This window comes from Macaca mulatta, chromosome 2 (assembly GCF_049350105.2).
Source record: "Macaca mulatta isolate MMU2019108-1 chromosome 2, T2T-MMU8v2.0, whole genome shotgun sequence".
Lineage (NCBI taxonomy): Eukaryota > Metazoa > Chordata > Mammalia > Primates > Cercopithecidae > Macaca > Macaca mulatta.
This window is the reverse complement of record NC_133407.1, coordinates 20947363-21019451: the sequence shown is the minus strand read 5'-3', so window position 1 is coordinate 21019451 and position 72089 is coordinate 20947363. Positions and strand designations below refer to the sequence as shown.

The 72089-nt window shown below is 43.3% G+C and overlaps 1 long non-coding RNA gene and 1 pseudogene across 4 annotated transcripts; both read left to right on the top strand.

Annotated features, from left to right (window-relative positions):
- The first annotated feature begins 2943 nt into the window (after positions 1 to 2943).
- On the top strand, positions 2944 to 3508 carry LOC100430994 (peptidyl-prolyl cis-trans isomerase A pseudogene; annotated as a pseudogene). The gene has a single exon (XR_092001.4). The product of XR_092001.4 is annotated as a peptidyl-prolyl cis-trans isomerase A pseudogene (transcript).
- Positions 3509 to 16738: 13230 nt separating this feature from the next.
- LOC144339502 (uncharacterized) lies at positions 16739 to 62403 on the top strand. Of its 3 annotated transcripts, XR_013414509.1 has the most exons (4): positions 16739 to 16925; positions 19098 to 19228; positions 36361 to 36457; positions 62238 to 62403. It is a non-coding gene; the product is annotated as an uncharacterized LOC144339502 (long non-coding RNA). The 3 variants fall into 3 exon arrangements; XR_013414510.1 differs by lacking the exons at positions 36361 to 36457; positions 62238 to 62403 and adding an exon at positions 40817 to 41264 and having other exon boundaries at positions 16742 to 16925; XR_013414508.1 differs by lacking the exon at positions 36361 to 36457 and having other exon boundaries at positions 16743 to 16925.
- The last annotated feature ends 9686 nt before the right edge of the window (positions 62404 to 72089 follow it).

Genomic DNA, 72089 nt, shown 5'->3' with positions numbered 1-72089 from the left:
GAGGATATGTTCCAATAAAATGAGGAAGTAAGCCAAGAAAGAGGAAAGCAGAGATCCAACATGAGAGAGAGGTCTAGGTTTTTCCTGAGATGATGGTGAAGGGAGATCCTAGGATATAGCTTTCTCAAGTCTAGAGCACAACCAGTCCAGATTGGAGCATACACAAAGAAAGCACCAGTAGCAATCATTCTTTTTAAAAAACAGAATTTGATAGAGTATCGGATGCACGCAAACATATTCACAGGAGACATATTCTTCTGGAAGAGTGTTTGAAGATAACTTAATATAAGCTACATAGAAAATTGAGCAAATAAAAAATGAAGGTTGGGTGCAGTGGCTCATACCTGTAATCCCAGCACTTTGGGAGGCCAAGGTGGGGGAATTGCTTGAACTCAGGAGTTTGAGACCAGCCTTGGCAACATAGTGAACCCCTGTCTCTACAAAAAATACAAAAACTAGCTGGGTGTTGTGGCAAGTGCCTGTAGTCCCACCTACTTGGGAGGCTGAGGTGGAAGGATCACCTGAACCCAGGAGGTTGAGGCTGCAGTGAACCGTGATCATACCACTGCACTCTAGCCCGGGTGACAGAGCGAGACCCCATCTCAAAAACAAAAGAAACAAAACACTGGCCAGGCATAGTGGCTCATGCTTGTAATCCCAGCATTTTGGGAGGCCAACATAGGGGGATCACCTGAGGTCAGGACTTTGAAACCAGCCTGGGCAACATGGTGAAACCCCCCCTCTCTACTAAAATAAAAAAAAAAATTAGCCGAGTATGATGGCAGGCGCCTGTAATCCCAGCTACTTGAGAGACTGAGGCAGGAGAATCACTTGAACATGGGAGAGGGAGGTTGCAGTGAGCCCAGATCGCGCCATTACACTCCTGCCTGGGTGACAAAAGTGAGACTCTGTATCAAGCAAAACAAAACAACAAAAAACTACACGGCCCAGCTTTGAATAATATTACATAATTAATTGAATACTGATCTAACCAAAATCTATGCTTTAATTAGGATATCAGAGAGTATGTTTTTTTCTATGTTGTAGAGGTGGAGTAAGAGAGTTAACTCTATCTTTTACATTAGGAAGCCAACGGATTGTCTCTAAAAGTAAGAAATCAAGAAATAGCAGGGTAAACCTATTACCTAAACGTAGAGTGGAAAATGTTAAAAGAACACCTGAAAGGGCAAATGTGGGTACCTCTGGGAAGTGGAAATTAAGGAAAAAGAAAGGTAAAAGCAGAGGATTGCTAATTTCCACAGGAACATTATTGAACTTTAAAAACGATGTACATATAAAACTTTGAAAAATTAAAACTTGTAAAAATGATTAAATGACACACTGTGTCTCAAAATAACTTATCAGAGTACCTAGTTGCAGTAAATAGCTAATATATTATTTTTTCCCTTGTTTTTTAACAGAAGAGTAAGAAAATTAGGTGTTTGCTATAGGGTTTTTTTTTGTTTTGTTTTTGTTTTTTTTGCACAAGACGAAGGCAATGACCCAGAAGGTGGAACTTAGGAGCATATTGTCCAAGATAGCATGATGCCATTACATCACTTGAAATTATGCAGGCCAGACATGGTGGCTCCTGCCTATAATCCCAGCACTTTTGGGAGGCTGATGCGGGATCTCTTGAGGCCAGGAGTTCAAGATCAGTCTGGGCATCAGAGCCAGACCCTGTTTATCCAAAAAATAAAATAGTTAACTGGGCATGGTGGCAAGCAACTGTAATCCCAGCTATTCAAGAGGCTGAGGCAGGACGATCGCTTGAGCCCATTAATTGGAGATTGCAGTGAGCCATGATGACACCACTGGACTCCAATCTTGGCAACAGAGTGAGGCCCTGTCTCAAAAAAGAAAGAAGAAAAGAAAAGAGATGAGGTTCTTGCTCTCAGAGGCCATCTGGAATGGTTCTCAAATCTGACTATTTGCAAGCTTCATTTGGAAAGATTTTTAAAAATCCTGATGCTCAGGATGCATCCTAGACAATTAAATCAGAATTTATTTTTTAACGTACCTCAGATGATTCCCATGTGTAGCCAAGGGAAGGAACCACAGCCCTAAGTGTGAGTTTATGAGACTGGGCTATCTGCCATTTCCCAAATCTCATCAGAGCCCAGGGAGGCATAGAGAGAAGTACATGTTATTGGGAGAGAAGTTGGGTATCCCTCCCTCTACCAGGCCAACCTGCACTTTTAACTGAATCCCACCATCGCTTGGTAGTTAGATGAATGCATACTCTGGGTGATGTTGGGGCCTGCTTTCTCAATAGGGTCTCATCTTCCCCTCCTCTATTCTCACCGACCAGAAGAAAAGTTGTGATTGGTCAAAATCCAAGACATTAATGGGGCCACATTTTGGGGGTGTACCTCAAAAGCAGAAACCAAGCTTCATTCTTTCTCCTGTATTTCTAGCACTCAGGTGAACTGGACCATTTTTCTCTTGCCAGGCCACTTGCCTTAAAGTGGTGGGCTCAGGAACGTTGGACCCCTCTGTCTCAGTATCTCTGCACCTGGAACAGGGTCTCTGAGAATCTCCGAATTGGAAAGTGCAGAACTTTAGCCCCAGGCCTGGGCCTTGCCTCCAGCACAGACTCCCAGAGGTTATTAGACCTTCAGCTGGTGCTTCCTAAGTAGAAGGGTATTGTTTCCTATCCAGTCACTGATCCTTTTGTGCACCCTCCGTTGGTTCAGAATCCCAAAGAGAATGAATGGGAGAACTCAAGTTCTAAATTCGCTCTTAGAAGTACTCAAATACAGTTTGTAGGGAAACTCCAAGCTGGTCTCTCACTACCCTGACAGCCTAAAAAAGCAGCTGGAATTTTCCATTCTCCTCCCCTAACCAATTAGTATATCCATTTCAAATACTATGCATAATATGCATATTAGTATATACAAGATACGCTAAACACTGTGTGAAACTAAGAAGGTAAACCCTCGCGCTTTGCAGACGCTGCCGCCAAGGAAAGTCCTGTACTACTAGCCATGGTCAACCCTACCGTGTTCTTCGACATTGCCGTCGACGGCGAGTGCTAGGGCCACGTCTCCTTCGAGCTATTTGCAGACAAGGTTCCAAAGACAGCAGAAAATTTTCGTGCTCTGAGCACTGCAGAGAAAGGATTTGGTTATAAGGGTTCCTGCTTTCACAGAATTATTCCAGGGTTTATGTGTCAGGGTGGTGACTTCACACGCCATAATGGCACTGGTGGCAAGTCCATCTATGGGGAGAAATTTGAAGATGAGAACTTCATCCTAAAGCATACAGGTCCTGGCATCTTGTCTACGGCAAATGCTGGACCCAACACAAATGGTTCCCAGTTTTTCATCTGCACTGCCAAGACTGAGTGGTTGGAGGGCAAGCATGTGGTCTTTGGCAAAGTGAAAGAAGGCATGAATATTGTGGAGGCCATGGAGCGCTTTGGGTCCAGGAATGGCAAGACCAGCAAGAAGATCACCATTGCTGACTGTGGACAACTCGAATAAGTTTGACTTGTGTTTTATCTTAACCACCAGACCATTCCTTCTGTAGCTCAGGAGAGCACCCCTCCACCCCATTTGCTCGCAGTATCCTATAATCTTTGTGCTCTCACTGCAGTTCCCTTTGGGTTCCATGTTTTCCTTGTTCTCTCCCATGCCTAGCTGGATTGCAGAGTTAAGTTTATGATTATGAAATAAAAATAAGTAACAATTGTCAAAAAAAAAAAAAAAAAAAGGTAAACCCTCTCCTAGCTCACAAAAAAACTGGTACAATTAAAAATATTTGAAAATGGTGAAGGCATGGGCAATGGCTATTTACAAATCAAAATATAAATATTTTAGTATTTTAGTAATAGGCATGGTGGTACCAGTGTGTCTCAGCTAAATAGTAGTCCTGCTCCAAAGCGCTTTTGAGTGCTTTGCCACGTATGCATCAATGGACTGAGGAATGTAATGAGAGTTCTCAAAAGTAATGGAAGCAAAGCCAAGCAAGTCTCCCACTCCACACATCTCACTTTTTTTCCCTTTCTGTGCAGAACTTTGGATCTTCCACATAGGAGACTGGGTGCCCCTGTGGAAGCCCAGCCAGGGAGCGGTCAGAGCTGGGGGGAGAGGATGGATTACAAGCCTGAATTTGCCTTCCCTACCAGACAAGCTCTGGCTTGAGGAATAGAGAAGTGAAAGAAAAAAGAGGTCCTTCGACTCAGTTGGAGACAGGGAGGGTTATGAGTGGAGTGAAGACGAGTCTCTTAATTCAAGCCGCCTCAAATTACATTTGTCCACACACGCAACAAAATGCTGCTTAAAAAATAAATGAGGTTATTTTCTCTTTACGGGTTCCCTTTCATCTCAGGGTTTCAAAGCACTTTGCCACAAAGATCCTTTACCTTCACAATTCTTTTTTAATCTAAATATAAACTGAGGGCCCTAAGTTTAAAGTTCAGTAAAGCCCTAAACTTTGGAAAGAAAAAGTACTTTAAAAATTCTTTTATCGTTATAAGATCCAAGTAGCCAATCAAGGACCACACAGACAGAAAATCCACATTCAGATGAAAGGCCACACCTCTGCTCAGATGACCTGCTTGCTAATTAAAATCACAATTAAAACAAGCAGAGGGGATGGAGAGTGGTGACTTAACTTGCCCTTACCCCCAGCAGATACACTCACAACTGACTCACACAGGATATATCGGATTTTCTCCAGCAGGCATTTGGAAAAAAGCAAAGAAGAAATTCTAGTTTTAGCTGCCCTCCATCTACTAACCCAGTAAACTCCATCCCTGGGTCGGTGACACATCCCTGACTCGCAGCCACCTCAGCAGAGCCCCGGTCCGTGCAGGAAGAGCCAGCTTGGCCTCCTGGTGATGGGAATGTTGTTTGCATATGCATTTTTTCAGCAAAAGAAAGTCTCAAAATCTCCCTGGTTCCAGGGTGTGAGTCATTAGTGGGTGTTTGTTTTTTGGGTTCTGAGTGTGAGTCACTACTTTCCTGCTGTTGGTCTTCTCAATCCTAGGGTAACAACTAAAAAGAGATGACTAGAGATGCCTGTGATGCTTAGAAGCGGACACCAGGACATTATTCATTTGGCAATTGTATCAACAATTAATTTTAAAGTTTATTCTTCTCTCTGTAAACAAGTATATAACGTTTATAAATAACAGTGGGAAAGAGGAAGGTGGGGGAAGGGAGAGAAACAAATCTAAAAAGGATATGACTGAGGTAAACGGAAGTAGAGTCTAGTCAAAGCAAAAACAGACTACTGCCTGTTTGTCAGCTAGAGAGGGCCAGGGCTGGTGATGTTGACCAAACTCTACACATGAACAAGCATCTGATGCTGCGCTCTAGCACTTTTCCTCATTGGCCTGGGAGTATGGGTGGGGAGGGCAGGGAGGAGGGACTGCCAGTGTTAACCATCAACTCTAGAATCTGAAAGAACAACGTGACTTTGAAAAGACATCTTCCGGCCGGGCGCAGTGGCTCAAGCCTGTAATCCCAGCACTTTGGGAGGCCAAGGCAGGCGGATCACAAGGTCAGGAGTTTGAGACCAGCCTGACCAACATGGTGAAATCCTGTCTCTACTAAAAATATAAAAATTAGCCAGGTGTAGTGGTGCACGCCTGTAATCCCAGCTACTCAGGAGGCTGAGGCAGGAGAATCACTTGAACCTGAGAGGGAGAGGTTGCAGTGAGCTGAGATAGCACCACTGCACTCCAGCCTGGGAGACAGAGCGAGACTCCATCTGAAAAAAAAAAAAAAGGACGTCTTCCTGATGTTCCTCCCACTGGTACTATGCCTGGTACCATTTAGTACTGGGAAAGGACCTCAAGACCACCCAGAATTCTACAACGGAGAATGTTCTATAAAGTCACAGTGTCATGCCAGGACCGGGACCCAAAAAACAGCAGCTTGAAAACCAGTGGTTTGACAATTTGGGCTACCCTAACAGTTTTTATTTCAGTGACATTGGCCAATAAATCAAGCCATTTAAGATGGTTGAAAAAAATCAAGATGACCACACACACACACACACACACACACACACACACACACACACACAGAGATCAGGTTTTGAGCTCATGGAGGACTCAACCTGGATTTGACTCAGAGAAGGCATCTGACCACAGGCATTTCAGTTTGCTTTCAGAAAGCGAGGAATTACAAATGAAAAAAAGCTCTGACTTTTCAGCTGGTTTGAGTGTGGAAATCAAAGCTTGGCTTTTTTGTACCCAGAGGAGTCTGGGTACTCTGCGTCATTTCTAGTATATAATTAAAATATATCTGTATGCCCACATATTGTCACTATATTAGGTACTTTACAAAGCCCAGGAAAACAGAGCCCCTGTCCTGATGTTCCAAATGTTAGTCAACCTATTTAAACTCTTGGTACCAATGCTGAGGTAATGAAAATGAACTCTGCTGTCACTGTTGGCATAGTCACAGCGGAAGGAAGAAGTATTATTTGATTCAAAGCATTCTCATTTAGGGGAGAAAAAATTATAATGCACATCACCACCAAGTGGAAAATAAAGATGATAAACTTGGAGTTGTATTCCTGAGACCTTGACATTTTAAAATAAAAGGCTTCAGTGTTTGCAGAATATTTTTTCATTAATGTCTCAGTTACTTGTTTTTAAGGATAATTATTTGTGGATATTACAAAAGAACTTCCTGAACTACCCATTTACTTGTGGGCATATACATTTGAAAGCTGCCCGAGGCCCATTCCAAAGCAAAAAAATACACATACCTAATTGTGACTTTATGCCTAACTAGCCTGGTATTCATGACACATCCTTAAAAATTCTCTCAAAAAAGTGACCAGTTATGGTGGCTCCTGCCTGTAATCCCAGCTCTTTGGAAGACCAAGACAGGAGGATCGCTTGAGGCCAGGAACTTGAGACCAGCCTGGGCAACATAGTGAGACCCTGTCTCTGCAAAAAGGTTAAAAATTAGCTAGATATGGTGGTGTGCGTCTGTAGTCCCAGCTACTCAAGATGTTGAAGTGGGAGGATCACTGGAGCCCAGGAGTTGAAGCTTGCCCTGGGCTACAATTGTACCACTTCACTCCACCCTGGGCAACAGGGCAAGATCCTGCCTGTTAAAAAAAAAAAAAAAATTTAAATTTAAATTCTATGAAAAACATGAAGACCTGGGATCCGATTCTGGCAGACTGACTTGTTAACACTTTTTCAGAAGAATTCTGCTTTTATCTTACTTAATCTTGGGTACCTTTTCTCAGAAAAGTGACTGATGAGATGTTCTCAAATCTTATGACAACCCATCAAGTTGCTTCCACGCTCATTCAGCTCAAGATATCCAAGAAGTCGGTACCTAGGGGCCATGTCTTTGCTGTCATCCTGATTCTTTAACTCTGGATTATCAGTGTGCCTGTCCCAAGTCAGGCTAGTTTGGCAGATAATCCCATATTCTCTTGTATGAGAGCATGGGGTGTGAAATTTGGAGATGTGGTGTTCCTTGCCATATAGAGGAAGCCAATCTTCAGAAAGGAAAAAAAAAGAGCTCACACTTAGAGAGATGAGACGGAGAAAGTGCTGGCTGCATTTGAGTTTTTGGTTCTGTTTGTCCCTAAGATCATTCAGCTTGCCACTTAGGGATAACATATACCAGAATACTTTTTAAAAATGATCACCACTACCTTCTCCTTTTTTTTTTTTTTTTGAGACATAATTTCACTCTTGTCTCCCAGGCTGGAGTGCAATGGCACGATCTCTGCTCACTGCAATCTCTGCCTCCTGGGTTCAAGCGATTCTCCTGCCTCAGCCTCCCAAAGTAGCTGGGATTACAGGCGCCCGCCATCACGCCCAGCTAATATTTTGTATTTTTAGTTGAGATGGGGTTTCACCATGTTGGCCAGGCTGGTCTATGAACTCCTGACCTCAGGTGATCCGCCCGCCTTGGCCTCCCAAAGCGCTGAGATTATAGGCATGAGCCACCGCGCCTGGCCTTTTCGTTTTGTTTTGTTTTGTTTTTGACCTAAGCTACTTCAGGTTGGGTTTCTAAAATACTGATCAAGTTGATTATGAAAAAAATGTATCAGGATTGATAAAAAATTTTTTCTTAAGGAAAATTAGACCCAAGGGACTATAGAAAGATATTTATTTACATTAGTAAGAATTTTTCAACAAATGACTGGAGAGCACACAAACAGAATGTGCTACCTGAGTGCTACTACAGGGCTTTAAGACCAGGGAATCATTATTATTTTTTATTTTATTTATTTTTTATGTATGTATGTATTTATTTATTTGAGACAGAGTCTTGCTCTGTTGCCCAGGCTGGAATGCAATGGCATGATCTTGGCTCACTGCAACCTCCGGCTCCCAGGTTCAAGTGATTCTCCTGCCTCAGCCTCCCAAGTAGCTGGGATTACAGGCGCATGCCACCACGCCCGCTAGGTTTTGTATTTTTAGTAGAGGCAGGATTGCACCATGTTGGCCAGGCTGGTCTCGAATTCCTGGCCTCTGGTGATCTGCCCACCTTGGCCTCCCAAAGTGCTGGGATTACAGGCATGAGCCACTGCGCCCGGCCCACCAGGGAATTATTTTTAAGACGAGAATTATTATTATTTCTGTCCTTCTAGGAGCTTGAAGTCTTGTTGGTATGATATAATTAGCTTTGCTTCCGTGGGAACTTCTTGTTTACTGTATATTACCCACCACTTGTGTAATCACAAGGCAGGAATATGGGCTTTGTTTTTTTGATGTAGCTAAGCACCTAGGACAATGCTTTTTATATAGTAGGCCTGCAAGAAAAATTTGCTAAATGGATGAACTAATGTTTGTTCACGTCCTATTCCTGTTAGGTATATTAGTTCTTATATGAATGATAGAAGAAACAATGAAACTGAAGGAAACGAAGATGAACGCTAAGGTAATTAGGACAAAAAGCAAGCTCAAATGTAACAGGAAAACTATTTTTAAATTTAGCAATTTGGAAAATTTTGCTAACACTTCTGTCTCCGTCATCGATCATAGACAAACCAAAGGTATTTATCTCCATCCCACTTCTATTTAATTTCTATTTTACATACTGCTAGTTACAGTCCTTTACATATTCTTTCCTTTCCTTAGTAATAGCACCCCTTCAATTTTAGCCAAGCAAATGGGAGTGCAGTCAAAAACCGTATTTTCCAACCTGCTCCCCCTGCCCAGCCTGCTGGGATCGTGAGTCCTGATCCTCCCTTGTACAGAGGGATGATCCTCGTCTCACTGGGGAAGATTATGGTGCCCCCAGTGTCTTGCTTGGGTTTCCTGTGGCACGTTGCAGAGAGGGGCCAATCCATTTGACATTGTAAACTAGGCAGCTGTCCGTTGCCAGGAGTGTTGCTGTCTCAGAACTACACAACTTTCCATGTCTTATTAAATAACCATGACTTACCCTTTCTTTGTAGCCACTAAGCATCTCACTCTTTTGCTCATAGATGGTGTGCACCAAATCTCTTTGCCGCCATGTCCCAGATGGTGGTCTGTCTTTAAAACAAAAGAGCTAATTGAGTCTGCAGACAACTGCCCCCACTCCATCCTGGGCCTGCCCTGGTGCATCCAAGCAGCTAACCTGGGAACCTGTAGCCACTTCTATATTGTTTGTGTTGCTACTTAGGGGTCTTGCTGCAGTGTTCCTCCACATACCTGGCCCTCTGTGTACCTGGCTCCAGGGAAATCATGGAAGAACAGCGTGATAAGAATGTGAGGGTCACTCAACATGATACAGGGGTGGGCCAGGCGCAGTGGCTCATGCCTGTAATCCCAGCACTTTGGGGCGCCGAGGCGGTTGGATCACCTGAGGTCGGGAGTTTCAGACCAGCCTGACCAACATGGAGAAACCCCATCTCTACTAAAAATACAAAATTAGCCATGCATGGTGGCACATGCCTGTAATCCCAGTTACTCGGAAGGTTGAGGCAGGAGAATCACTTGAACCCGGGAGGCGGAGGTTGCGGTGAGCCAAGATCGGGCCACTGCACTCCAGCCTGGGCGGCGAGAGCGAAACTCCGTCTCAAAAAAAGAAAAAAAAAAAAAAAAAGAATATACTGGGGTGCAGTGTATTGTAGAAGCACCTGACAGCAATAACTTAAGAAGAAGAATGTGTGTTCGGAGTTCCAAGTGTGAGGAATCCAGGAGTGGCCAACCCAGAGATTTATTCCTTATCTATGAGGAACTTCTCAACCCCAAGACTGTCTCATGAACACGGGCCATACAGGGGATTGATGTCCTTTGTTTTGGGTTGCCACGTGGAGGTGGCTAGGGGGAGGATGCTAAGTGAAAATGTTATCTAAACTGCATGCTTTCTGCAAGCAGTCTCGGTTCTCCTGTCCAGCCCACTGCCACTGGGCTGTCCTTGTATGTAAGTTACCCCTAATAAAACTCAGTATCAGCCAGGCACAGTGGCTCACACCTGTTATCCCAGCACTTTGGGAGGCTGAGGCAAGTGGATCAGTTGAGGTCAGGAGTTCGAAACTAGCCTGGCCAACATGGTGAAACCCCATCTCTACTAAAAAATGCAAAAATTAGCTGGATGTGGTGGCGAGTGCCTGTGGTCCCAGCTACTTGTGAAGCTGAGGCAGGAGAATTGCTTGAACCCTGGAGGTGGAGGTTGCAGTGAGCTGAGATTATGCCACTGCACTCCACCCTGGGTGACAGAGCGAGACTTGGTCTCAAAAACAAACAAACAAAAAACCTAATACAGTGTCTGACACAATATAGGCATAATGACTGTTCTTGTAATGATGGTGATAATGGTAATAGTGAAAGAAGATGAGGAGGAGGAGGAAAAGGGAGAATGAGGGGTAATGGAGGGGAAGAAGAAGGAGATCAGGAGGAGGAGAATAGGAAAACTATTCCTGGACTAGGTTGGTGGGAGTGAAAATAAATAAGAAAGGGTGACTCAGGCCTGTAATCTCAGCGCTTTAGGAGGCAGAGGCTGGAGGATTGCTTGAGCTCAGGACTTTGAGACCAGCCTGGGCAACATAGTGAGTCCCTGTCTCACTCCCTCCAAAAAAAAAAAAATTAATTAATTAAAAAAAGAAGAAAAGATGGATTTGAGAGCTATTGGCAAACATCAATAAGGCTGTATGTAGTCTGGAAATGGGAAGTGAGGTAAAAGGAAAAGTCAGTTATGATTCAAGTTTAAAATATCAGTTGAATCGGCTGATCTTGAATTTCATCATTTGCATTCACAGTACCAAAAATAGGAACAACGATGAGGAAAAATAACTCTGTGGGGTGTATGTGTGTGTGTGTGTGTGTGTGTGTGTGTGTGTGTGTGTGTGTGTGAAGCTAAAGATTTCACTGAGGGCCGGGCACGTGGCTCACTCCTGTAATCCCAGCACTTTGAGAGGCCCAGCCTGGTGGATCACCTGAGGTCAGGAGCTCAAGACCAGCCTGACCAACGTGGTGAAACTCCCTCTCCACTAAAAATACAAAAAAAAATTAGCTGGGCGTGGTGGCAGGCACCTGTAATCCAGGCTACCTGGGAGACTGAAGCACAAGAATTGCTTGAGCCCAGGAGACGGAGGTTGCATTGAGCCAAGATCACGCCATTACACTTCAGCCTGGATAGCAAGAGTGAAACTCCGTCTCAAAAAAAAAAAAAAAAAAAAAAAAGGAAAAAAGATTTTATTGAGTATTCTTCCTATCCAGCATCATCTACATAACTTGTGGGATTCCATGAAAAATGAAAATTCAGTGGCCCTTGTTCAGAAACTCAGGAAAAGCATTTATTTCCTTCTTCCATGGCCTATTTCTTCATCTGCCATGTGATGCACTCTATTGTTATTACTATGTTTGGCTACTTAATGTCAAATTACTTTGGGCATAGGATGCTCAATGGTGTGAACACAAACCCTCCGGTTGCCTGGGGCCCTGGGGTGCATGTGCCCAAGACTGATCCTCCCTACACTTGTTCTCAGGACCCATGCTGGGGGCAGAGGACAGCAGTATACATGAGGCAGGGGATGAGAAACAGGCAGACAGGACCTGGTTCTATGAGGTAGGGAGGTGGGATGATGGTGAACCAAGGCTCCAAGACCCTGGCACTTGTTTCATTGTCCACTAGCCTTCAGTTAGGAAATAGGAATTCAAAGAAAAGAGTATTAAAAATTTCTAGATGGTGGTGACCATAGGTCATTAAACTCCAAGCCTGTGGTTCCTTTTTGTGACTGTTATTTTATGTTTCAGCTTGACCAGGCCCCGGGATATCCAGATATTTGGTTAAGCGTCATTCTGGCAGTTTCTGTGAGGGTGTTTTGAATTAGATTAGCATTTCGATCTGTACACTAAGCAAAGCAGATTGCCCTCCCTAATGTGGGAGGCCTCACTCAATCAGCTGAAGGCCAGAACAAAGGGCTGACCCTTCCCAAATAAGAGAGAGGTTTTCCTGACTTAAGATTTAAACTGGCCAGGTGTGGTGGCTCACTCCTATAATCTCAGCGCTTTGGGAAGCTGAGGTGGGTGGCTCACAAGGTCAGGAGTTCGAGATCAGCCTGACCAACATGGTGAAATCCTGTCTCTGCTAAACATGTAAAAAAATTAGCCAGGCATGGTGGGGTACACCTGTAATCCTAGCTACTCGGGAGACTGAGGCAGGAGAATCTCTTGAACCTGGGAGGCTGATGTTGCAGTGAGCCGAGACCGCACCACCAGCCTGGGTGACAGAGTGATATTCTGTTTCAACAAACAAACAAACAAACAAACGAAGATTTAAACTGAAACATTGTCTTCCTGGGTCTTGAGCCTGCTGGCCATCACACTAGAACCACACCATAAGCTCTCCTAAGTGAGTCTACAGCTTGCCAACTCACTTTGCAGATCTTGAGACTTGACAGCCTCCGTAATAGCAGGAGCCAATTCCTTATGATAAATCTCTTTATACACACATATGCGCATGCGTGTCACACATACACACACACACACACACACACACACACACACCCATATCTTATTGTTTCTGTTTCTCTGGAGAAGCCTGACTCCAGAGAACGTGCAGGATCTTGTGTAGTTGAACTGATAACATATCCATAAAGCGGACCCTGTTCCTATTTTCCCTACTTGCCAACACATACCACAAAAAGAGAGAGAAAGAAAAAAGTAGGGGAGGAGGAAGAGAAAGAGGTGAGTTAGTGGGAAGAACAAATTGGCTTGGTTTTTATGAGCTATTGATAATCTCTTGCTGTCACTATAAAGCATACATAATTTTGTATATATAGCAGCAACAAAAGTATAGACCACATAAGATAGCTTAGAAATCTCCAGTGTCCTGAGATCTTATACTGAGACCTATTGATTTAGGAAAATATTAATTTTATATGCTAAAGGGTGAGAGTTCAGAAATAATATTAACTGAACCAGTGTCCTTCTTTGTACAATTATCTCTGCTCTCCTAGGACCACAAGGCTTTATCTAAAACCCTGGGGCCAGATGCCAGAATGCAGAATTGTCTTGGATTTTTAGAAAAGTAATACAATGTATGTACTGTATATTATTTACACTCCCAGCAGACTCTGGGACAGTACTCTGTACTAAAATACATTAATATTTCTGCAGTAAAATGTGACTATTTATGCTACTTGGCCAAAGACTATCAATAGTCTCATGTCAGTCCAGGTAAAGTTTTGCTTTCAAATGAGTTCAGGTGAGGTCAGATTTCGCTGCCAAATAAGCTACAAAAACTCAGTCTGTAGTGCCTTCTGGAGTTTGGAATGCAGATTAGGATTAGTGGAGGTGTAGTTCCTGTTTCCATCAGTTGGCCTCTCCTGCCACTCTCATTCATGTTCCGGTTGCAATGAACTCAGGAGAACAAAATGAGAGAGGTGAGTTTGCTGGGAGAGAATCCCACGATACATTGGAAAGGCCAAGAGGATGGCTCAGGATTTAACCTTGCAACTGCCTTCCACACCCCTTGGCCCAGATAACTGAGAGCTACGTGAGCCTAGAAAATGAATCAGAACTAAGGTGCAGGGGACAAAAATCCCCACAGACCTTTCCCGGAGTTGTTCCTTCATGCACTGTAGCACACCCATGGAAACTTCCTCCTAAATTATCTTAAGTCAAAGTGGCTGCTACCACTTTGGGCTCTGAACTGGGGGAAGTCCTGTAGCTCTTTAAGGATATTCGTGTCTGTCAACTGAAGGCCTGGTGGTAGTTAACTGTAGGCAAAGTGCTTCAAAAGACTGTCTACAACATTCAGCCAGATAAGTAATTATTTGGAATCATCTTTTTCTTTTCTTTTCTTTCTTTCTTTTTCTTTTTCTTTTCTTTTCTTTCTTTTTTTTTTTTTTTTTTGTTTGACACAGTCTTGCTCGGTTGCCAGGCTGGAGTGCAGTGGCGCGATCTCAGCTCACTGCAACCTCTGCCTCCCAGGTTCAAGCAATTCTCCTGCCTCAGCCTCCCAAGTAGCTGGGACTACAGACATGCACCACCACACCCAGCTAATTTTTGTGTTTTTAGTAGAGACGGAGTTTCACCATGTTGGCCAGGATGGTCTCTATCTCCTGACCTCATGATCCGCCCACCTTAGCCTCTCAAAATGGTGGGATTACAGGTGTGAGCCACCACACCTGGCCTGGAATCATCTTAAAATACATATATGAACACACTATATATGTAATTATCACATATATAGATAATGATCCACACCATGTTTTCTCAACGTATCTTTAGTCGTGCTCTTAAAATATATGTAGAAGTCTTATCAGCATCTTGTGACTCTACCTTGGAAATTCTCAGATGTATGGCCATTGTATAAATGTTGCTTGAGGCCTTCTTTAAAGGATGTAATTTTTAAGTGATTCAATGTTGCTCATATTAAAGGTAAAGGAAGACTTTGCCCATGAGGATCCTTCTGCATGGCGGTGCATTCTCATCCATCCTGCCCTCAAAGGCCCGGGACCAACGCCATTCCTCTACAAAAACCCGAAACAAAGTCTCACCTGATTCCTCTAGTTGGAAGGGAACTCTCTTACATCTTCTGAACTCTCATGGAACTTTATCAACATCTTTTGTGTAGTGTCAGTTACTTTTTATCTTGCCAAATTGTTTCTGGAAACCATTTATTTTTACATCTGCAACTGCCCCCAGGCTAAAACCTTAAATAGAGGTAAATACTTAATAATTTCAAACAATTTTTTTAGAGATAGGGTCTCACTCTGTTACTCAGGCTAGAGCGCAGTGGTGTCATCATAGCTCACTGTAGCCTTTATCTCTGGAATCAAGTGATCCCCTCACCTCAGCCTCCCTAGTAACTGGGACTGCAAGCACATGCCACCACACCAGGCTGTTTGTATTTTTATTTTTTTGTAGATATGGGAATCCCACTATGTTGCCCAGACTTGCCTAGTATTCCTGGCCTCAAGTGATCCTTTTGCCTCAGTCTTTCTAAGTGTTGGGATTACAGGTGTGAGCCACCTTGACCATCCTAGACATTGATTTTTAATATGAACATTTGTGCACTTAACTTTGTAAGTATTTGCTTCTTTAAGTTCACTGAGAAAATGAAGTTAGTCTTAAAAAGTTTCTCCAGGCCGGGCATGGTGGCTCATGCATGTAATCCCAGCACTTTGGAAGTCTGAGGCAGGTGGACCACCTGAGGTCAGGAGTTTGAGACCAGCCTGGCCAACATGGTAAAACCTCATCTCTGCTAAAAATACAATAATTAACCAGGTGTGGTGGCACATGCCTGTAGTCCCAGCTACTTGTGGGAGGCTGAGGCAGGAGAATCCCTTGAACCCGGGAGGCAGAGGTTGCAGTGAGCCGAGATCATGCCCTGTACCCCCAGCCTCGGTGACAGAGTGAGACTCCATCTCAAAAAAAAAAAAAAAGTTTATCTAATAAGTTGTTGATGAAACTGAATTAAAAAGAGATATTCTATTTTTCAAAGGAAATCAGATTACTCATTAATTACTCAACATCAGTCACTATGAATTGTGCAATAATGAAAGTAAAATTTAGAAACAGGAGACTCGAAGGAGAGTCGGCAAATTAGATTATGAATGGAATGTTTAAAGGATGAGGATTGAGCAATTTTAAGAGTCACAGCTGTCCCTAGGAACTTAACCAGCTACGATGTTCAGAACAATAGTGTATGTAAAGGAATGCATATTAGATCAGATCACATAAAGGCAAGTATTGAAACACTGAAATTCAAGCAAGGAGCCTACACAATCCCCGCTGTTAAAAGAGAAAGCGAGAGAGAGAGAAAGAGAAGTAATTTATTCATCTCCAGTAACATGATCTTTCACTATATTGAAATGCTAAGGCACTAAATAATCTAAGATTTGGGTTTGGTGAAATTAGTACATTTATTTCTCAGACATGCAGAAGGAGGTATTTAATTAACAAGCAAGGTTGCCAGATAAAATACAGTACTCTCAATTAAATCTGAATTTCAGATAAACAACAAATAACATTTTAGCTTAAGTGTATCCCACATTTTTAATGGATTTTTATCTCAGTTCTGATTCTCTGCCGCTATCTAATTATCGTGACTCATTAATTCAATTACTGATTCAACAGTAATTTATCGAGGGCCTTATTCTATGTCAAGTACTGTGTGTGGTATTGACCACATAGTGATAAGCAAAATAGTCATGCTCTTTTCCCCAGAATTCATACAGTTTAGTAGGCTGATTGAAATGACTAAATAGGCAATTACTCTAACATAATACATGCCATGATTCACAATTTATTCATTAGAGGGACAATTAACCCAGGCTTGGGTTAGAAAAAAGACTCCTAGAGAAAGTAATTTAGATTAGACCAAAGGCAAAAAGGTTAAGGAAGTAGGAGAGTCTAATGAGAGTGTACCTACCACAACGGGGAAGCTTGGAGGACAACGGATATCACGGGATATTTGAGAAACTGAAGACTCCAATAAAGCCTGCTTGAACCATAGACCACAAAGCTGTGAGTGGCAAGAAATGTGACTACAGAGGTATGCCATGGTCAGATCATGAGGGGCCTTGTATAAATCCAGTGGAAGCCTTATCGAATGGTCCTTGCAGCAAAGTGACAGTCATATTTACAAATTAGAAAGCTTACTCTGCCAGTAGAGGAGAAAATAGACTGGAAGCGAGGACACTGTTGTGGGTTGGGAATGGGTATAGAAAGAAGTAAATAGATACAAGAGCTATTTAGAAGGTCACTAAAAAACTGTTTTGTTCTTTGGATAGGTACAAAATTGGAGACAGTGTCTCCCTCTGTTGCCCAGGCTGGAGTGCAGTAGCACTCCAGGAGTTCAAGACCAGCCTGGGCAACAAAGTCTCTACGAAAAATAAAATTAGCTGGGCATGGTGGCACATGCCTGTGGTCTCAACTGCAGTGAGCCAAGATCGTGCCACTGCACTCTAGCCTGCGGTGACAGAGAGAGACTCTGTCTTAAAAAAAAAAAAAAAAAAAAAAAATTTAGGCTGGGTGTGGTGGCTTATGCCTGTAATCCCAGCTTTTTGGGAGGCCGAGGCAGGTGGATCACCTGAGGTCAAAAGTTCAAGACCAGCCTGGCCAACATGATGAAATCCCATCTCTACTAAAAATACCAAAAATTAGCTGGGCATGGTGGCAGGTGCCTGTAATCCCAGCTACTTGGGAGGCTAAGGCAGGAGAATCACTTGAACCCAGGAAGTGGAGGTTGCAGTGAGCCGAGATTGTGCCATTGCACTCCAGCCTGGGCAAGAGCAAAACTCCACCTCAAAAAAAAAAAAAAAAAATTTAATAAAGTGTACCTAATTTACCCATAATGTGATTTTGGTTGACCTGGAGTTACTGGAAAACCAGTCCATAAATGGGCACTTTGCCATGATTATAGACCGAAATTACTACGGGCCTTATTCAACTGACTGCCTAAGAGGATCACCAATTATACAAACTATCCATGAGATAGTTTTTATTAATAGAGGAGTATGTTTAGTTTTATTCTCATGAAGATGATCTGTGCCCAGCCATGATGAGAGAAATAATTCGAAAAGGAAGCCAGAAAGAGAAATCAATGATATGCAAAGGAATCAAGACCAGTGACAAACACTGGCAAATGGAAAAGGGAAAGAAGCAATGTCACCAACTAAAACAAATAAACAAACACAGCCATGGTTTCTGTCTTTTTATTATTAACTTTTTTTCTTTTAAAAATAGAAGTGGGGACTCTTGGGCCACTTGCTTGAACCCACTACCACTCTGTGGAGTATACTTTCATTTCAATAAATCTGTGCTCTCATTAAAATATAAATAAATAAAAAATAAAGACAGGGTCCTGCTTTTTCAATGACACTGGTCTTCAACTCCTGACCTCAAGTACTCCTCTCACTTAGCTTTCTGACTAGCTGGAATTACAGGCACGAGTCACTACATCTAGCCCATAGTGATGATTTATTGAAAACTGGGCCAGGTGCGGTGGCTCGTGCTTGTAATCCCAGTATTTTGAAAGGCCAAGGTGGGTGGATTGCATGAGCCCAGAAGTTCAAGACCAGTCTAGGCAACATAGTGAAACCCCATCTCTACAAAAAATACAAAAATTAGGCAGATGTGGTGGCATGCGCCTGTAATCCCAGTTACACGGAGAGCGAAGGTGGGAGGATCACCTGAACCTGGAAGGTTGAGGCTGCAGTCAGTGGAGAGACCTTGTCTCAAAAAAAAAAAAAAAAGAGAAAATGGACTTTTGTGCCATGCCCTGGTTTAGGACAATACATGTAGTATCTAATTTCATTCTCACAAATGTACTAAGAATTCATTGTTGTTCCTGTTTTACCGATGAGGAAAATTGTGGCTGCAAGTAAAATCACACTGCTTGTAATTGCTAGAGTCAATATTTGCATTCCAGGTTTCTCTACCTGTAAAGGACAGTTGTACTACTCAGAAAAGATAATTTTCTCATGGAGGGTCAACCTGGCATTTCTGAAGCAGTACCTTTGCATTCTGAACAGAACAACAAGGACATCTCATAGGCACCATTAAGTTTATGAAATGCTGGCATCTTTCTATTGGGAGGTAAAAAAGCTTCCATACAGATTTTGGTGAGGCTAATAGAGACATGTTTTATAATTTGTGAAGATGTTATTCAAGATTCAGTACACCGACCTATTACTTCTTTACTTATTTCTTTATTTGTTTTTAGGCTCGTCAGGTGAAGCAGAGGGAATGGAAAAGGAACAAAGAAATCTGTAACTGGTTGTGATCAGTTAGTTGTAAACACCGCTGCCCTTGGACCAGCTGCCCACCTACTACTTCCCAGTCCTCCAGATTTAGGTAAGGATAGCAGATGTAGCCAAAATAATTAAATTATTGATGGTTGATTTATGACGACTTAGAAAACAGTAACACTCATTTGGAGTTAGTAGTAGGAGCTATGTTCACCAAGAACAAGCCACGTCATGCTAATCTCATTTTCATCCATGTCTATGCTATTCTGCTGAACGAGGAGAAGATTAGGGGAATGCTGTAGAAACGTTCTACCTTGATTTGATCAAGGTTCTTAGGAAGATGCTTCACAATATCATTGGAAAATGAAGATGGTAATCTGAATACTAGTTCAATTGAAGAGAGCTGTAGTTACTGAAACAATCCTATCCTGAATTAATACAAAAATTCGCCAGATGTGGTGGCATGTGCCTGTAATCCCAGTTACAGGGATCCCAGTTATCAATATTGATTGGATATCTCTGGTGAAATCCCATAAGGCATCATATTTGTTTGTGCGTTTGTTTGAGACAGGGTCTTGCTTTGTTGCTCAAGCTGGAGTGCAGTGGAGAGATCACGGCTCACTGCAGCCTCAACCTGGAGGGCTCAAGCAATCCTCCCACCTTAGCCTCCTAAGTAGCTGGGACTACAGGTGTGCACCATCACGTGCAGCTAATATTGTATTTTATTTTTTGTAGAAACGGGGTCTCACTATGTTGCCCAGGCAGGTCATGAACTCCTGGGCTCAAATGATCCTCCTGCCTCAGCCTCCCAAAGTGCTGGAATTACAGGCGTGAGCCACTGGGCCTGAAGGCATCATATTTGAACTTGTCTTTTTCAGTAAATTTTTAATAACTTGGATAATGTGATTATCTTATTGAGCTTCAGATTCCTAATAAAAGGATTCCTAGAAATCTTCATGTGAATGTCCAAAGCAACTCAAACTAACATGTTCAAAACTGAACTCGCTATCCTCTCTCAGAATTGCCTCTGTCCATTTCTCCCTAACTCAATTAATGGACTACCAAATAGTCAAGATTCTTAACTGCAAGTGCCCGGACTCAATTTTAAGTAGCTTAGGCAACAAAGGAAATGTATTGCCTCATGAAATCCAAGGAAAATTTATATAACCAAATTGTAGGAGGAGCAGGGATGCAAATGGGCCCAGGGAACAACTGCAGCCAGGGTCTTCAATATTAGCAGGACTCTTCTTCCTGTTCCTCCTTACCTTTTGGCTTCATTTTCTTTTGCTTCAGACTAACTCTTTCTATATGATGAAAAATATGGCTGCCAGCTGCATCATTTTATATCTATCTATTGCAACTTCTATTCTTTATAAGGGACTGACTAAAGTTCACTTTGGTTCCAAGTTAGAAATTTTGGAGAAGTCTGGTTGGCTTGGTTTGAATCAGTTGTTCTCCCCTGTCTCCATCTCTATCTATGTCTGTGGGTTGGGATATATGCTTGTCGTAGGTGAGGTGTCTTCCTACACCAATCAGTTAAGGCCATTGTGGCAAAATTATAGAAAAGCCAACTCCAGCTCCCTTGAAGTAAATTGTTAAGCAGTTTCAGAAGAAAAGTTGGGAATTTCTTTTTCTTTTGAGATAGGGTCTCGTTCTGTCACCCAGGCTGGAATGCAGTGGTGCAATCATGGCTCACTGTAACCTCAACCTTCTCGGCCCAAGTGAGCCTCCCACCTCAGCCTCCTGAGTAGCTGAGACTACAGGTGATGCCACCATGCTCGGCTGATTTTTTTTGTGGAAATGAGGTTTCGCTATGTTGAGCAGGCTGCTTTCAAACTCCTGAGCTCAAGCAGTTCTCCTGCCTCCTCCCAAAGTGTTGGGATTACAGATATGAGCCACCATGCCTGGCCTGATTTTTTTTTAAGTAAAAAATGCAGTGGTATAAGTAGCAAAGCCTTAGGTGCTACAATCATAACAAATCCATCCATTCAAATGACAGAAAGTCATCCTAGACCTCTATTCCTCTTGAATTCTCTTAGCCAATCAGCCAACAAATCCCCAAATGTATTATATTGGTTTCTTCCCATTTTTACCAACTACGTTCCACTTTTCTACTTCAGATCCTCCCCGTATCTTGCTTGAACAATTGGCAGTGGTTTTATCTGGTGGCACTGCCTTCTGCTTTCGCCACTCTTCCTGTTTCCATCAGAATGAGCTTCCTAAAATACAAGTCTGATCCTAATTACAATCCTTCCAAGACTCAGCATTAGTCAAAGGATAAAGTTCCAAACCTAACATAAAGCAAAATCCTTCTAACAAGGTTTAATGCCATTTCTCCAATCTCATCCTCACTGACTCCTGATTTATTCATATTTCATGGTTTCAGCACACTTCTGGAAATTCCCTCAGATGTCTCACCCAGCAAATGCAAGGAGAATCTGCTTCACTGTAGGACTTTAGAAGTTAGCAAGATAATTTCAAAGACCTCCTTTGTCAGCCACTGGTGGGGGATCTTATCTCACACAGAATCTAAAGAGATAGACAGAGACACTCTAATCCACCCTGCTTTATTTTTACAGATGAGATACTGAGTCCCAGCAGAATAAATTTACTTTCTCTATGTTATGGAGGGCAACAGCTTAAGTCTTCTGATTCTCATTCCAATGCTCAAAATCCAGTGAGAAGTGTGAACAGATCTTATAAACAAAAGGGCTGAGAAGGAGGAAGGGAATATAGCTCCAGGGAGAAAAGGTCCTGAAAGGAGGATACACCTTCATTTCCCTAAATCATACTCCAAAAGTATAAAATTAAACCAAAAAAGCTTATGAAGGTTAGGGAGAAGAGGGACTAGAAACTGCAAAGGGGAAGTGGAGACAGAAGAAAAGAAGAAATGGAGAAACAAGGACCTTAAGAAATCATCTTATTGGGAGAGGGATGGGTCCAGGGCCAGTAATGAAGGACCCAGATGGTTTTAATGACCAAACTCTGCCTCATTACTTTCACCTGACTGCAGCAGGAACTGTCACCAATGGTGAAGGCACCACTGGTGCCTTGGAAGTTTCTCATTGAGGCTGGGATACTTTCCCACTTGCTAAATCTCACACCAAGACGTCTGTTTACCCCCTCTCAGGACTGCTCCAATATTCAAGCCTAGGTTGAAATGTATAAAGTGAGTAACAGTCTCCAAAGTCTCCTTTGGTCTTGCCCATGATTTACTTTAAAATATAATTTACATTGGAATATGATTTCTGGCTTATCTTAGCCTGCTTGATAAAGCAAAGAATTGTTAACACCTGTGATAAATACAAAACTACCAGCCAATGCATGGTCAAAAAGAATACTTTGAGGCCAGGCTTGGTGGCTCACGCCTGTAATCCCAGCACTTTGGGAGGCCGAGGCGGGCAGATCACGAGGTCAGGAGTTTGAGACCAGCCTGGCCAACATAGTAAAACCCTGTCTCTGCTAAAAATATAAAAATTAGCAGGGTGTGGTGCCATGCGCCTGTAGTCCCAGCTACTCAGGAGGCTAAGGCAGGAGAATCGCTTGAACCTGGGAGGTAGAGATTGCAGTGAGCCAAGACCACGCCATTGCACTCCTGCCCGGGTGACAGACTGAGACTCTATCTCAAAAAATATATATAATAACAATAATAGTACTTTGAATACATTTGATTTTAAGAAAAGTGATTGGTAAAATTCATCTTGAAACAACTCTTCTCTCTTGTCTTCTTGTTGCCCAATCCTGGCAAAAGTTGAATATTATTATTATTATTGTTATTATTTTGAGACATGGTTTCACTCCTGCCACCCAGGCTGGAGTACAAGAGCATGGCTCACTGCAACCTCCACCTCAAGCGATTCTCCTGCCTTAGCCATCCAAGTAGCTGGGACTACAGGGACATGCCACCATGCTCAGCTAACTTTTGTATTTTTTGTAGACATGGGGTTTCACCATGTTGCCCATGCTGGTCTCAAACTCCTGAGTTCAAGCGATCCTCCCACTTCGGCCTCACAAAGTGCCAGGATTATAGGCATCAGCCACCATGCCTGGCCTAAAAGTTGAATTCTTAAGATATTCCAATGTTGGAGTTACCTATGTTGGGGCCCAAAACCCAAAATACCAAAATACGGCATTTTGACATGCTAAACTAAAAACGCCTCAAGGTCTCTCTGATGTCCTTCCCTCCCTCCCAACCCCCACCACCTCTCCCAGAATCTTTATCTGCTTAAGATCCAAAGCCACCAAAAAGAACAACTGTTTTTCTTCCCCTTCTAGTAAGACCAAGAATGTTACCGCACTTGAACAGATCCTTTTACCTTCAAAGAGAAATAGATACAGAGTAAATTAATGCCTGTTCCCAGATCTATTCATTCTCCCTTGTAATCCCCTCAAAAGAATTTCTCTCCTCCTCCCTCCCATAGCCTGTTTTGAGCTTCTGAACCACACTGGAGATGGGCAATCACTCTGGGATGCTTCTCATGCACACATTGTACATGTGTTAAATACATTTGTATGCCTTTTCTCCAGTTAATTTGCCTTTTGTGATTTGACTTTTCAGCTAACTCTCAGAAGGCCAAAGAAAAAGCTTTCCCTTGACCCTTACACCTACAATTAATGAAATATTCAGAAACAAAAGGTTTCCTAACCAGGCGCGGTGGCTCATGCCTGTTATCTCAGAACTTTGGGGAGCCAAGGAGGGAGAATTCTTTGAGGCAAGGAGTTCGAGACCAGCCTGGGCAGCACAGTAAGTCTCCCGTCTCTATAAAAAATTTTAAAAATTAGCAGGGCATGATGGCATGCTCCTGTAGTGCTAGTTACTTGGCAGGCTAAGGAAGGAGGATTGCTTGAGCCCAGAAGTTCAAGGATACAGTGAGCTGTGATCCTGCAACTGTATTCCGGTTGTATAATGGAGTGAGACCCTGTCTCTAAATAAAAAAAGAAAAAAGAAAAAAAAAAAAAAAGAGATTTCTCCGTAGGAACAAAACGGTAAAGTAACTCCATGAATTCTGAAGTGAATCATTGACCTTCCATAGACCCACCCAAATTTCTTTTCCAACAACTTGAGTTAATATCAGCATCAGGAGATCCAGACTGTGTTCTTTTTATTAGTTGGAAAGAATGACTAATCCCTGTATTCTATTCTTGGCAACTGTTATTTTCACCAACTTAGGAAGAATGGACTAATACTAATAGTATCTAACATTTATAGCACGTTCATAGTTTACAAAGTCTTCTTCCGTATAATCCTTGCAGTAGTTCCCAGCCTAAGTGACTTGCCATGGCTCACCCATAGCTAAGAGGCAGAGCTAGTATATAAACACAGATTTTCTGAATCTGGCCTTCAGTTCTAACTGTGCACTGGACAGGGCATGTAATGGTAGCTGCTGAAACCAATGACATCCATGTTTCAGTGGTGGAGCGCAGTCAAGTTGATTCCTCATTCTTGTCACAGCAGTGTGGGTTGATGGGGCTGGGGATTCTGCTCCATGTAGTCACGCAGAGACTCATGTTCCTTCTACCTGTGCATCAATATCTTCCACATGTGGCCTCCAAAGCTACTAGAGAATGGGAAATAGTGGGAGATCACACATAGGAGCTTTTTATGGGCCAGGCCTGGAAATGGCTCATATCACTTTTGCTCATGTCCTTTGGCCAGAACCCAATCTCAGCAAGGAAGGCCAAGATGTAATTCAACTGTTTTCCCAGATCCACAGTGTTGGGAAAGTAGATCTGAGAGCTTTGTCTTTTAGTACTTTAGTTTATCAGGCCTCCATGAAGTCCCTTCCGCTGAGGAGGCCATGCTGAGCAGTCTCTGGAAGTTTTTAATTTTCCTTCCCCACATGATCCATTTGCTTCTCTGAACTCCCAGAACTCCTCTTTATTCCTCCTACTTTTCAAACCTTTCTCAGGCTGTTTTAAGATCTATAATGTTATCTTCTTATTTTCTTTAATTTTTCACCTGCATATTTCTCTTCCCTGACATGAAACATAAACTCTTTAAAAGCAGAATTGTATCTACTATTGCAATACTGTGAGATACATTTCCTCTAGTCGCCTTCATCAACCCTCCACTTTCATCCAAAGAAATTAAATTCTGCCAAAATTGATGGAGGCTTATTATGTACAAGGTGCTATGCTTGGTGCCATTGGGAGAAGCAAAGAGGAATTAGGCACGGGTCTTAAAAAGCTTGTAAAAAAAAAAAAAGGGCTATACGTGAAAGTACAATCAAGAATGTAGAAATGCACTGCTAAGAAAATATAGTGGGAAGAGGCTGATTCTGAATTGAGGGAAAGGGGACTGGAAAAGTTTTAACTGAAGAAATTATAAACATGAGAGAAGTATTTAGCAGTTATCGAACTTTTCCTACGAGCCAGGCACTGCATTGGAGTGTTTTATATATGTCACCCCATGTCATTCTCATAACAATCTTATGAGAGGGCACTGTCATTATTCCCATTAACGAAATTAGAACAAACATGGGGAGAATTTGCTGTAAAGGACATTCCTGGGTCAATTGGTGAGATGTCAATATGGACTGTAGATTAGATAGATAATAGTATTATTGTATGAATGCTGACTCTCTTGATTTTGATCATTGTTTTCTGGTTATATAACGAATGTCCTTTTTTTTTTTTTTTTTCGAGACGGAGTCTCACTTTGTTGCCCAGGCTAGAGTGCAGTGGCATGATCTCAGGTTACTGCAACCTCTGCCTCCCAGGTTCAAAAAATTCTCTGCCTCAGCCTCCCAAGTAGCTGGATTATAGGGGCTCGCCACCACGCCCAGCTAATTTTTGTAATTTTAGTAGAGACACGGTTTCACCATCTTGGCCAGGCTGGTCTTGAACTCCTGACCTTGTGATCCACCCGCCTCGGCCTCCCAAAATGCTGGGATTACAGGCATGAGCCACCACACCCGGCCAGGAATGTCCTTGTGTTTTTTTGTTTGTTTTTTTGAGAAGGAATTTCACTCTTCACTGAGGCTGGAGTTCAATGGCATAGTCTCGACTCACCGCAACCTCTGCCTCCTGGGTTCAAGTGATTCTCCTGCTTCAGCCTCCTGAGTAGCTGAGATTACAGGCATGCACCACCACACCTGTCTAATTTTGTTTTTTTGGTAGAGATGGGGTTTCTCCATGTTGGTCAAGCTGGTCTTGAACTTCCAACCTTAGGTGATCCACCTGCCTTGGCCTCCCAAAGTGCTGGGATTACAGGTGTGAGCCACCTCACCTGGCCGAATGTCCTTGTTAATAGGAAATTTGCTCTGAAGTATTTAGGAATAAAGGGGCATGATGTCATAAATTGACTCTCAAATACTTCAGAAAACGGTAATAATCAGGTGTTTGTGCATTCATGCGTATGGAGAGAGAGAGAGAGGGAGAGGGAAAGAATGATAAAACAAATGTAGCAAAATGTTAACAATTGGTGACATATGGCAGGTTGTACTGCTATAACAAAACACCATGGAGTAGGTGGCTTACACAACAGAAGTCTATTTTTTTATAGTTCTAGAGGATGGAGGTCCAAGATCAAGGTGCAGCATGGTCAGGTGGTCAGGTTTTTTTTTTTTTTAGGCAAAGTTTTGCTCTTGTTGCCCAGGCTGGAGTGTAATGACATCATCTCAGCTCACCACAACCTCCGCTTCCTGGGTTCAAGCAATTCTCCTGCCTCAGCCTCCCGAGTAGCTGGGATTACAGGCATGTGCCACCACGTCCGGCTAATTTTTTGTAATTTTTTGTATTTTTAGTAGAGATGGGGTTTCTCCATGTTGGTCAGGAGCACGGTCAGGTTATAAGAAGAACTCTTTTCCCGGCCGGCAGATGGGTGCCTTCTTATTGTGTTCTCACGTGACAGGGGGATAGCAAGTTCTCTGGTGCCTCTTCTTCTAAGGGCACTAATCCCATTGTGAGACCCAACTCTCATAACCTCATCTAAACCAAATCACCTCCTAAAGGCACCAGGCTAAATGCCATCACACTGGGGGCTGGGGCTTTAACATATGAATTGTGGGGACACACCACAATGTCTCCCCACAATTGAATTGTGGGGAGCAGTGAGTGATGGATATATTGGAAATTTGGTACTATTTTTGCAACTTCCTGTAAGTTTAGAATTATTTAAAAGTAAGATGGTAAAACAAAAAAGAAAAAAACATTGGCATAAAGTGTTTTTTGCCCAGGTCACGCAGCTGGTGAGTGGTAGGAAATGGTCTTTTCCTATCTTCTTTAGAACCCACTCTCTCAGATGCTGTACGGACACAGATGCTTTGTGACTTCTCATATCCTCCGGCATGGTCCACCTCCTCAATCATACCACAGCTGAGGACCAACTAGGCCCTCCCCCTTGGCTAGTGCTCTGCGGCTGGGTCAAGCAGATGCTCTTCCAGAATGTCTGGCTTCTCCCACTGCTTCCGGATTTGGATGAAACGCTGTGCTGCAGGACATAGGATCAGATAGATGAAGGGAAAGAGTGATGTAAGCAGGAATGCAAGATAGTTTCTGTCTGCAGAGCAAACTTTGGCCAACTGGGGCCGTGTGCAATGGCTCATGCCTGTTATTCCAGCACTTTGGGAGGCTGAGGTGGACGGATCACCTGAAGTCCGAAGTTCGAGAACAGCCTGGCCAACTCGGCTCTACTAAAAATACAAAAATTAGCTGGGCGTAGTGGTGGCGCCTGTAATCCCAGCTACTCTGGAGGTTGAGGCAGAATCGATTGAACTCTGGGAGGCGGAGGTTGCTGTGATCCGAGACGTGCCATTACACTCCAGCCTGGGTGACAAGGTGAGACTCTGTCTCAAATAAAACAAACAAAACCACAACAACAAAAAAACACACTTTGGCCAATTGGAAGCAGGAGGCAGGGTTTCCTCTACCTTCCTCTCTTTCATGGACTACCTCAATGTGAGAGAAGTTCTGTGTGCCAAGCAGACACCTGCACAACAGAGTAAAATATTACTTTATATTGTACTTTATATTATTATTGCACTTCATCTATTACTTTAATATATTATTATATTATAATTGTATAATATTTATTAATTAATATATAATGTATAATATATGTATTATATTATTGCACTTTATATATTACTTGATATTGTGCAATATATTACTTTGTATTGCACAACAGAGTAAAACATTACTTTATATTGCTCCATATCTTTTCTTGCCCCACTTCCCCTTTTCCCCATCCCAGCTGCCATGGGTTTGCACCTCTGAAAGGAAGCGTTAGCACTTTAATCCCTGCCTTGGGCTCTGTTTTCTAGAGTACTAGGGCTAATTAAAAAAAAAAAAAAAAAAAAAATGGCCAAGCGCGGAAGCTCATGCCTGTAATCCCAGCACTTTGGGAGGCCAAGGCAGATGGATCAGGAAGTCAGGAGATTGAGACCATCCTGGTCAACATGGTGAAACCTTGTCTGTACTAAAAATACAAAAATTAGCTGGGGGTAGTGGTGCGTGCCTGTAGTCCCGCCTACTCAGGAGGCTGAGGTACAAGAATCAGTTGAACCCAGGAGGTAGAGGTTGCAGTGAGAACTGCACTCCAACCTGATGACAGAGTGAGATTCCGTCTCAAAAAAAAAAAAAAAAAAAAAGACTATGCTATACTGCCCCTAATCTGAGCTGAGTCCTAAAGACAGGTAATATTTTGACAGCCAGAAATTTGAGAGAAAGGCAATACAAAAAGAAGGAATGGCTTTATTTATTTTTGAGACAGCGTCTCACTTTGTCACCCAGGCTGGAGTGCAGTGGCATGATCATGGCTCATCACAGCCTCACATTCCTGAGTTTAGGCACTCCTCCCACTTCCGCCTCCTAAGTAGCTGGGACTACAAGCAAGTGCCACCATGCCCACATAATGTTTTTAATTTTTAAAATATTTTTGTTGAGACAAGTTTTGCTATGTTGCCTAGGCTGGTCTCCAACTCCTGGCCTCAAGAGAGCCTCCTGCCTTCCAAAATGCTGGGATAACAGGCATGAGCCACAACTAGGCCAAAAAGTAGGAGTGGTCTTAGGTAAAGCATGAAGGATAATGGTAAATGGCTTGCTGAGGCTGTAGTATGGGGCAGGTGGGTGGTAATGGGATACAGGGAATGACTTTAGATGCAATAAGGCCGGGAACAGTGGCTCATGCCTGTAATCCCAGCACTTTGAGAGGCCGAAGCGGGAGGATCACCTGAGGTCGGAAGTTCGAGTCCAACCTGACCAACATGGTGAAACTCCATCTCTACTAAAAAAAATTAGCCAGTGTAGTGGTGGGCATCTGTAATCCCAGCTACTTGGGAGGCTGAGGCAGGAGAATAGCTTGCACCTGGGAGGTGGAGGTTGCAGTGAGCCAAGATCATGCCATTGCACTCCAGCCTGGACGACCGAGCGAGACTCTCTCTCTCTCTCTCTCTCTCTCTCTCTCTCACACACACACACACACACACAGAGCAATAAAAGATGATTGGCTTAAATGCCTGCTGTAGAGTTTAGACAATATTCTGTGGGCATTAGTGAGCCATGAGGACTTTTTGAGGTAGGATGAATAAAATAATAATAAGAATGGTGATGATGATAAGAATGAGGAAGATGATAGTAGCATTACTAATGAAAACTAATGTTTATTAAGTACTTATTAATACTATTTGCTCATCTTTGTACTAAGCATTTTTCATAAATTATTTCCTTTTATTCTATTAATAATCCTATGACATAGGTACTGTTATTATTCCCTAAAGCTTAGAATGGTTAATAAACTTGGCCAAGGTTACACAGATTTTGAACACTAGAATTCCAAGCACTTTGCCACCAGAGCTGATTTTGGGAAAAGTGTGAAAGCTAGAGACATTAGAAGTAAGGCTGCTCATAGTCAAAGATTTTTCCAGCTTTTACAAAAAGATAGAAAGAAATGCGAAACACAACTTTCCTTGCCTATATTTATTTTATTTACTTATTTATTTATTTTCTTGAGATGGAGGCTGGAGTGCAGTGGCCTGATCTCAGTTTACTGCAACCTCTACCTCCTGGGTTCAAGCAATTCTCCTGCCTCAGCTTCCTGAGTAGCTGGGATTACAGGCATGCTCCACCATGCCCAGCTAATTTTTGTATTTTTGGTAGAGACAAGGTTTCACCATGTTGGCCAGGCTGGTCTCAAACTCCTGGCCTCAGATGATCCACCTGCCTTGGCCTCCCAAAGTGCTGGGATTATAGGTGTGAGCCACCGCATAGGGCGTATTTTCTCCTTCTTTTGTTTTACTTCAGCCACACTGGACCCCTTGCTGGTCCATAAACACCTCAGGCTCACCCTCACCTCAGGGCCTTTGTACTTGGTGCTCCACATATCTGGAAATCCTCACCCCTCCTCTAACTACACCTAGCACTTCCTAGCCTCCCTCCCTGTTCCATAGTAATCCTTGGGTTGCTATAACAAAATACCACACAATGAGTAGTTTAGCAACAACAGAAATTTACTTGTTACAGTTCCAGAGGCTGGAAAATCCAACATCAAGGCTCTAGCAGACTAGGGATCTGTGGAGGGCCTGCTTCAGGTTCTTAGACAGCAGCTGTCTTCTTACTGTATCCTCAGATGGTGGAAGAGGCAAGGAAGCTCTCTGGGGTCCCTTTATATGGACAGAAATGTCATTCATGAGAGCTCTGCCTTTATGTCCTAATCACCTCCCCAAAGATGCTACCTCTTATACCATCACCTTCGGGGTCAGAATTTCAACATATGAATTTGTTGGGATGGGGGGCAGCAAAAACGTACACACCCTAACAGTCACTGTCTAACATACTGTGTCTTCTAATCAGCTCTTCTGTTTAGGATCTGTGTGCCCCCACCACTAGATTGTAATGTAAGCTCTATTGTGTTCACTGTTGGGATGCTGTAGCATTCAAAACAGTATCTGCCATACGGTTGAAATTCAGTACAGTAAGTGGTTAAGTTAATTAATTAACTTTTGGGGGTGATTGTTCTGCAAGGCACTTTGCTGTTGCATTAGCTTAGGATGAAAAAGATAGGAGGTCTTGGAAGCCCAGGCCTCTGTGGGTCTCCCTGTAAAACAGCAAAGGGTTTAGATAGATACTTTCCTTTTTTTTTTTTTTTGAGAGGGAGTCTCACTCTGTTGCTCAGGCTGGAGTGCCGTGGTTTGAGCTTGGCTCACTTCAACCTCCACCTCCCAGGTTCAAGGAATTCTCCTGCCTCAGCCTCCCAAGTAGCTGGGATTACAGGCGTGTACCAGCACGCCTGGCTAATTTTTGTATTTTTAGTAGAGACAGAGTTTCACCACGTTGGCCAGGCTGATCTCAAACTCCTGACCTCAGGTGATCCACCCGCCTTGGCCTGCCAAAGTGCTGGGATTACAGGCGTGAGCCACAGCGCCCAGCCTAGATACATTACTTTTGCGATGCATAGGTCAGACCATTCTTCAGGAATGAAGGTCTTACTCCTCCGCTGGCAGCCTTTTTGGGGTATTATCTCAGCCGAAGAGAGGTGCCTCGTTAAATGTCACACTTTTGTCTCAGGGCAGCCCAAATCCAGTGACTGATGTGTGTACATTTTAGAGGCCCTGACCTCTTGCTTCAGTTTAGGACAATTCTGAAGTGTCCCCCATCTTTAGAACTCCCCGTGGGGTTGGCTGTGGCCTTCATTGTGTCTGTGTGGTAGCTCCACCTCTTCCTGCGCCCAATTTTGCTTCACTTTCTTTCCTTCCACAGGTGTGGATTGCAAATGCACTGCCCTGTACACTTCCTGCACACTAACTCCATCTCAGAGTCTGCTTCCCAGGGAACCCTACCTGTGCTAACTCCCCAAATCAAGATGCTTCTCTATTTCTGATATTTAGACTCATGAAGACTGACTCTTTGTCATCATAGGGAAAAACAGACTGCCTCCTGGAAAAGACGATTAGCTTAATAAAGGCCAAGAGCTAATTTACCTTGGAACTCTCAAAATCAATGGCTTGCCATTACTGAGGAAATACAAAACATATCCAAGCAGTTCTAAAGAAAGGGATTGTTATCACTGGGGCTTTGGGAATTTTAGTGCTATGCTCAGGTAACATATATGCTTTTAACTGGGGCCTCCTGAAGATAGCTCTTGCCCTTTTATGAGAATGCTGGGAAGACCGTAGTCTTCTCTGTACCTAGGCATCTAAAAATAATCAGAGTTAATGGAGTCTAACTTTCGGGAAGGCTGGGGCAGGGAGGGGGTAAAGTGAAGTAGTTACAGGTTTTTATACATACTTCTGTGTTACTTCAACATTTTGGGAGAAAATATTTAGGTTTACTTTTCCAAATCAAATGAACAAAAATTTCAAAGACTATAAAATAAAATACATGTTTTCTGAACATCATCGAATCTGGGGACACAGGAGTCCACCCCGGGGCGGTGTGCCTGCTGTTGCCATTCCAGCCCTTGCTCCCTGCTGCTACTCCCTATCAAATACATCCGAGCAGATCTTGAACCATCTTAGGTGCTGCTTCCAAGCATTCTGTGCTGACAACACAAAGACCAACCTCCTTACCACAATATTGAATGCCTTTTACAGTCAAACTGCAACCAGATACTCCAGGTTCCATTGTAAGGCTTGGAACATTTTCTTTCCTCCCTGCCACTGACTTTCAGAACCACTTCCTATTCCCTTCCCAGCTCTTTGTTTTTGCATCTACTAAAATTCCTCTTTCTCTCTTCTTCTAATTCTGTGCCTGCTTTAATGTCACCTGTCTACCAGCCTTCAGACTGCCCCGGTCCTCCATTCATCACTTCCACTTTTGTTCTCATGCAGCATCTTGTATTTATCGCATATCTAGTTTTTTTCTTTATTAAAAACATCACAATATTAGTAAATGTTTATGTGAAAAAGAAACATTAGGCCTAGCGTGGTGCTTCACGCCTGTAATCCCAGCACTTTGGGAGGCCAAGGCAGGTGGATAACCTGAGGTCAGGAGTTCGAGTTCAGCCTGACCAACATGGTGAAACCCCTTCCCTACTAAACAAATACAAAATTAGTCAGGCATGGTAGTGCACGCCTGTAATCCCAGTTACTTAGGAGGCTGAGGCAGTTGAATCCCTTGAACCTGGGAGACGGAGGTTGCGGTGAGCCGAGATGGCATCATTGCACTCCAGCCTGGGCAACAAGAGCGAAACTCTGTCTCAAAGAAAAAAAAAAAGAAAAAAGAAAGAAAGAAAGAAACCCTGTCTCAAAAAAAAAAAAAAAGAAAGAAAGAAAGAAAGAAAGATATATATACAATTACAGGCTGGACGCAGTTATTCACCCCTGTAATCCCAGCACTCTGGGAGGCTGAGGCGGGTGGATCACTTGAGGTCAGGAGTTCCAGACCAGCCTGGGCAACATGGTGAAACCCTGTCTTTATTCAAAATATAAAAATTAACCAGGCATGGTGGCACATGCCTGTAGTCCCAGCTACTCTGGAGGCTAAAGCAGGAGAATCGCTTGAACTCAGGAGGCAGAGGTTTCAGTGCACCGAGATTGCACCGCTACAGTGAGCCTAGATTACACCACTGGACTCCAGCCTGGGCAACAGAGCTAGAATCCATCTCAAAAAACAAGTACATAGAGTGTCAACTGTGCATCCCTTCACCCATGTTTTTATTCAGAAGCTGGTTGGTGGAGTTAGAAGAGGTACACAGTATACAAGTGCTCATTATATTATTTCGTATACATTTTTGTATCTGAACTATTTCATTCAAAAGTCATAGTCTTTCCTTTTCTTTGCCACTCATCCTGTTTGCTAGAAAAATGATTGTTAATAGTTTATTGGGTGCTCATTTTTCTAGAGCATTTGCCATGCTTCCAAACCTATAAGTAGACAAAGATACGTAATTTTTTATACACATGGAACCATACTATACCTGTTGTTCTATAATTTAAAATAAATTAATAGGCTTTATTTCTTAGAGTGGGTTTAGGTTTAGAGAAAATCAAATAGATAGGAGTCCTCAGCTGGGTGCTGTGGCTCATGCCTGTAATCCCAGCACTTTGGGAGGCTGAGGCAGGCAGATCACCTGAGGTCAGGAGTTCAAAACCAGTTTGACCAACATGGTGAAACCCGGTCTCTACTAAAAATACAAAAAAAAAAAAAAAAAACAACAAATCGCCAGGAGTGGTGGTGCACACCTGTAGTCCCAGCTACTCAGGAGGCTGAGGCACGAGAATCCCTTGAACCCGGGAGGCAGAGGTTGCAGTGAGCCGAGATCACGCCACTGCACTCCAGCCTGGGCAACAGAGTGAGACTTGGTCTCAAAAAAAAAAAAAAAAAAAGGAAAGAGTCCTCATTTACTCCCCTCCCCGTTCATAGTTTCCCATGTTATTAACATCTTGCACTGGTGTGCTACATTTGTTACAATTGATGAGCTAATATTGATACATTATTATTGGCTAAAGTCCACAGTTTACATTAGGGTTTACTCTGTGTTGTACATGTTATGGGTTTTACCAAATACAGTCGTGTATCCACCATTACAGTATCACAGTATCACACAGAACAGTTTCACTGCCATAAAAGTCCTCTGTGCTCTGCCCATTCATCCCTCTTCCCCTAACCCTGGCAACCACTGATCTTTTTACTGTCTTTGTACTTTGGCCTTTTCCAAAATGTCATATAGTTAGAAGCATACAGTATGTAGCCCTATCAGACTGGTTTCTGTCACTCAGCAATATGCATTTAAAGTTCTTTCCTGTCTTTTCATGGATATAATTTATTTTTAAATAAATTGAAAAATAAAATAAAATGAAAATAAAATAAAAAAATGATAAAAATAAATCAGTGGATATGAATATTTTCCCGTGTCCTTACCTAGAGATCTACCTTTTGCTCTTTAATGTCTACATACGCATTTTACAGTACGACTGTACAAACAATTTTACTCTTTTTCTTTTATTTATTTATTTGGTTATTTCTTTCTTTCTTTTTTTTTTTTTTTGAGATGGAGTTTCACTCTGTCACCCAGGCTGGAATGCAATGGCATGATCTTGGCTCACTGCAACCTCAGCCTCCCAGGTTCAAGCGATTATCCTGCCTCAGCCTCCTGAGTAGCTGGGATTACAGGTGCCTGCCACCACACCTGGCTAATTTTTTGTATTTTTACTAGAGCTAGGATTTCACCATGTTGGTCAGGCTGGTCTTGAACTCCTGACCTTGGGTGATCCACTCGCGTTGGCCTCCCAAAAGGGCTGGGATTACAGGCGTGAGCCACCATGCCTGGCCTGATTTTACCCTTTTTCTTCTTGACATACACATAGTTTGTTTTTTTTTTTTTCAAATTTTTGAATTGTCTGTTTAGCTCCTACTAAACTTTGTACTTCTTAGCCTTAAAACATCATATTCAGTAAAAAGTCATTATTGTTTCTATCAACAAAGAAGACTTATTTATACAAGAAAATGGTGGTGGTAACTCAAAGAAAGAAGACAGAAGGGTCCTATAAGCGATGACAGAGGCATTTAGAGGAGGGAAGGTGCAGCAGGCCGGTACCAGATGATCAGGAAGGACTTGACGGAGGGGTGGGCTTTTAAATCGAGCCTTGGAAGAATGGGTAGGGACTGGGACGACTGGGAGATTTAGATCCTTTCTGTTTCTAAAATGAAGAAGCCACAGCCTGTTGGTGCTGGCATCGGCCTTGTTGCTCAGCAGCCTGAGGGCTTGGAAACCTGCCCACGCTGTCTGCTAAAGCCTTCTCCATCTGCCTTGCTTCACCCGAGAGAGCATGGAAAGGAAAGGCAGGCGCGCTATTAAACAGGGCTTCCTGAAAACATAGATGGGTATGCTTGTGCGACTCCCAGGCAGGCCCTGACCAAAAAAGGCAAGGAGGCCTGGCCTCCAAGAGCTCTTGTTCCCAAAATATTCTTTGCTTGTGAAAATCAAGTAAATGCCAAAGGACTCATGGGGTAATTGCCTGATAGCTCCTGGGGCTACAATCTCATAACATTTCTTACCCTCTCTGGTACAGAAAACATCACGATACAACTCATCTTCTTCCTCACTGACTGTTCTCATACTCAAGAACCACATGTTAGTCACCTTAGCTTCTGTAGGATCCACTCCGCAGAGTGACCCTGGTGTTGGCTGCTGAGTGACTGCCGTGGTTTGAATGTGTCCCCCAAAGTTCATGTTTTGGAAACCTACTCCCAATGCAACAATATTGAGAGGTGGGACTTTTAAGAGGTGATTAGGTCATTAATGGATTATTATTATTATTATTATTATTATTTGAGACAGGGTCTCATTCTTTCACCCAGGCTGGAATGCAGTGGTGTGATCACAGCTCACAGCAGCCTCGACCTCAAGGGCTCAACTGATCCTCCCACCTCAGCCTCCTAATAGCTAAGACTACAGGTATGCACAACCACACTTTGCTCATTTTCTTTTTCTTTTTTTGTGTAGAGACAAAGCTTTGCTATGTTGCCCAGGCTGGTCTCAAACTCCTGGACTCAAGTGATCTGCCTGCCTTGGCCTCCCAAAGTGCTGAGCTCATGGGCATGAGCCACCATGCCCAGCCCAAATTAATCTTTTTATTTTTATTTTTTAAATTTTATTCTTTTTCCTTTTTTTAAAAAAAAAGAATTTTTTAAGTCTTATTTCTTATAGAGGCAGGGTCTCACTGTGTTGGCCAGGCTGGTCTTGTACTCCTGGGCTCACGTGATCCTCCCCTCTTGGCCTCCCAAAGTGCTGGGATTACAGGCATGAGCCACTGTGCCTGGCTATGGATTGGTGTTTTTAGCACAGGAGTGTGTTAGTTACTGTGGGAATGGGTTTGTTATAAAAGTGAGTTCAGCACTCTTTTGCTCACTCGTGCCATGTGATGCCTTTTGCCCTGTTATGATGCAGCAAGAAAGGTCTCAGCAGTGGAAGCCTCTGGATCATGGACTTCCCATCCTCCAGAACAGTGAGCAAAATGAACATCTTTTTTTTGAGACAGAGTCTCACTCTGTTGCCCAAACTGGAGTGCAATGGTGCAATCTCGGCTCACTGCAACTTCTGCCTCCCCAGTTCAAGTGATTCTCCTGCTTCAGCCTCCAAAGTAGCTGGGATTACAGGTGCCCTGTAATCACCACGCCCAGTTAATTTGTCTATTTTTAGTAGAGATGGGGTTTCACCATGTTGGTCAGGCTGGTCTTGAACTTCTGACCTCAGGTGATCCACCCAACTCAGCCTCCCAAAGTGCTGGGATTACAGGCGTGAGCCACTGCGCCTGGCCATGAACATCTATTTTTATAAAGCACCCAATCTGTGGTATTCCATTGTAGCTGCACAAAACTGACAACTAAATGAACAAACGTTGTTAGAAGAATACTTCTTGGCCTGGTGTGGTGGCTCACGCCTGTAATCCCAGCACTTTGGGAGGCCGAGGCAGGCCTATCACGAGGTCAGGAGTTCGAGACCAGCCTAGCCAAGATGGTGAAACTCTGCCTCTACTAAAAATACAGAAATTAGCCATGTGGTGGCAGGCGCCTGAAGTCCCAGCTACTTGGGAGGCTGAGGCAGAGAACTGCTTGAACTCGGGAGGCGGAGGTTGCAGTGAGCCGAGATCATGCCACTGCACTCCAGTCTGGTGACAGAGCAAGACTGCATCTCAAAAAAAAAAAGAAAAGAAGTTACTTCTCCTAATTTGGGTCTCCCTAGAAGCAAACTCTGGGACAAGGATTCCTGTGTAAGTTGTTTAGTTGGGAATTAATCCCAGGGACACCATAAGAGAGAGAGGAAGTGAGATGGGGAAGAAGCGGGGAAGCAGCCAATAAAAGGGTGTGTTATTAAGCAGGTTTTCTCTGTAGGCAGCTGGAGTCTAATCTCAGGGAAGCTCTGGGAAATGGTACAAAACATTTCCTCAGAATTATCCCACCCCAGGGTGAGGTGGCTCAAATAATTTATGTGCCAAATCCTGAGAGGCATTTGTTGAGGGCTGGTCCTGGGGGTGTCACAATTTCCCAGCCCTTTCAACCGGCCGCACATAGGACAGGGTGGCCTTCCACAGTTTCAGAAACTCCCTCAGGCTCCATGATGCAGATGCTGGAAGGTGGAAGTCGGCCAGAGCACACTGACATGGAAAGTCTGAGGGAAAGTCTATGGGCGAGGCACACACTGCATTTTCTACACCACTTTCCAGGGAAAAATGTCCACAGGAGACCTGAAACTTCTCCATGGCATTTGTGACAATTGGCTGTTCCTATACCCATCCCACAGCTGAACTGAGAAGAAACTTAGTACATTTCAGGGCAAATGATTTCATTGCTGGCAACTTCAAGTGTTGAAGTGCTTTCCCATGTTTCCTAAAATCTCCCTGTTGCTACATTCCCCGGTGGCTGCTAGTTCAACTCTCTGGAGCTGCTCAAAACATCTAAAGCCTTTTCTTCATGTCAGCCTTTTCTTCATGTCAGCCTTTAAATATCTGAAATAGTCACAATAGTCACCCTGTATACCCATGGTTCCCTCTTTTTTAAACATTTGCAGTTCTTTCAACATAATCCTCACATGATATGGTTTTGAGTTCCCAGCCATCCCTCACACACCTAAGAAAAAATTTTTATAAAGGGAAAATAAAATATCCACTAAGGACCATGTACTAAATTGCCTTTAAACACTGGCATCTCTTCAACCCACATTCTTCAAATACATGATGACAACATAGTGAGAAAAGAGGCTGGGCTTCCTTGGGGAGATGGATGGAGGATGAAGGTTGTTAACAAGACTCAGTGTCCCCTCTACATTCCAGCACAATTCAACTCTTGTTACAAACTTGCATATACCTACAACAAAAAGAAAGCCCTGCAAGTAATTGTTGTATCTTCTCCAAAGGCATATTAGTGATTTGGGTTCTTGTTCTCTACCCTTACCCCAAACTGTTCATGAATGTATTCATTTCAGTCATGTGCAGCACTTTTCCTGAGTGGACTAGGGGAAATTGATTTTCTCCATCTTGTTACATTTCTAGCACAGTCTTGTCGAGCCCCCTGCTCCTTTCATAGACTAATTCCTTGCCCAGCAGTTGCTCAGCTTTCCTGACAAGGTTTATAGTACTTTCTGTAATGCTCATTGCACCCCTTGGAAAAAAAGATTATTCCTGTTACATTGCAGAAGAGGACACTGAGGCTCAAAGAAGTGAATATTTTTGTCTAAAGCTAAAATGGGAACCTAGGCTTGCCTGACTCTGAGCAATTTCTGTTATCTCTTTCCTGTTAGGATCCATTCCTCCTTATTCTGGTACAGCGCCCACATTTATCTTTTGGAAACCACCCCCTCTACTTACTTCAATCTTTGTTATTTGGGTGACGATGTCTCCACCCTGGGTTCCAGGCACAAGCCAATCACCATACACTCTTCCCTTGGCCAGTTATTGGTTCAAAGATGAGCACGTGACCAGAGTTAGGCCCTTATTTAATTTAATTAATTAATTTATTTTTTGAGGTGGAGTTTTGCTCTGTTGCCCAGGCTGAAGCACAGTGGTGCAATCTCGGCTCATTGCAATCTCGGCCTCCCAGGTTCAAGTGATTCTCCTGCCTCAGCCTCCCGAGTAGCTAGGACTACAGGCACACACCACCACGCCTGGTTAATTTTTGTATTTTTAGTAGAGACAGGGTTTCACCATATTGGCCAGGCTGGTCTCGAACTCCTGACCTTGTGATCCACCCACCTCATCCTCCCAAAGTGCTGCGATTACAGGCATGAGCCACTGTGCCCGGCCAGGCCCTTATTTTAATCCAATGAAAGAAAGCAAGAAATTCTTCTTTCCAATGAGACTAGAAGTCGTAAGGGTGATGTGAGCCTGAATCTACCAGGAGCCACCACGTAAAGCCTAATAATGGAGCCATCAAAGAGGATAACTGAGATAAAGGGGAGAGGGGGTGAGCTCAGATGGCATCACTGGAGTCCCTAGATTCAGCTCAATCTATTTATCTCTGGACTACTTCTCTGTTACAGGATCAATAAGTCAAAATCAGTCTGTCTCTCTCTCCCCACCCCACCATGTTCTTCTCCCTCTGTCTCTTTCTCTCTCTTCCCCTTCCTCCCTCCCTACCTTCTAAGCAAGTTTGAGCTGAGATTTAAAATTTGCAACAGATCAACCAAAATAATCATAGCAAATTAGTACTCCTCTCCCCAAGCTCTTCCCACGACACTGCACAGATTACATTTTGATATAGACACCACACATATCCACATCCACGCAATCATTTATTTTTTTCAGACCCATTTGCTCTCACAAACTGATATGGTTTGGATGTTTGTCCCTTTCAAATCTCATGTTGGAATGTGATCCCTAATGTTGTAGGTGGGGCCTAGTGGGAGGTGTTTGGGTCATGGGGGGCAGATCCTTCGTGAATGGACTGGTGCCATCCTAGTAATAATGAGTGAATGCTTGCTCTATTAGATCACGAGAGAGCTGGTTGTTAGAAGGAGACCAGCACCTCCTTTTATCTCTCCCTTTTGTTCCCTCTCTTGCCATGTGACACACCTGCTCCCTCTTTGCCTTCTGCCGTGAGTAAAAGATTCCTGGAGCCTCACCAGAAGCAGATGCTAGTGCCATGCATCTGTAGCCTGCAAAACTATGAGCCAGATAAACTCCTTTTCTTATAAATTTCCCAGCATTGGGTATTCCTTTATAGCAATGCAAAATGGAACAACACACACTTTGAGAGAAGTGGGGGCTGGGTCTGTATTAAGTTGCTAAAGTCTTTTTTTTTTTTTTTTCCCCCGAGACAGAGTCTTGCCCTGTCGCCCAGGCTGGAGTGCAGTGGCACGATCTTGGCTCACGACAACCTCCGCCTCCCGGGTTCAAGCCGTTCTCCTGCCTCAGCCTTCCGAGTAGCTAGGATTATAGGCACCCACCACCATGCCCGGCTAATTTTTGTATTTTTAGTAGAGATGGGGTTTCACCATGTTGGCCAGGCTGGTCTCGAACTCCTGACCTTGTGATCCTCCCACCTCGGCCTCCCAAAGTACGGGATTACAGGCATGAGCCACCGTGCCCAGCCTATAGTCTTTTTTATAAGTGAAGAAACTGAGACTCAGAGAGGCTAAATGACTTATCTGAGATCATACAGCGAGCCAGTGGGTGGCAGACCTGGTAGAAGGACCAGATCCTGGGTCTTAGGCCAGTGTTCTTTCCACTGTATCTTGCTGGATTCCTGGGCTCATGACTCACCTTAATCAACAAGCTGTGTGATTTTCCAAAAGAGTTCATCTCTCTGGACTTTAATTCTCATCTACAAAATGAGGAAGTTGGCAACTATTCCCAAGGGCTCTTCCAAACTTGTATTCAGGTGCTCCATGATATTGCTTCATAACTGTGCCTAGGACTGGCTGGGTTGACTCGAAGACCCTAATGAGAGAATGTCACATCAGTCAGCGCACACACACACATACACACTCATGTACACACCTGTTGTTATGGTCTCTAGTGTTTTTGTACTGAGAAGGAGCAAACATTGGTAACAACCCAAGAGTAATAAAATAATTGTGTAGATGCCCCGTACCCCATCTGCTCTATTGCTGTTTTTAAAACAAGTGCCATGTGCTTTAATCTTTTTTTCTTTCAGTCCTCAAATGAAATAAAGCAGTCTTTGTGTTGCTGCATTTCCACTGACAATGAGACCACGGGCTCTGCACCAGTCCTGGGTTACTCACTGAGCTCTGCATTGGGGAGTGGGAAAGTGGAGGAACTGAAAAGCCTGCCTCCTCCCAGTTCCTTAGGTATGGAGACAAGGTTCAGACACAGCTCTGAGCCAAACATGTGTTCTCCCAGCTGGGGCCTATGGCTTCTCAAGATGTCAAACAGGGAAATAGTATGTTCACACACTGATGTATTACTGATAATTTATTTCTCTCTCTCTTTTTTTTTTTTTTTTTTTTGAGATGGAGTCTCGCTCTGTTGCCTAGGCTGGAGTGCAATGGCGCCATCTCAGCTCAATGCAACCTCCGCCTCCTGGGTTCAAGCAGTTCTCTGCCTCAGCCTCCCGAGTAGCTGGGATTACAAGCTCCCCCCACCACGCCCAGCTAATTTTTGTATTTTTAATAGAGACGGGGTTTCACCATCTTGGCCAGGCTGATCTTGAACTCTTGGCCTCATGATCCACCTGCCTCGGCCTCCCAAAGTGCTGGGATTACAGGTGTGAGCCACCGCACCTGGCGATAATTTATTTATCTTATTATTTTATTTTTATCAATACCAAAGACCAAGACCAGTGGTTTTTTGTTTTGTTTTGTTTTTTGTTTTCGAGATCGAGTCTCACTCTGTTGCCCAGGCTGGAGTGCAGTGGTATGATTTCAACTCACTGCAACCTCCGTCTCCCAAGTTCAAGTGATACTCCTGCCTCAGCCTCCCAGGTAGCTAAGATTACAGGCTCCCACCACCACGCCCAACTACTTTTTGTATTCTTAGTAGAGATGAGGTTTCACCATGTTAGCTGTGCTGGTCTCAAATTCCTGACTTCAAGTGATCTGCCTGTCTTGGCCTCCCAAAGTGCTGGGATTACAGGTGTGAGCCCCTGCACCTGGCCCAAAACTAGTGTTAATGAGAATCTAAATCCTACTTAGACTACTTGCTTGTTGTGGGCACCTCCCGGGCCTTCATTTACTTTGCAGATTCTTTTAGTCGCTCTTGGACTTTTCTTTTTCCTGCATACTGCTTTAAAAGATTTCTAAAAGGAATAGGAACACAAAGGATATTGCCTTGCTGTATTTTGTTGAACCCTAATTGTGTCGGAAAAAACTTAAACCATCTGTCTGCTGTTCTCACACCACAACAACAATGAACTTCTGTGAGCAAATGTGTGGGGGTTTCTCCCCACACACCATGCAAGCAATCACTTTCGCAGTGGATCCCAGCTGTATAGCATCAGAAACCACAGGATGAGGGCTCTGTCTCGCAAGTCCGCCCCCACTCCTTCCCACCAGTCATGAGTCTAGGCTTCTGGAACATTTGACCAACCAGCTTTAACTTGGGGTTTTCACAACCCCCTCCTTGTGTTGGATTAATTTGTTAGAGCAGCCCACAGAACTAGGGAAATACTTATATTGACCAATTTAATGCAAAGGATATCTTAAAGGACAGAAATAAACAACCACATGAAGAGATACACAGGGTGAGTTCTAGAAGGGTCCCTGAGTGCGGGAGCTTTTGTCCCTGTGAAGTTGGGGACATGCTCTTGGCACATGGATGAGTTCTTGTTCACTTCCCTGAAAGCTGGGGTATGGGGTGAAAGTTCTACCCCCCTCTAACCCTGCCTTGTTCCTTCTGGTGACCAGGCCCCCATCCTGAAACTACCTAGGGACTGCCAGCCTTGAGTCAACTCAGTGTATGAAAGACACTTATCACTCTGAATATTCCGAGGATTTCAGGAGTTGTGTGCCAGCACACAAGGTCAAAGACCAAATACATATTTCTCAGTATTACACCAATACAAATCCTTCACAGTGAACTGCAATCGACTGGCTTGTGAGAATCTGGACCATTAGCAACCCAAAAACGTTTCTTGAGTTCCCGCACTCTCCTCGTGCACAGCTAGCTGGGATCCACCTGCCTTGACCTCCCAAAGTGCTGCGATTACAGGCATTATTCCACCTGCTTCATTGCTCCCTTCATAAGGGAGACACTATGTCCTGACAAAGCATTACTTGCCCAAAGTAATGTCCTGTACTCTGTCTGTTCTTTAGCAAATCAGCATTACACTGTCACACGTTCACCTTTGACTATCCCAGATGTTATTTCTGAATTCGGAATTAATTTTAGTTAATAGGACTTTAAAACTTTTGCTGGAGTGGGAGGGTAGGTGAGTATACTTGAGTGTAGAAGCATATTCCAAAGCTCAACAAAACAACAGCAAAGCCTCACTCATTGTTTCATTTAGAATAAGGTGGAACGTGGTCTTCCATGTGAAGGACAAAAAGGCACTTGGTATAATTCTGACTTTCTCAGGAGTCAGGGGCTCTCTCTTTTATTTTTGTGAGACAGGGTCTCACTCTGTTGTCCAGGCTGGAGTGCAGTGGCACAATCACGACGCACTGCAGGCTCTACTTCCTGGGCTCAGGTGATCCTCTCACCTCAGCCCCCCAAGTAGCTGGGACTATAGGTGTGCGCCACCAGGCCTGCTTTTTTTTTTTTTTTTTTTTTTTTTTGGTAGAGATGGGGTTTTGCCATGTTGCCTGGCTGCTCTCAAACTCCTGAGCTCTAGTGATTCACCTGCCTTGACCTCCCAAAGAGCTGTGATTACAGGCATTAGCCACCGTGCCCAGCCCAGATTGGTCTATTATTGATGTCCAAGCTCTTTCAGAGAGAACCTTAATGAGTTCTCTCATTAAGGTTGGGCAATATGTACATTTTAACACTTCAAGAAGGGAAGGTGATAAAGTTCCCAGATAGATTTCCTGCTGCACAAACTGACAAAAATGTCCTAGAGTTCAAGATGTAGCCATAAAACATTGGGGTGTTGTTTCTATAAGAAGAACACTTCTGTCATGGCGTCCATATGTAGAAACCCTGCCCTGTGTCATAAGCCTGGATCCCTCTGCTTAGATGCAGACAGTCCCTTAATATGGACATAATTATTGAACCACTGGGGAATTAAAGACCAAGAGTACTCATGAGGCCAGGCATGGTGGTTCTCACCTGTAATACTAACACTCTGGGAGGCCAAGGCAGGAGGATTTCTTGAGCCCTGAAGTTCAAGACCAGCCTGGGCAACACAGGGACGCCTTGTCTTTAAAAATATAAAAGTAACTCAGCCAATTGTGGTGGTGTATGCCTGTGGTCCCAGCTACTAGGGAGCCTAGGGCAAAAGGATCTCTGGAGCCCAGGAGTTTGAGGCTGCAGTGAACTGTGATCATTGGATCACTTCCTTCCAAACTACGCAAGAGAACGAGACTGTTTTTCTTTTTTTAAAAAAAGAGTGCTCATGGAACAGCTGGCCTCAGAGCAATGTCTCTTGTTAAACTGTTGGCAACCACAGTATCAGCTTGCTGTTCCCTTATAGGCATAGAACAAAATTTGTTTCTGCAGTTTCCTGAAATAACTTCCTGGTCTAATCTAATCTTGCCAATCCCTTAAGGGCCAGCTCAAGCCCCATCATCACGGGTGCCATAAAGACATTCCCAGTTACCTCTGTCTAGCCACAGCCTGCCATCCTAAGCTGTCTTACTTCCTTCTTCTTAGCCAGAATCTAATTCAAACTCCCTACACCCCGCCTTTGTTCTTGGTCTATATTTTGGAGGTTTTTACCTCTTCTTATCTCTTCCTCTTTCTCCCTAACATCTTTCTGATTTCTGGAGCTCTGGATCCTGTGTCTCATTTCCCGTATCTAGCCTCACACTTGCCGCTGGTATCTGATACTGATATGGTTTCTCTGGAAATGACCACAGCTCCCTTCTTTGGCTCCAATATTGGTACTTGTCTTTTGGATTTTGTCCACTAGTGAAAGATCTGGATACTGTCCCTGACTCCCTCCATTCCTGGAACCTACCTCAGTGCTGACCTCTAAGGCCAGCTAGTTTCTGGTCCTGTCCAAAGGAAACTGGACAACCATAGCAAGAAATGTTTTTTCCTTGGGCTAAATGTTTTACCCCACGTAGGCAGTAACTCTCTTGATGTGGGACAACAAGTCATAAAACAGGTAAGGCGTAGCCTCGTAAGTTTAGGAGTTAGATGTTTCTGAGTTCTAATCGCAGCTTGCCATTAAATTCATTTCCTTTTTATGATCTTGGGCAAGTAATGAGCCTTTCTGAACCTCAGTTTTTTTCTTATCAGTTAAATGGGAATAATAGTACTTACTTTATAGGATTAATGGGACGATTAATGAGCAATGAAGTGCAACTTTGAAATGTTAACAAAATCCTTCCACACTAGTACAAACTCTAATGCTTCGTCCAAGGGTGGTGTGGAGAGAGTGTGTGTGTGTGTGTGTGTGTGTGTGTGTGTGTGTGTGTGTGTATGTTACCAGGAAACAATTTCCAAGAACTGTCAGGATCTATGCAGAATATCTGGCACACAGAAAGCACTCAATAAATGTAAGCTTAAAAGAGAAAAGCCCGCCGGGTGTGGTGGCTCACACCGTAATCCCAGCATTTTGGGAGGCCGAGGTGGGCGGATCACTTGAGGTCAGGATTTCAAGACCAGCCTGGCCAACATGGTGAAACCCCGTCTCTACTAAAAATACAAAAATTAGCCAGACATGGAGGTGCACTCCTGTCAGCCCAGCTACTCGTGAGGCTGAGGCAGGAGAATCGCTTGAATCCAGGAGGCAGAGGTTGCAGTGAGCTGAGATCGCATCACTGCACTCCAGCTTGGGAGACAGAGTGGGGACTCTGTCTCTAAAAAGAAAAGAAAATAAAAGAAAAGAGAGGATTGAAAGTCAACAGATGGGGCCGGGCATGGTGGCTCACGCCTGTAATCCTAACACTTTGGGAGGCCGAGGCAGGTGAATCACCTGAGGTCAGGAGTTTGAGACCAGCTTGGCCAACATAGTGAAAACCCGTCTCTACTAAAAGTACAAAAAAATTTAGCTGGGCGTGGTGGCAGGTGCCTGTAATCCCAGCTACTTGGGAGGCTGAGGCAGGAGAATTGCTTGAACCCGGGAGGCAGAGGTCACAGTGAGCCAAGATCGCATCACTGCACTCCAGCCTGGGCAACGACAGTGAGAGACTCCATCTCAAAACAAAGAGAAAGTCAACAGATGTATCACCATCCTTCCAGATCAGAAAAACAGGCTGGGGCAAAGGGCAGTCACTTACACTTACTTTACAGATTTTTCTGGGGTTTAAGCCTGCTGTGGAAATTTAAATTTCTTTCTTTCTTTTTTTTTTTTTTGAGATGGAGTCTCACCAGGTGCAGTGGCTTACGCCTGTAATCCCAGCATTTTGGGAGGCCAAGGTGGGCGGATCACCTGAGTTTAGGAGTTCAAGACCAGCCTGGCCTGGCCAACATGGCTTAACCCTGTCTCTACTAAAAATACAAATTTTTCTTATCTTTTCTTTCTTTCTTTTATTTTATTTTTTTGAGACAGAGTCTCTCTCTGTCACCCAGGCTGAAGTGCAGTGGTGCGATGTCAGCTCACTGTAACTGCCATCTCCCTGGTTCAAGTGATTCTCCTGCCTCAGCCTCCTAGGTGTGAAAGCACAGTGAGAGCTTACTTAGTAAAGGAGGCAATTGACTCATGGACTCTGGATTACTTGGTTTGCATGTGAAAGGTTTTTTTTTCTTTTACCTAGTAAAGGTAAAAAAAAAAAAAAGTAGGTGAGACCTTTACTATTTCTAGGAATTGGCTAGCCATTAGAGAGTCAGTCCCTCCAGGCTGCAAAAAGCCGCAGATGTCAAAGCACCCAAAACCCGTGGTTAACACAGGTTTCAACAATCATTGTCAGAGCCAGGGACTGTACTAGTTTGCGAGAGCTGCTATAGCAAAATAACACAGACTGGGTTCCTTATACAGCTATGAGAAATTTGTTTTCTCACAGTTTTGGAGGCTAGAAGTCCAAGATCAAGGTGTTGGCAAGGTTAATTTCATTCTGAGGCCTCTGTCCTTGGCTTGCAGATGGTCACCTTCTTGTTGCATCTTCACATGGTTTTTTCATTGTGCATGCACCTCTCTGGTGTCTCATTGTGTGTCCAAATTTCCTCTTATTATAAGGACACCAGTCAGATTAGATTTGAACCTACCTTAACAGCCTCATTTTAACTCCACCTCTTTCAAGGCCCTGTCTTTAAATACAGTCACATTCTCAGGTACTGGGGGTTAGGGCTCCAACATATGATTTTTAGGAGGAACAGCTTTTCGATCACCTGAAAATAAGACATGGATTTGGGGCCAGGTGCAGTGGCTCATGCCTGTAATCCTAGCAATTTGGGAGGTCAAGGCGAGTGGATCACCTGAGGTCAAGAGTTCGAGACTAGCCTGACCAACATGGTGAAACCCTGTCCCTACTAAAAATACAAAAATTAGCTAGGCATGGTGGCACTGCCTGTAATCCTAGCTATTTGGGAGGCTGAGACAGGAGAATCACTTGAACCTGGAAGGCAGAGGTTGCAGCGAGTGGAGATCGCACCATTGCACTATAGCCTGGGTGACAAGAGCGAAACTCCATCTCAAAAGAAAAAAAGACATGGATTTGGTAGAGGGAAAGATACACACATGAGGACTATGAGCTAGCAACATTTGGGTAGTATGTGAATATGACCTCATTCGTATCTATGAGCTTTGGGGGCCTAGAGCCATTTAGAGTACACAGATGTTTGCTTATGTGAAAGATTATCAATAAATCTATACGGCCAGGCATGGTGGCTCAAGCCTGTAATTTCAGCACTTTGGGATGCCAAGGTGGGCGGATCACCTGAGGTCAGGAGTTCAAGACCAGCCTGGCCAACATGGTGAAACCTCATCTCTACTAAAAATATAAAAATTGGCTGGGCGTGATGGCGCATGTCTGTAATCCCAGTCATTCAGGAGACTGAGGCAGGAGAATCACTTGAGCCCAGGAGGCAGAGGCTGCAGTGAGCCAAGATCGTGCCACTGCACTCCAGCTTGGGCGACAGAGTGAGACCCTGTCTCAAAATAACTAACTAACTAAATAAATAAATAAAATAAATCTATACTGAATCAGGATTCAATCAATACCAAAAGCCAATCCCCATAACTCCAGGGGGATCAAATCCCCTTTCAAAAGGACATCGATCATATTTATTGCATTAATAGTTAATGCCCTGAAAACGTAGACCCTGGCTCCTCTCTCTGACAGCAGAAGTTCATTCAGATATTGCAGGGAGAGATAGGGTCAACAGGCTTGACTGTCTGAAAGACAGAAAATGATATACAGGTTTTAAAGTTCAATGGACCAACAAATTGGTCATTGACTCGTTTCTCCTCTGCCCTGGTCAGTAGAATCTTGTATAGACTGTCTTCTTGAACACACACACACACACACACACAAACCCCAAATTTGTTGCAGCCCACCAAATTTCTCCCTCACTAGATACCATGCAGGACTCTAGAGAATTCCTTTCATGCCCCCTATGCTCTGCTTGAAGAGGTGGTTGGGAACAGCTGGCGGAAGCCATGCTGCTTGTCTCTCCTCCTGCCCATGCCCCTTCCTTCTCACAGGAAGCATAAAACCTTTATGATGAATAAAGAGAGAGAGGGAGAGAGCATAGGTCCTGCCAGGAATTCTGACTCCAGCTCTTCAGGAGTAAACGGTCCAGATTTGTCAATAACCATGGTGTTCCTAGCAGTATTTGGTTTTTGTTTTTTGGGGTTTTTTTTGATGGAGGTCAGGAGTTCAAGACCAGCCTGGCCAACATGGTGAAACCTCATCTCTACTAAAAATGTAAAAATTGGCTGGGCATGATGGTGCATGTCTGTAATCCCAGATTACATCCCAGATCACTCTTGTCGCCAAGGCTGGAGTGCAATGTCACGATCTCAGCTCACTGCAACCTCTGCCTCCCAGGTTCAAGTGATTCTCCTGCCTCAGCCTCCTGAGTAGTTGGGAATTACAGGCACACATCACCATGCCCAGCTAATTTTTGTATTTTTTGTAGAGACAGGGTTTCATTATATTGGCCAGGCTGGTCTCAGACTCCTGACCTCAGGTGATCTGCCTGCCTCAGCCTCCCAAAGTGCTGAGATTACAGGTGTGAGCCACCAAGCACAGCCTTATAGCAGTATTTGAATTAACCAAGCAATAGGACTGATGGAAGCAGATTTAGACAAAGTGCTCTGAGAGGGTTTGTACCAGTCAGAAGTGGTGAATGCTAGTAAGGAAAACCAACACTGGATAACGTAAGCAAAAGGAGAGATTCCTGGAAGGTTATCAGGAAGGGGTTCACAGGATCCACCAGGTCTGGAATAAGGAGGATAGAAATCCTTGGAAACAGGTTGGAAATGAGGGAGCTTCAGAAATGGTCACAGAAACAATCTGGCTAGGGTTCTCATTATCTTTCTAAATGTCAACCTGTTGCTGGACATGACCACAAAACATGGCCACCAGTGGATACTGTTGCCACTCTGCAAGTGCACACCTACAGGCCTATGCTTCTTGCATTACACTCTGCCAATTCAAAGTGCCAAGAGTGATCGTCTGATCAATTGGCCTAGCTTCCTTGCTTGAACTCCTACTGTTAGGAGCAGGAGAAAGTGGGGCTATCTCCCCTTTGTCTTCCCTTGGTCTTAGAAAGTTGGGAAGAACAGTGTCTTATAATAATAGGGATATTGGTGGATTTCTCCAAAGCCCAAAGGGAGGCTGAATGTTGGAAATGAAAAACAATTAATGAAGATTCACCACAACTATGACTCTAGCTACGGAAATTAAAAGCTACATCAGGAAAAAGAATACTGAATGTAGAATAGTATTAATATGTATGTACCAGCCCATAGTTGGTGAAGCAGAGAAAGCAAGACGTACACCGAAAGTCTGTGCCCTTCCTTTCAAAGTATGAAGTTGTCAAAGGGAAGTGCCTTCCAAGCTAGAGATTACATTTACCGACACTCTTTTTTTTTTGTTTTTTTGTTTTTTTGAGGCAGAGTCTTGCTTTGTCACCCAGACTGGAGTGCAGTGGCGGGACCACAGCTCATTGCAGCCTCAACCTCCTGGGCTAAAGTGGTCCTCCTGCCTCAGCCTCCTGAGTAGCTGGGACTACAGGCACATACCACCATGATAGGCTAATTTTTAAATTTTTTTTGTAGAGACAGTATCTGACTATGTTGCCGAGGCTGGTCTTAAACTCCTGGGCTTAAATGATCCTCCTCCCTTGGCCTCTCAAAGTTCTGGGATTACAGGCATGAGCCACTGTGCCTGGCCCCTCAGTACTCTTTTTTTCTGAGATAGAGTCTCACTCTGTCACCAAGGCTGGAATGCAATGGCATGATCTTGGCTCACTGCAACCTCCACCTCCTGAGTTCAAGCCTCAGCCTCCCAAGTAGCAGGGATTACAGGCATGCACCACCATGCCTGACTGATTTTTTGTATTTTTAGTAGAGACGGGGTTTCGCTATGTTGCCCAGGCTGGTCTTGAACTCCTGAGCTCAGGCAATCCACCTGCCTTGGCCTCCCAAATGCTCAGCCAATCTGCCCGCCTCAGCCTCCCAAACTGCTAGGATTACAGGGGTGAGCAACTGCGTCTGGCCCCTCAGTACTCTTTACAGTAAGGTGCAGCCAAGTGACTGGGTTATACCAAATGGAACATACCAGTAATACACTCCCACTTCCAGGCTTAGCTTATAGCTGTTTTCCATGTGGTGTTCCTCCATGTTGTTTTCTTTTTCTTTTTTTTTGAAACAGATTCCCATCTCTGTCACTAAGGCTGGAGTGCAGTGGTGTAATCTCGGCTCACTGCAACCTCTGCCTCCTGGATTCAAGTGATTCTCCTGCCTCAGCCTCCTGAGTAGCTGGGACTACAGGTGTGTGCTACTACACTTGGCTGATTTTTGTATTTTTAGCAGAGACAGGGTTTCACTATGTTGCCCAGGCAGATCTTGAACTCCTGACCTCAGGTGATTTGCCCACCTCAGCCTCCCAAGGTGCTACGATTACAGGCATGATCCATCGTGCCAGGCCTAGTCACTCTTTTTTTTTTTTTTTCTTTTTTGAGATGGAGTTTCACTCTTGTCACCCAGGCTGGAGTACAGTGGCGGGATCTCAGCTCAGTGCAACCTCTCCCTCCTGGGTTCAAGTGATTCTCCTGCCTCAGCCTCCCGAGTAGCTGGGATTACAGGCACGTGCCACTATGCCCGGCTAATTTTTGTATTTTTAGTAGAGATGGGGTTTCACCATGCTGGCTAGGCTGGTCTTGAACTCCTGACCTTAGGTGATTCATCCACTTTGGCCTCCCAAAGTGCTGGAATTACAGACATGAGCCACCATGTCCAGCCTAGTCTCTCTTTTGAAAAATGAAAATAATAGTATGTACCACAAAAGGTAGATATCAGGAATAAATGAAATTGTGAATGTAAAACACCTTGCATGGTGCTTGGCACACAGTAAGTACTTAGTGGGTGGTAGGCTGCTGGCAGAACATGGTGTATATGGTGAGGAGAGGGGTACAAACTGGGAAGTAAGAGACTGGAATTCTCATTCCAGGACAGCTATTTTCTATATAACTTTGGGAAAATACCTTTATCTTTCTGAACTTTGCTTTTCTTATCTACAAAGCAATGGCATTGGATGACACCTGGGATCTCCACACCGTTTCCTATAAAAACTATTGGCTCTGCAGATTTTCTCGGGGAATCCCCTAGGAAGAGGCTGTGTCAAACCAAGCAGACTCTGGTCCCTGTCTCTGTTTCAAACAGAGAAGCTCCAATTCCGTTTGTTTGACATGCTGGACTTTCAGTAGAGTGTTGGTTTAAAGAAGCTGGAGAGGATGTGGAGAAATAGGAACACTTTTACACTGTTGGTGGGATTGTAAACTAGTTCAACCATTATGGAAAACAGTATGGCAATTCCTCAAGGATCTAGAACTAGATGTACCATATGACCCAGCCATCCCATTACTGGGTATATACCCAAAGGATTATAAATTATGCTGCTATAAAGACACATGCACACGTATGTTTATTGCAGCACTATTCACAATAACAAAGACTTGGAATCAACCCAAATGTCCATCAGTGACAGATTGGATTAAGAAAATGTGGCACATATACACCATGGAATACTATGCAGCCATAAAAAAGGATGAGTTTGTGTCCTTTGTAGGGACATGGATGCAGCTGGAAACCATCATTCTCAGCAAACTATCACAAGAACAGAAAACCAAACACCGCATGTTCTCACTCATAGGTGGGAACTGAACAATGAGATCACTTGGACTCAGGAAGGGGAACATCACACACCGGGGCCTATCATGGGGAGGGGGGCGGGGGGAGGGATTGCATTGGGAGTTATACCTGATGTAAATGACGAGTTGATGGGTGCAGCACACCAACATGGCACAAGTATACATATGTAACAAACCTGCACGTTATGCACATGTACCCTACAACTTAAAGTATAATAATAATAAATAAATTTAAAAAAAAAGAGATATTGCTGCGGTTTAAAAAAAAATTAAATATCAGCTTAGTCCAAGATTTAAGTCTTCCTCACTCTAATACTCTAAGATTCTGTGACGGTCTGAGCAATGATGGGTTAGTCCACTAAGTCATGTTGGGAAAGGCTATAGCTTTCCTCCTCCACTTGACCAGTTTGAAAGAAGCCAAGGGAGTGACCTGCAAGTCCCAAGACTGCCCACACATAAAAGTACTCATGTGGGGCAGAATCATGACTATTAATAAGAACTCATAATTCAACCAGCAGGTACAGTCCATGGCACTGGGACTCAGGAAAAGGGCAATGTACACTGTTCTGGTTGGAAAATGCTTAAGCCAAGTACGTGACTGAACAGGCTCTTTCTAACCAGTGAGGTAAGGAAAAGAAAGCAGCCGGATTTGCAGGCTTATAGAGCTGTCACTGAGGAGAAAGTACTGGCTCCTGGTCAAGTCATCAGCATTCCAATATGGCTTTCTACCATAGGATGTGCGGCCTTATAACACACAAATGTCCCCGGAAGAGAGTGTAGTTGAAGGCTACATATAGTACTGGTGTTATGACTTTCATTTGCTCAGCCCACATATAGTGCCAAATGTGCAAGGCACTGTTTTAGATGTTGAGGATAGAGACAAATCCCTATGCTCTACATTTCAATCTGGTAGACAGACATAAATCTCTCTTTTTTTTTTTTTTGAGACAGAGTCTCACTCTGTTGCTCAGGCTGGAGTGCAGTGGTGTAATCTCAGCTCACTGTAGCCTCTACCTCCTGGGTTCAAGTGATTCTCCTGCCTCAGCCTCCTGAGTAGCCGGGATTACAGGCGTGTGCCACTATGTCCAGCTAATTTTTGTATTTTTGGTAGAGACGGGGTTTCACCACGTTGGTCAGGCTGGTCTCGAACCCCTGACCTTGTGATCCGCCCGCCTCGGCTTCCCAAAGTGTTGGGATTACAGGCGTGAGCCACCGCGCCCAGCCTTTTTTTTTTTTTTTTTTTTTTTGAGACAGAGTCTTGCTCTGTCATCCAGGCTGGAGTACAGTGGCACGATAGCTCAGTGCAACCTCCGCCTCCTAGGTTCAAGTGATTCTCCTGCCTCAGCTTCCCAAGTAGCTGGGATTACAGGCACCCACCACCACACATTTTTAGTAGAGATGGAGTCTCATCATGTTGGCCAGGCTGGTCTCAAACTCCTGACCTCAGGTGATTCGCCTGCCTCGGCCTCCCAAAGTGCTGGGATTACAGGCTTGAGCCACCATGCCAGGCTGGTAGTGGTTTATTTTTATTTTTAATTAGTTGTTGCTTTTTTCTTTTTTTTGTAGATATGGGGACCACTGCAACAGGGTGTTGCAGTAGGGCAGAGAGATTGGACTCAACTCCCTGTTGTTTAAACTACAACAGTAGCAGTGCGAGTAGTAAGCCATCAAATTCTGGATATATGTTTAAGATACAGCAAATTGGGCCAACTGAACCACCAGGACATTGCCTGGTTGTTCTATTCTTTTTTTTTTTTTTCCTCCTGATTTTAATATTCATTATAAGCTCTAGTAAACAGGACAGTGTGTTAATGATACAAAAAAAGCAGACAAGTTGGCCACCACGCCTCTAATTCAAGCACTTTGGGAGGCTGAGGTGGGTGGATCACAAGGTCAGAAGATCGAGACCATCCCGGCCAACATGGTGAAACCCCATTTCTACTAAAAATACAAAAATTAGCCGTGTGGTGGTGTGCACCTGTAATCCCAACTACTAAGGAGGTTGAGGCAGGAGAATCGCTTGAACTTGGGAGGTGGAGGTTACAGTGAACCAAGGTTGCACCACTGTACTCCAGCCTGGGCGACAGAGCGAGGCTTTGTCTCAAAAAAAAACAAAAAAAACAAAAAAAAACCAAAACCCAAAAACCAAAAAACAGACAAGTCAATGAAATAGAAATGAATCCACAAAGAGACCCAAATATTTATATTGACAACCAGTTTTTATTTGTTTATTTGTTTTTTGAGAACCCTGGATGGAGTGCAGTGGTGTGCACATGGCTCACTGGAGCCTCAACTGTCTAGGCTCAAACTAATCCTTCCACCTCAGCTTCCTGAGCAGCTGGGGCTATAGGCACACGCCACCATGTCCAGCTATTTTTTTTTTTTTTTTTGTATTTTTGTAGAGATGGATTTTCACCATGTTGACCAGGGAGTCTCTAACTCCAGGGCTGCAGTAATCCACCCACCTTAGCCCCCCAAAAGCTAGGATTACAGACATGAACCACTGCTCCTGGCCTGATAACTTTTTGTTGTTGTTGTTGTTGAGACGAAGTCTCGCTTTGTTACTCAGGCTGTAGTCCAGTGGTGTAATCTAAGCTCACTGCAACCTCTGCCTCTGAGGTTGAAGCGATTCTCCTGCCTCAGCCTCCAGAGTAGCTGGGATTATAGGCGTGAGCCACCGCGCCTGGCTAATTTTTTGTATTTTTGGTAGAGACGGGGTTTCACCATGTTGGCCAGGTTGGTCTTGAACTCCCGACCTCAGGTGATCTGCCCACCTTGACCTCCCAAAATGTTGGGATTACAGGCATAAGCCACCACGCCCAGTCCTGACAACTGTTTTTGACAAAGGCACAAATGCAATGCAATTCAGTGGACAAATAGTCTTTTTAACAAATGGTGTTAGAACAATTAGAAATTCATAGGTAACAGAAAGAACATCAATCCATTTTTGCACCATATGAAAATAATGATCTAAATATGTATTATTCCAGTCTGGTCAACATGGTGAAACCCCATCTCTACAAAAAATAATAATAATAGCCAGGCGTGGTGGTGGGCACCTATCATCCTAACTACTTGGGAGGCTGAGGTAGGAGAATCACTTGAACCCAGGAGGCGAAAGTTGCAGTGAGCTGAGATTGTGCCACTCTATTCCAGCCTGGGCGACAGAGCAAGACTTTGTCTCAAAAAGAAAAAAAAAAAAAATTATTACAGACTTAAATATATCATCTAAAGTGATTAATTTTCTAAAATAAAATATGGTAGAAAATCTTTGTGACCTTGGGTTAAGCAAAAATTTATTAGATATTATACAATACTAAAAGCATAATTCCTCAAAGAACAAATTGGTTAAATAGACTTAATGAAAATTATAAACTCCCTTTTTTTTTTTTGAGACAGCGTCTCACTGTGTTACCCAGGCTGGAGTGCAATGGCACAATCTCGGTTCACTGCAGCGTCTGCCTCCCGGGCTCAAGTGATTCTCCTGCCTCAGCCTCCCAAATAGCTGGGATTACAGACGTGCACCATCATGCCCAGCTAATTTTTGTATTTTTAGTAGAGATGGGGTTTCACCATGTTGGCCAGTCTGCTCTCAAACTCCCGGCCTCACCAGCAAACTTCTCCTTTTTGAAAGACACTCAAAATAAAGAAAATCAGCCAGGCATGGTGGCTCACACCTGTAATCCCAGCACTTTGGGAGGCCGAGGCAGGAGGATCACTTGAGGTCAGAAGTTCAAGACCAGCCTGGCCAACAAGGTGAAACACCGTCTCTATTAAAGATACAAAAATTGGCCAAGAGTGGTGGTGGGTGGCTGTCATCCCAGCTACTCAGGATGCTAAGGCAGGAGAATCACTTGAACCTGGGAGGCAGAGGTTGCAGTGACCTGAGATCGGGCCACTGCACTCCAGCCTGGGTGGGGGAAAAAAAAAAAAGAAAATATAACCCATAGAATGGAAGAAAGGGTAATCTGATAAAAGATTTATATCCAGATATATTTATATCTAAAATATTTATATTCAGAATACATAATTTGGATTAAAACAATCCATTTTTTTAAGTGGGCAAAATGTTTTATTTTATTTTATTTTTTGAGAAAGAGTCTCACTCTGTCACCCAGGCTGGAATATAGTGGCTCAATCTCGACTCACTGCAACCTCTTCCTCTTGGGCTAAACTGATCCTCCCACCTCAGCCTCTCTAGTAGCTGGGACTACAGGTGCATACCACCACCAAGCCCAGCTAATGTTTGTATTTTGAGTAGAGATAGTGTTTTGCCATGTTAGCCAGGCCGGTCTCGAACTCCTGACCTTAAGTGATCCACCCACCTCGGCCTCCCAAAGTTCTGAGATTACAGGCACGAGTCACTGTGACTGGCTTTATTTTATCTTTAATTAACAAGGAATAATGTACATATTTATGTACATTATTGTACATATGTATGGGTACAACGTGACATTTTGATATCTGTATACAATGTACATATTTATGTACATTATTGTACATATGTATGGGTACAACGTGACATTTTGATATCTGTATACAATGTATAATGATTAAATCAGGGTAATTAGTGTATCTATCACTTCAAGACATTTATCATTTCTTTGTTTTGGGAACATTCAAAATCCACAGGATGCCATGCCTCATGCTAGTAATCCCAGCAATAGAGTGAAACTCTATGTCAACAAAACAGAAACATTCAAAATCATCTCTTTCAGCTATTTGAAAATATACAATAAGTTATTGTTAACTATTGTCACCCTATAGTTCTATAGAGCACTAGAACTTACTCTTCCTATCTAGCTGTCATTTTGTATTCCGTATCCAATCTCTATCTCCCATCCCCCACCCTTCCCAGCCCATAGTAACCACAATTTTATTCTATTTCTGTGAACTCAACCTTTTAGCTCCCTCCCCCATATGAGAGAAAATATTAGAATTCCATAGCTGTTACTACATGCTGTTTCTCTACTCTCTCTTTCCTCCTCCCAGGAGAGGAAAGGAGGTATGTGGGTTGGGAAGGGAAAGCAAAGTAAAGGGATAGAAAACAAAAAAGAAGATATAAATACAGCAAAAAGTAAAAATAGAAGAGTCAAGGAATGAACACTAACAGGAGAAGAAAAGCAAGAATGAGAAAGATAGGAATGCTATTCATCTTTCTGGCTTTCTCATCTCTTTTCTTCTCTGTTGATAACATAAAAGTGAGAAGAGATTGATTTCTTTTTCAGCAAAAGCCTTCATGAAAAACACTGGTGACTGTTTTGTTTTCAATGGGTATATGCACAGTGCACGGTTGAAGAAGGAGAAATACATTTTCTGTAAAGAAAAATAAAAACCAGTGCTGGAGTGGGAGGGGTATACTCAGAGATGTAAATTCAATTAATCATCACTTTTGATAAAGTCCAAATCTTCTTGCACAATAATGGGTGCCAGCCTAGAATGTTACTTCCTATTCTGTCTTCCAGGAGAGAAAAATCTGATTTCCAAAGAAAGATAAATTCATCATCTCTCCTGGGTCCCCTTCAACAACCACAGAGCTGGTTTTTTGAAATGATGTGTCATAAAGTCACAGTACTCTTGAAGGTAACCGGAAATCATTGTTTTCACAGGGAAAAAGGCAACCGGAAGTTACAACTTCCACTGGAGAATATAATCATATCCTCTTGCCAATGTGGCTGGAACACTCCCTGACCACGCTAGCTTTTTAATACTGTCAGTGAAGGAAATGGTGGTTATAAATCTTGATGAAAGATTACGGGAGTCATTTCCACCTTAGAGATTTGCAATGTGTTCAAGTGTTTAACATAATCTTAAAATGTAATAGAAGCTGTCCTCTAATTTAATCTTCAGTCTTTAGCTGTCAACACAGATGCATTAAGTTGGTAAATGGCAAAGGGAAAAATAAAGAAGTGGTTGTGCACAGACCAAAAGATACTTTCATTTCCCTTAGAACTTGGTTTTGACAACAGTTCCAAACAGTCACACAGCAGTCTGTTTGTATGAAATTTTGCCAGAGGGAATTAAGCTGAAAAAGAGTATTTTCCCTTCAGAACTTACAAGTTTCCAACTGGGACATTTTGCATAATAGATTCACTTTTCTATTGTGAACATGTGATCTATTTATGAAATGCTTCAACAAATGAAAGCAACAACAAAAAAGGCAGGACACATCCAATATTATCAAGCTTCAATTGCTTTCAAAAGTTTTCTGCAATCTCTCCCTCTTTGTTCCTTACTCTCTTCATAGCCTTCCTCTTTTCTGTCCCACCAAACCCCAAACTAACAAGTAGCAGAGGCATTTTGAGATTGAGCCATAAAAAATAATCACTATGACACACATGGTTCCAGGCCTGCTTTCACCTTCCATCAAAGCTTTGTCTCAACAACAGCTCTTTTCCAGCCTGGAATCTTGCCTTAAATTTTCTTGTCTTTTCCTCCCCCAGAAGGACAGGATGTTAATGAATCACTAGGAAAATCTTTTACCTAGGCTGAGGAATGGGCTTTCAAAGAAAAACCAATAATCTCCATCAAGTCCTGGAAACAAACTAACATTGGGTCTCCCCTCACCATTCTAACCGAGCTGTGCTCTCTTCCTCTCTCTCTCTCTCTTTCTCTAACACACACTACTCATGCACACATCCCTTGTCTTTTGAAAGTCTCTCTCTTTGTGACACACAAACACACACCCACACCCAAACACTGAAACACATACCCATTGTCTACTGAGAGAAAGCCTTTGGGCTTTATTGATAATTTTGACTCTGGAAACTAAGTAACTGTATCATTTTGCCAGGGATACCCGTGGGAGTTGAAGGTCAATATGCAGCTGGCTGCTTCTTACAAGTTGTTTCAGTAATTTTTGTTATCTCTTCCTGGAGCAGAATCTAGCTGACTACATTAGATGTAAGAACAAAGCCCAGCAACCACAGAATTTGAATAATCACTTCTGGGGTAAACCACTCATGTCTCAGAAACCAGTTGGTGATAGACAAGATATGGAAGCCATGGAAAACCCATAAATAATTGACCAATGATGTCAGAAGAAAGGGCTCGGGATAAAATGTCAGCATTGGAAGAATAGAACCATTTATACCCTTTTTAATTACACTACAACTTAAATTATATTCAATGACATTACTTCATATAGTGAGAAATACTAGATTCCCATAGATTTTGCTGTCGTTAAAAATCCATACCTGGCCGGGCACAGTGGTTCATGCCTGTAATCCCAGCACTTTTGGAGGCCAAAGCAGGCCAATCACTTCTGGTCAGGAGTTCGAGACTAGCCTGGCCAATATGGCGAAACCCCATCTCTACTAAAAATACAAAAAAGTTTTAGCTGGGCATGGTGGTGCACGCCTATAATCCCAGCTACTCGGGACACTGAGGCAGGAGAATCACTTGAACCCTGGGAGGCAGAGGTTGCAGTGAGCTGAGATCACACCATTATACTCCAGCCTGGGAGACAAGAGTGAAATTTTGTCTCAAAAAAAGAAGAACAAAGGAAAAAGGGCCAGGTACAGTGGCTCACACCTGTAATCCCAGCACTTTGGGAGGCCGAGACAGGCGGATCATGAGGTCAGGAGTTCAAAACCAGCCTGGACAACATGGCGAAACCCCATCTCTACTAAAAGTACAAAAATTAGCCGGGCATGGTGGTGATCTCAGCTACTTGGGAGGCTGAGGCGGAGGTTGCAGTGAGCCGAGATCGTGCCATTGCACTCCAGCCTGAGGAACAAGAAGAAAACTCCACTCAAAAAAAAAAAAGAAAGAAAAGAAAGAAAGAATGAAATACTTGAATCAGTAGAAACATTTCTATTTCCCCCAACATCTTTGTGGCTCAAAAGAAGTAGTTATTCTAGGCTTTTCATTGGGTTATGCAAAATTGTATGTGTGTGTGTGTATATATATATATAAAATAAAATATATACTATATGATATTATGTATTATACATTAGTATAAATATACCTACAAGCATGCTTATAAATATAAATATACTTATAAATAAACATTTATATTTTTGCAGAAGAAATTTAGAGTATTGATGACATAGTAGCTTTTAATACATTTAATCTAAGCACATGATAAATATATATTTGAAATTTGGTGCATAATAAGTAATGCTGCTAAGAAAGTGAGAAACCTCTTTTTTTCTTTTTTTAAATTATGCTTTAAGTTCTAGGGTACATGTGCACAACGTGCAGGTTTGTTACATATGTATACATGTGCCATGTTGGTGTGCTGCACCCATTAACTAGTCATTTACATTAGGTATATCTCCTAATGCTATCCCTCCCCTCTCTCTCCTCCCCACAGTGGGACCCGGTGTGTGATGCTCCCCTTCCTGTGTCCGAGTGATCTCGTTGTTCAATTCCCACCTATGAGTGAGAACATGCAGTATTTGGTTTTCTGTTCTTGCGATAGTTTGCTGAGAATGACGAGAAACCTTTTTTTTTCAACATTGTTATGCTTATTAGCAAGAGCATCACATGACTGCTTCCAAAAGTAAGCTAGCTTTTCAGTGAAGAGATTCGTGCTCACTTTGGAGCAAGCTTGTGTCATTTTCAAACTGTTAAATACACCATGTTTAATTGATAATCCTATCAAAATAATTATACACTAGTGTCCACTCATGTAAATTTTTTTTTTTTGAGACGGAGTCTCACTCTGTCGCCCAGGCTGATCTTGACTCACTGCAACCTCTGCCTCCAGGGTTCAAGTGATTCTTCTGCCTCAGCCTCCTGAGTAGCTGGGACTATAAGCGAGCACCACCACACCTGGCTAATTTTTGTGTTTTTAGTAGAGATGGGGTTTCACCACATTGGCCACATTGGTCTCGAACTCCTGACCTCGTGATCCACCCACCTTGGTCTCCCAAACTGCTGGGATTACAGGCATGAGCCACCGTGCCTGGCCAAGATGTTCACTTTTTAATAGTGCCATCTTTTTTTTTCATTTGAGATTTCCACTTCTCTGAGGGTTTCTTACATGTTCTTATCCTTTGGGGACACCTCAGGAAAGAAAAACGGTTCAGGAAGTTAGGCAGGAGGATGAAGAAGGGGTATGTTGCCCAGACTGGTCTCCAAATCCTGGCCTCAAGCAATCCTCCTGCCTTGGTCTGCCAAGGTGCTAGAATTACAAGTGTGAGCCACTGTGCCTGGCTCCCTGTTACTTTCTTGTCACTAGATACTTGCTTTCCTGACTTCTGTTGCTGTTAGAGAGAAGCCAAGTGATCCAGTTTTAGTCAACAAGATATGAGGAAAAATCTGCTGGGGGATACTAGGAAAGTTTTTGCTCTTCTAAAAAAAGAAGTAGATGATGTTAGCACCATTCTTTCCCTTTTCTTTCTTCCTTGACTGAAGGTATGGTTCCTTGAAATACAGCAGCCATCTTGTTCCACAGTGACAGACATGAGGATGAAAGATAACACACTGAAAATGGCATAACAAAGGGAAGGAGAGAAGACCCAGAGTCCTGGATGTCATCCAGACATTTCATCAATTATTTCCTTTCATTTTGCCCTGAAAGACAAATAAACTTTCTTTCTTTAAGCTGCCGCAGTCTCTGTTGTTTTTTTTGCTGCTGTGTCACTTGCACAACAAAAGTGAGGCGAATATGAGTAATGGCAAGACAAAACGTGATCGATTAAGAGGACAAGAAAGGTAGTCAAACACTGTGCAACTTGCCTGGCATGACAGGAACCAAAAAGAGCCTGAGGGAATCTCACAACATTTTTATTTGATATGCTTTTGAGAGTAAAATAAGATTGGAGAAAAGAGCCTTCAAAATATTCCACTTTACCAATAGCACAATCTGGGAAGTTAGCCAGATAATTTAAAAGCAAAACCAAAACTTAGACTGCAGTAGAGATGCAGTACAATCAGCCCACTATTCAGAAAGTTGCTTAGAGCAGAACAGGAGAAAAAGGGAAAAGAAAGCAGGAAACGAGGGAGGAAGGGAAGAAAGAAGGAAGAAACCATGTTTGTCCCATCACAAGCACTAAAATAGATACCTGTTGCTAGGTAGATGTCGGGGCTTCACCCATAGTGTTACCAGAAAGGGGTCCCGACCCAGACCCCGAGAGTCCTTAGACCTCATGCAAGAAATATTTGGGGTGAGTTTATAAAGTGAAAGCAAGTTTATCAAGAAAGCAAAGGAATAGAAGAACGGCTATCCCATAGGCAGAGCGGCAGTATGGGCTGCTTGACTGATTATACTTATAGTTATTTCTTTCTTTTTTTTTTTTTTAATAGAGATGGAGTGTTGTTCTGTTGCCCAGGCTGGAGTGCAGTGGCTTGATCTCAGCTCACTGCAACCTCTGCCTCCTGGGTTCCAGCAATTCTGCCTCAGTCTCCCAAGTAGCTGGGATTACAGACACATGCCCACCACGCCCAGCTAATTTCTTTTGTATTTTAGTACAGACCGGGTTTCACTGTGTTGCTCAGGCTGGTCTTGAACTCCTGAGCTCAGGCCATCAGCCTGCCTTGGCCTCCCAAAGTGCTAGGATTACAGGTGTGAGCCACCGTGCCCGGCCTAGTTATTTCTTGATTACATGCTAAACAAGGGATGGGTTATTCATGAGTTTTCTGGGAAAGGGGTGGGCAGTTCCCAGAACTAAGGGCTCCTTCCCTTTTTTGACCATGTAGGGTAATTTCTTGACATTGCCATGACATCTATAAACTGTCATGGTGCTGGTGCGAGTGTCTTTTAGCACACTAATGCATTATAATTAGCATGTAATAAACAGCGAGGACATCCAGAAGTCACTCTTGTCATCATGCTGGTTTTGGTGGGTTTTAGCCGGCTTCTTTGCCACATGCTGTTTTATGACTAAGGTCTTTGTGACCTGTACCTTGTGCCGACCTCCCATCTCATCCTTTGACTAAGAATGCCTATCCTCCTGGGAATGCAGCCCAGTAGGTCTCAGCCTTATTTTATCCACTCGCCAGTCAAGATGGAGTTGCTCTTGTTCAAATGCCTCTGACAATAGCCTCTTGGGTTGCTTTTGGTGCACACCACATATTTTATGCACACTGGCTCCCAGGTGATTTCACTCACAACAGTTCAAACCTGAGTGTCTTTATCAAATGATTGTCGTCAGGTTACCGAAGCTACCTTGGCCTGTGTGTATGAAGGGCCAGAAGATTCTGAGGGCCAGGAGCAGTGACTCATACCTGTAATCCCAGCACTTTCAGAAGCTGAGGTGGGAGGATCACTTGAGCTTGGGAGTTTGAGACTAGCCTGGCAACAAGGCAAGACCCCCATCTCTACAAAAAGTACAAAAATTGGCCAGGCATGGTTTCATGTACCTGCAGTCCTAGCTACTAGGGAGGCTGAGGTGGGAGGATTGCTTGAGCCAGGGAGGTTGAGGCTGCAGTGACCCAAGATCACACCACTGCACTACACCCTGGGCGACAGAGTGAGACTCGATCTCAAAAAAAGGAAAACAAAGAAACAAACAAAAAACTCATCCTCCCTACACACAACAAAACAAAAACAAGCAAACAGGAAAACTCCCCAAAACTCAGGAGATTCTGGGCATTTACACACTTGTGAGATGGCTTTTAAGCATTGATTTATAGACACAAGAGTATAAATACGTCAGCTTCGCCTCTGTTCGAAACAACTACCTTTTCCAGAGCTACCCGGCAGGTTTGAGGCAGTCCCATCGTGGCTTTGTACTTGATACTGTGCTTGCCTCTTTGTGCTTGATTGAACCTGGGAGATACACCTCCCTCTTGAATCAAGAGGGCAGTATCAAGCACAAAAGGGTTCCTTTGGTTCCCATCCAACTTCCTTTTCTCCTATTGTTTCTTCTCAGAAACATTTTCTAATAAAGTACTTTAGGCTGAATCTTGGTCTCTGGGTTTGCTTCTGGTGACCTATATCTAAAACTCCTTTTCTCCAGACTGTAAATAAAGTTACTCACCCAAGGCGAGTCATGCATAAAAGCAAAAGAAGTTAAGCAGACAGTGAATCAAAAATAAAATGAGAAGGGGTTTGCCAGAAGCCAAAAACATGAACCATAACTCTTTGGGCTGCCCACTCTGGCCTGATGGTTGATAGAGTGAAGCAGTAATATTTCCCACAGAAGTATGAAATAAATCTGATATCCTGCTAAACACCAAGGCATTTGCAATACTTGAATAGGAAATCTAATATTGCTTATCATTAGTTAGAAGGGTCAACAAATGAAGGAGAGCAGAATTCCTAATGCAGCCCAGCTGGTAAGGGTTCCCAAGCCAGGCCCTAGACCTATACCTTCTATGGGTACACACACAGGAAAGGCAGAACTCTCTCTATTTCGTCACAAATGTTCCCATTCCAGGTGGGTGACTTGATGCAAGGCTGAATGAAGGAGCAGTTTGGGATCTTTCTTGTTAAGGAACTAGTCTCCAGTGAACTCAGGCTTCATCTTCATAACAACAAGAAATCCAGACCATGGGTCAGACAACCTAGTGATTCATGTGTCTTAGTGACTGACCTTGCTGGCTGCATGGTGGGTAATTTTAGCTGGAAAATACTGGGTCAGTCATCATGGAGCCAGCATGGTTACATCAAACAACCAAAGGATCAGTCTCTGAGGCCCTGGAAAGACTGGATTTGAAGGAAAGACAGAAACTTTTTTTCTTTTCCACTTTTAACTAAATAAAAAATTTCAGAACCAACAGGGCAAGAGAGAAAGGAAATCATACTTACAACATGCAAATTAATGTGCCTTATAGATTTATTGCTAATTACTCTCAAAAGAAAATATTCTGCTTCCTTGACAAAAAACAAAACCTTCTAGAAAATTTTAACCCCAAAGTGAAGAATAACACCTTTAGTGACTCAAAATGCTAATTGAGTAGGTATCGCCTGAATGCAACAGACATGCCTAAATTTATTGCTATTCTAATTACTAACATAGAAAACATATCTAGGATTAAAAAAATGAGTAGAATTATTCAATAGGAAAGAGATGAACTATGGACCTTTATGCATGGTTTTATCAAGTGTACTTTTAGCCCAAATGATGACAGTCTCTGACCAGTCCACATGATAAATTAATTTTAAAATAGACCATATTAAGGAGATAAGATCAAGTTGAGTACAGTCAAAAGTTTACTTTTATAGCCATAATAAGTCACTTTACTTTTTATATTCTTATTTTCTAAGGAAGTATAAATTACATATAGTAAAATTCATAAATCTTAAGCTTGCAATTTGATGAGTTTTGACAAATATATACATGTGGCCGGGCGCAGTGGCTCACACCTGTTATCCCAGCACTTTGGGAAGCCAAGGCGGGCAGATCACCTGAGGTCAGGAGTTCAAGACCAGCCTGGCTAACACGGTGAAACCCCATCCCTACTAAAAATACAAAAAGTAGCCGGGCATGGTGGTGCATGCCTGTAATTGCAACTACTCAGGAGGCTGAAGCAGGAGAATCAGTGGAACCCGGGAAGTGGAGGCTGCAGTGAGCCAAGATTATGCCACTGCATTCCAGCCTGGGTGACAGAGCAAGACTCCATCAAAAAACAAACAAACAAACTAACAAACAAAAACCATAAAAGGCAGAAAACAAAAACAAAAAAACAAATATATACTTTCACGTAACCACGCCCAAGATCATGAGAGAGAACATCTTTTGTGCCCAGCAAGTTTTCCCACGCTTTCTTCCAGTCAGCTGCTTGCCTCCCATGGACAACCACTTTTGGTGTCTTTACTTATTCTGGGACCTCATATAAACAGTATCAACCAGTGTGTACTTTTTCGTGCCTGCCTTTTTTTTTTTTTTTTTTTTTTTTGAGATGGAGGCTCGCTCTATTGCCCAGGCTGGAGTACAGGTAGCACGATCTCAGCTTACTGCAACCTCCACCTCCCAGGTTCAAGTCATTCTCCTGCCTCAGCCTCCCAAGTAGCTGGGATTACAGGTGTGCACCACCACGCCTCGCTAATTTTTGTAATTTTAGTAGAGACTTGGTTTCACCATGTTGGTCAGGCTGGTCTTGAACTCCTGACCCTGATCCGCCAGCCTTGGCCTCCCAAAGTGCTGGGATTATAGGCATGAGCCACCGTGCTCAGCCAGTGTCTGTCTTTTTTGCTCAGCAAAATGTTATTGACATTCACCCACACTGTTTTATATATCACTAATTTGTTCGTTTTTATTGCTCAGTTGTAGTATTCAGTTGCATAAATATGTTATAGTTTGTTTATATATTCACTTAATGGAAATTTGGGCTGTTTCTTGGTTATTATGAACATGCTTATACAGGTTTTTTTGTGGACTTGTTTTTATTTTTCTTGGGTAATATTTATTTATTTTTCGAGGCAGGGTCTTGCTATGTTGCCCAGGATGGAGTGCAGTTGCATGATCATGGCTCACTGCAGCCTCAAACTCCTGGGCTCAAGCAATCCTCCTGCCCTAGCCTCCCAAGTAGTTGGGACAACAGGTACATGCCACCACATCCAGCTAACTTTTGTATTTTTTTGTAGAAACAGGGTCCCATTATTTGCCCAGGCTGGTCTTAAACTCCTGAACTCAAGGAATCCTCCTGCTGTGGCCTCCCAAAGAGCTAGGATTGCAGGTATGAGCCACTGGTGCCTGGCTTCTCTTGGGTAATATTTAGAAGTAGAATTTTGGGTCATAGGATAAGTATAGCCTTATGTTTATAAGAAACTTTTAAACAGTTTTCCCAAGTGGTTGGACCATTTCCATTTCTACCAGCAACATAAGAAGGTTCTAGTTGCTCCATATCCTTTCGGACAGTTGATATTGCCAGTCTTTCTAAATTTAACTATAGGATGGGTCACTATAGGTAGAAATAGTTTGAAATAACAAAGTAGGGACTGGGTGTGGTGGCTCATGCCTGTAATCCCACCGCTTTGGGAGGCTGAGGCTGGTGGAACACGAGGCCAGGAGTTCAAGACCAGCCTGGCCAAGATGGTAAAACTCCGTCTCTACTAAAAATACAAAAATTAGCCGGGTGTGGTGGCACACACCTGTAATCCCAGCTACTCCGGAGGTTGAGGCAAAAAGTTGCTTGAAGCCAGGAGGCAGAGTTTGCAGTAAGCCAAGATCACACCACTGCACTCCAGCCTGGGCGACAGAGCAAGACTCTACCTCAAAAAAAAAAGAGAGAGAGAAATAGTAGACTCAAATCTCATTCTAGTTGGCAGTTTATTCTTACCTCTTTGTAATTTATTCTGATGTCATCTCATTTACACTAATTACTTGTTCTCTGGTCCACCAAGAGTAAGCGCTTCAAGGGGCCATGGAATGTCATGTTCAAAAACAGACGAAATAAATGTTTTTTGGTTTTTTTTTTTTAATTCTTCTTGTCGAATAGCTTGAACCTGGGAGGCAGAGGTTGCCGTGAGCCAAGATCTGACCACCGCACTCCAGCCTGGACGACAGGTGAGACTCCATCTCAATAAAAAGAAAAACAAGATTCCTCTTGTCTTACATCATTTCTATCTCTTCCTTCCTCCATTAGCACTGAAACGGAAGTAGTGTGATTGTTTTATTGAACACAAATTCTCATATTAGCTCCTTGCCTCAAAAACAAGAAAATGCTTTAATGAATGAAGTAATTTTCAATTGCCACTCGAGCAACCCGTATTAGTTGCTCAAGAATTGTAATGTGAGAAAAAGTGGTTTCAATAACCCATTCTCACTGAGATAGTACTTAAGTAATCATAATTTTTTCATATTCAAGCCACATAGAATGGGTCACATTGAATGAAAGACGCCTCAAAATAAATTCTAAAATTTTAACTGTTCATCACCTAAACAAGTTGATTGGTGTGGTTGATTGGCAGAGTCGTTAGGGGCTTCATGTTGTGAAGAATTCATCTGTTTGTGGTAAAAACAATATAATGGGGTGTAAGATTACATACATGGCTCTAGACAACTCAAGTTCAAATTTTGATTCCACTCCTACCAGCCAGATGACCTTGGGCAAGCTGTTATAGCTCTTTCTTCCTTAGCTTATTTATATATAAAAGAGAGATAATACCATCTACATCCTAGAGATTATGAGGAATAAAAGAGTAAAGATATAGTAAAATGTTTAGAATTGTGTCAGGCACATTCTACACAAATAGGTACATAAATGCACTATTACTATTTATTTGACAAGTGTTTACTGAATGCCTCTGGTGTACATTGCACAATTTTTTTTTTTTTTTTAAGATAGGTTCTCACTCTATCACCCAGGCGTGATCACCATTCACTGCAGCCTCAACCTCCCAGGCTCAAGTGATCCTCCTGAAACCACCTTTGCAAAAATTATAAGTGATGAAATTATGACAGTGAGAGAAATCTGACATGGCTGACTCCATCTTGTCTCCAGCTCGCAGGTTGTCTGTGCCCATTTAGTTTATAATTTAAATAATAGTCCCCTCCCCAAAACTAAACTGTTCTTGTAAAAGTAATGAAAAGCCTCCAAGTTAAGATGACCAGGGTTGAATTCTAAATAATTAACCGGCCGTTATTCTGGAGGTAATGAGATTTGCAACTTCCTTAATCACTCTTGAAGATAACATCACTATTGCAGAACCTAAGATTGGCCTTTTGAGATACATTTTCAGGTTCTTCCATTTCTGACAAATGGATGGCCCCACCTGGACCTGCCAACCAGTCCTGTGGCCTCCACCCAGGAACTGACACAGAGGACAGCTCCATCCCCTTTGATTTCATCTCCAAGCCAACCAATCAACACTCCCGACTCACTGGCCCCCTACCCACCAAATTATCCTTAAAAACCCCCGATCCCGGCTGGGCGCGGTGGCTCACGCCTGTAATCCCAGCACTCTGGGAGGCCGAGGCAGGCGGATCACCTGAGGTCAGGGGTTCAAAGCCAACCTGACCAACGTGGCGAAACCCTGTCTCTACTAAAAATACAAAATTAGCTGGGCCTGGTGGTGCATGCCTGTAATCCCAGCTACTTGAGAGGCTGAGGCAGGAGAATTGTTTGAACCTGGGAGGCGGAGGTTGCAGTGAGTCGAAATCGTGCCATTGCACTCCAGCCTGGGCAACAAGAGCAAAACTCCGTCTCAAACAAAAAAGAAAAGACAAAAAAACACAACCTCCCTCCACCCCCAAAACCCCACAAAACTCTGATCCCAGCCAGGCACAGTGGTTCACTCCTGTAATCCCAGCATTTTGTGAAGCCGAGGCGAGCGGATCAGACTTACCAATATGGTGAAACCGCCTTTCTACTGAAAATACAAAAATTAGCCGGGCGTGGTGGCGCATGCCTGTAGTTCCAGCTACTAAGGAGGCTGAAGCAGGAGAATCGCTTGAACCTGGGAGGCGGAGGTTGCAGTGAGCCGAAATCGTGAGAGACTCTGTCTCATAACAAAACAAAACAAAACAAAACAAAAACTCCGATTCCTGAATTCTCGAGGAGGCTGATTTGAGTAATAAAAACTCCAGTTTCCTGTACAACCAGCTCTGCGTGAATTAAACTCTTTCTGTGTTGCAATTCCTTTCTCTCCATAAATCAGTTCTGTCTAGGCAGCAGGCAAGGAGAATCCGTTGGGCAGCTACACTCCCACCTCAGCCTCTGGAGTAGCTGGGACCACAGGCGTGCGCCGCTGCGCCTGGCTAATTTTCGTGTTTTTGTAGCGACAGGTTTTTGCTATTGTTGCCCAGGCTGGTCTTGAACTCCTGGGCTCAAGGGATCCTCCCACCTCAGCCTCCCAAAATGCTGAGATTACAGGTGTCAGCCACCGTGCCTGGCCTCTTTGAACAATCTTAAATGCTGACGATATAGGGGTGAGTAAAGCACACGAATTATGGGAGCATATTCAGATTCAGAGGTAAAAAATGCAGCAATTGATTAGTGATGTCTGGCATGGTGGGTAAGGTATGTGTGTGTGTGGAGAGGATGGTTGAATAGCAATACACATGCCAAATATTGGTTATCCTGATTGAGGCACTTGGAACTGTACTTATTTTCCATGAAAGCACATATCTGACTGATGTGGAACCATGCTCAACCTCCTGTTAAGCCGAAGTTTGTACACTGGGACATGTGAACAACATCTAGGCATGAGTAGCATGAATTTTAGAGATCTATAGATGGAGCATGCGTACTCCATATCTCACATTCACCAATTTCCCCAATCACACTTTTTCTCTGCCTGATATTTGTTTGCTTTTCACTATCTAATTATTATTTCTTGTTGCAGACTGGAAATTTCTGTTCACTTCTAGATGTACCTTACCTAGGGAAGACCTAGCAGAGTGCTCCATATACAGGGTGGATATTCAATAAATGCTTGCTAAAATGAATTGAGTTCTGCTTTTCATAAATAGCAATGGATTCCTCAGACAACAGATTAGTAATCATCTATCAGACAACAACAGTTGGTAAGAGTATTTGAATGTGGGCAGACCTAGGTTTGTGCTTTAGCTCTATCTTTTACTAGCTGTGTATAGGTAAGTTAACCGATGTCTCAGTTTTCTTATCAGTAAAATGGAAATCATAATAACACAAAAGATGTTGTAAGGCTTGAATAGGTTAGCATATGTAAAACATAAGGGGCACTAAATATGGTAGTTCCTTTTTCTTTACTCTCAATATTTGTCAAAAGCTAAAACTAGTGAAAGAGTAGTAAAATGGACATTTGTTGACTCTCTCCCACTGGGTAGCAGCTAAGTCCTTCGGCATGGACTCCACCTCCAGCTCCATGGGTGGGCCATGTTTGTTTAATCCAGTCTCATCCCCTTTGCTAAAGAGATTGGTTGTTGGTTTGGGTTTATGCTAATCAACACTTGGCATTTCCCCACTGCAGGAAATTATTCAGGAACTGGCATGTGACCAAATAATGAACAATGACACATGAGAATTTAATTTTCTGGGAATGTTTGGGGAATAAAGTTCCATGTTTGTTTTGTTATTTTGTTATTTATTTGTTTATTTTTTTGAGACAGAGTCTCGTACTGTTGCCAGGCTGGAGTACAGTGGTGCGATCTCAGCTCGCTGCAGACTCCGCCTCCTGGGTTCAAGTGATTCTCCTGCCTCAGCCTCCCAGGTAGCTGGGATTACAGGTGCCTGCCACCACACCAGGCTAATTTTTTGTATTTTTAGTAGAGACGGGTTTCACTGTGTTGGCCAGGCTGGTCTGGAACTCCTGACCTTGTGATCCACCTGCCTAGGCCTCCCAAAGTGCTGGGAGGCGGAGGTTGCAGTGAGCTAGGATCGCACCATTGCGTTCCAGCC